General features: G+C 38.4%; 1 long non-coding RNA gene across 1 annotated transcript; it reads right to left on the bottom strand.

The window, feature by feature from the left end:
- Positions 1-34,437: 34,437 nt before the first annotated feature.
- LOC110478606 (uncharacterized) lies at positions 34,438-55,173 on the bottom strand. Its single transcript, XR_002466793.3, has 3 exons — positions 54,982-55,173; positions 43,906-44,278; positions 34,438-34,534 (listed from the first exon to the last, which is right to left on the bottom strand). It is a non-coding gene; the product is annotated as an uncharacterized LOC110478606 (long non-coding RNA).
- Positions 55,174-72,089: the final 16,916 nt, after the last annotated feature.

The raw sequence follows: 72,089 nt of genomic DNA on the forward strand, positions 1-72,089 counted from the left end.
TAGACGGTTCTTTCCCATTGTGGGGGATGAAAATATTTCTGTTATTTGTCAGGTTGTAGCTTCTAGAGTTGCATATATTGACTTGAAAAAATAGTAAATGTTTAATAATTATAATAAGGTATCTGTGCTCATCAAGGTCTAGAGGCACTTTTAAAATGAGGAGCTGTAAAGAGTACTCTGTTTAGCATTGTATGCAATAGGAATTGAAGAGAGAACAGATTTTTACTGTTAAAAGAACATAAGCAGATGATGAATGATGCTGAAATAATATTAGCAGAATCTTAGCATGCTGTTTAGTTGACTAAGGGTTATTCAATAAGTGGAAGTGTGAACCTGGAAGTCATTGTCAAAACAATCTCTTATTCAATCCACTGCACCACTCAATCACTGTTCTGTCTTAGACAGAAAATATACAAAAACAGGGAACCCAATTCCATGTTGGCCTACCCTCCCTACTGTACCTTGAGCTCTCTTACCACACTGTCTTGGTTTGACAAGACAGGAGTCTGTGAAGGAGGGCAAAAGCCTCCTGTGCAATGGAGAAGGTAAACCTCCTCTCTCCGAATTACCAGGATTTTTAAATTAAAAGGCTCTCAGGCAAAGATATGGGAATGGGAGTAACAATTCTTTACTAGGAGAAACTAAATAACAATTTAAAAAGGCAAATGCAATTGGTACAAACAGAACTAGTGATAAAGTCCACAACCTGACACCCTGAGGAGTCAGGGTGTTGGTAGCAGTCCGGTTGAAATGATAGCTGCTCCTCTTGCAGTGGCTGATGAATTGCAGCTGAAGTGGTGATCTTTAGAAGGGTATAGTTTTCTCTGAAGATCTGGTGGCAGTTGGGCCGGTCTTCCTCTGGGAATCCAGTGAAGGGGCCGTTTCTCTGGGAATCCCGCCAAAGAGAGCTGCTTCTCTGGGAATCCCGCAAAGAGAGAGAGCTGCTCTGTCCCCCCAAAAGGTACCACTTTATACAATAAAAGAGTGCTTGGCTTCCCCCTCTGGGTGGAGCACCTCACAATGGGATGGTGTTACGTTACCAGGCCTGCAGTGAGTCAGTCAATGGCCCATTAACAAACCATTACCTCTTCGGAGCAAACCATTGTTCTTGAGAGATAACAAACCTGCCCAACCTCCAACAGATGGCAAATAGAATACAAGCTTATCTTACAAACCAGGACACACACCTAAAGGAGTGGATCTTGAAACATGGTAATGCTTATTTCTTTGCAAGTCAGTGCCTTGTAGGTAGGTGGTAAGAACTATTTTAGATGAGTTTCTGGTGCCTACCAAACAAGTATAAAAACCATTATGTAAAAAACTTCGGAGAACATCTGATATGGTGGCTCACATGAGTACTTCCCATACTCCTTTCATGTCCTAGTCACAACAGGTTATTGCTAAGTTAATAGATCCAGAACTACTTAAAAGAAGTTACATTAGTTTACCAGAAAAAGTTTATGGAAAAGTCAGTCTGTTTCCAAGTTTTCACACAATTTCTCCAAGCACACAGCAAATAGTATATTTTCCACTCGAATTCTTTGTGTGAAAAGAAAAAGATCGTTTTCCGTATCCTTGCTTCTCATACTTTGCCTTCTCTTGCAGCAGCACACCCAGGCTGTCTCCTGGACACCAGCAAATGCATAGCTGAAAGGTGTCTGGCAGATAGTTTGGCTATGCCCAGGATTAAACAAAACATAGACTTTTGAAGAAAGAAGATTTCTAAACTAGGACCTAGATAGAATGTAGAAGCCTGAAGCAAACCTGAATAAAGCTTCCATATGAGCTTGGTTCTGGACATATATAACCCCCCTAGCAATGAACCTGGGAATAGTAACCAGATAATCCCAAACTTTCTGCTTTCAACCAAGTGCCCTAGTTTCCAGGCTACAACAGCCATACCCTTCAGGCAGCCTCTCCTTGCATATCACCATCAGGTCAATATTGCTTTCACACTGGCATATATTCAATAGGAGAAAAGAGGAATTCACTAATGACTTAGCCATGGTGATGAGTGTGTATTTCTGGGGAGATATATTTGAGCTTCGGCAGGTGGAGAGAAACTACAGACTGTAAATACCTGAGCTTTCACTACAAATGTACAATATTAAAGGTAACTACTGCTGTTTTAGAGAAAGAAAGCACAGTTTTCAGTCATCTGAAAATTAATGCTAAGTATTCTTCAGTCCTGGGTGAAAAATTCATGTTGTCTGCACTCTTTCCTTCCCCATAGGAAAGGGACAGTCCATGCTTAACAGCTATAACAGATCCCTTCATACCTTGTTGGTGTCTTGAAATGACTGAGAGCCCTCCCTAGACCCCACAAGGTGCCTGTGAGGTTGTTGTTCCATTGTGTCTTCATGCTTCACCTCTCAAAGCAGTCCTACTTTGAACAGGGGGTCTGTAGTGAAGAAATGAGATTTAGTTGTAGGACCAGTGTAGCTGTAACACCTTACTTCCAGCTCAGTTCAGCTTGTAGCCACTTTTGGGCACAAAATCATTGCAACCTTCAGGATCACAGAGACAATTTCCACCTGTCCTCACTCCTCTTGAGGATCACAGTATCTCACCACAAGAAGAGAGGAGGGAACACCTGCAGTTTAGGACTTGGAACAAAGGCAGACAGAAAAGGGCTGTCCCCAAAGATGTTAAATTGTAGAGAACAGCAGTGCAGACTGCCAGTTTTGGACCCTATTTGGAAGAGGAAGGGAAACCAGCCAGGCTGACATGTCTAATTTGCAGACCTAATCTGGCTCCATCACTTTCTGAGACTTCTCTGCATGTAACTCATGACTCTTGGAGATACTCCAGGAATATTGTTGATAGTTACTGTGCTGAATGAACTGCAATTTATTGACTTTATTTATTCCTTGTTGATGTTTTTTTCAGCTAGAAACATTGAGAGACTGCATGAGGCTTGGTCCACTTCCTCAGAGAAGGAAGGTAGAGGTGGTTGAATTGCTGGAGGCAGAAAATTGACTGTGTTGGAAGTGTAACTGGATTAGTTTTTGAAAAAGTTAGGTCATGTGTGTCAGTGCTTGTGAAACTTCCTATTCACACTACAGAAGTCTCTGAGAAGTATGGAAATGCCATTAACAAGCTGTCAGCCCTTTGAACATTTTAAGGAAGGGATAACAAGATTTTAGTGCTTCTATTTCTTTGGCAAAGTATAGGCAAGATGCAAACTATTATAAATATCTCTGGTATGAAAGAACCCAACATACCTTATAGGTTTCTAGGTCAGTGGTGATATTTAACTCCTTAAGAGTTAAACACATATTTAGCACATATTTAACTTCTAAAGATCAAAATAAACATCCTTAAATTAAGGATAAACTAAATTGCTAACAGTGACAAAATGAGCATATGATTTAGCTAGTTTTTGAATTCCTAAATAATACCCAATAACTGTGCTTCAAGGTACATGCTCCTCACCAATAACATTATCTATAAAAAGTGACATGGTGTAAATTGTATCCCTCTCACAATGTTGGCTGCTTAATTGCCAGTATCCATTGTGACAAGTGCTGCCCTGTCAGCATGCTAAGTAGTTGAAAATTGCCGTGTGGTGGAAGATCAATAAAACTTTAACAAGAAACAAATATGATAGAGCACTAAAACCAAGAAAATAACTAAATTAAGCAATCGTGATTATCTCCTGAAGATGCACAGGCATTGATTGGTGTTTCATGGTTTACACCAATTGGTTTTCAAATGTTCATATTTTGAAAATATTAATTCTTCTGGCAGGACCAGATTGGAGAGGTAGGTGAAGCTGTTGAATTTTTACTTGAAAGCCATCTATTGTCTATTTTTAATTAAAATAGCTAATGGTCTGTATTGATTCCTTAAATGTGCTATCCTAGAGAAATAATTAGTATTTATCTTTAGTTATTTATGTTTAAGTATTTTAGGGCTTCACTAAATGCTTTCACAGAGAATATTTGGTAAGTCAAGACCAGCAGAAGTATAATAAATTACTTAGCTTCTCTGAATAGTTTAAATGTACACTCAAATGCACAGTATTTTTCTGAGCCTATCAGTATTTTTACTTGCAAAACAGTGAAGGCAATGCCATTGAGCCAACACATTTCTTCTCAAAAGTCAGACTTGCATGAGAAAATGTAAACTCAAAATTAGCTCTTAAGGTAAATTTATGCCACTATGTCTCTTAGGTTTTGAACTTTATTACAGATTCATCATATTATGAATTTAAATGAACATTAAACATCAATTATATATATACATACACACAGACACACACACACATATATATATATAATAGTTGTTTTTTTTTATTAATTTGCCAAAGATTTACACTATCTTATAACTTAGAAATATCATAACTTTGTGTGATGCATGCAGATAGAAGCCAGAGAATACATTTCTTGATGAGTTAAGGCTGAGGATTTAAAAGGCATTCTGCCCCTCTGGAATTAAAAAGAGGTACTGAAACAATATGGGTATGGATTGCATGAAGGTATGATTGCAAACCAGAGCTCATTTCTGTCACTTTTATGTTACATACAAATTTCTTGTCTTATTTAATTCCATTATACTTAAAAGTCATGTAAATTGCATATAGCAAATATATTTAGGGAAAATGTAAAAGCAAGCCCTTCAAAAAATTGCTATAAATATTGCTTTCAAAAAGCTTTATTATTTATTGGTTTAACCACCCTGTGGAGGTCTTTCTGTTTAGTTTTGTTTTGCTTTAAGAACACTCAAACCAGTTAACATATTATATGATCATTTTCACAGAGATAAAATTTGGTTTGCCAAAGACAACACAAGATATCAGACCAAATTCAATATATCATTATTAAAAACAGTCCATTGAAAAAGGTCAGATATATAGCTCATATTTTTTCTCCATAGCAGTCATTAAATGGTATCTATTTCTTCCTAATCCAATAGGAAAGACCAGCTTCTGCATTTAAATTCCAGTTCTTACAGTTATTAGTATGTACAAAATCCATGTTTCTCTTATGTCAAAACAAGGCATTCATCTTTCCAACAGCAAAAACAAATGAAAGACAACATATTTACAAAAACTACTGAAAGGATTTATTCTGGATGACTTTTTAAATTGTCTTCCCAAATACACACTGGAAAACAAAATTAGGAAACTTAGCATAAATAGACTTGATAAACAATTGGTCTATGACTACTCCTATCTACCTCAGATTAAACCAATTAAATCAGAGCAGAGATAAATTTTCCACATCTACCTCTGTCCAGGGCAGATATCACAGATCCTAATCCTGCATTTATCTGGGTCTAAAACATCTCTAAGACTGTCTATTATTTTCCAGTCCAAAAAAGAACTTCAGAGACCCAAGTGACTGTAAATAACTGATTCTTAAGGGCAAAAAATGAAGTATTATGGTGATCATTTAGAGCAGTTGTAGAAGTGTGGCAGTTCCTCTTCATCAGTCAGGGAACTGATGGTATTACACAGATATTCATATTAAGTTGTTGATGGTATTCATCAGTCAGGGAACTTCCATATTACACAGAGAGTAACAGGGCAGAATTATGTAGTACAAAGAAAGAAAAAGTCTGCTTTAATATGTCTTCAGTGCAGTCTAGCACATAACTTTGTGAACTTCAAGACCTTTACTTGAGCGCTATAGCTATAGTGAAGAAACAAGGAGGAAATACAGCGTAGAGGGAGGGAAAAAGAAAGAATAGGGGCCTGGAGATATGCCTCCATCCTTGAGGGTGTAGTTGTAAAATCAACATAAAGCAGCAGCAGTTGGCTTGACAGACTGTTAGGTTGTACTCCTCATTTGTACTCAGATTTTTGTAATATGTTGTAGTGGTTTGACCTTGGCTGGGTGCCAGATGCCCACTAAGCCCCTCTTTCCCCTTCCTGTTGGTACAGGCAAGAGAATAAAATGGAAAACCTGTTCAACCAGTAGGTTGAAATAAGCCAGTTTACCAAGGCAAAAGGAAAAAACAAGTGAAAGTTTGCACACATATAAACAAAGGGATAAAAAAATTAACTCTACTTCCCAAGATCTCTATTCAAAAGGAAGTTAGAAACTGCAAGGTTGTAGGACATTTTTCACTACTTTAAGCATTATAATACTCATTGTGGCTCTCTCTACTGCAAATCTATACCCTGAACATCTATGTGTACTCAATATTACACCAAGGCTTAGGAAAAGGTTTCTGTTTCAAATCTGTATCGTGTGGCTAATTTTTAAGCAAGTGGGAAAGACAGAATACAAATAATGATCTACAAAATCAGATGAAGTGAGCTGCATCTCATTTCACACCTAGTTTTGTTGGAAGAAATATTTAATTACTACTTCAAGGACCTCCAAGGAACTGATAGAATTGAAATGTGTTTTGCTTAATGTTCATTAAATCTAATCAACATGAGCTCATGATTTTCTAACTGCAAGAGGTTAAAATTAAAAATTAAAATTCCAATTAAAATTAAAAATTAAAAATCTCATTAAAATAGAAACCTTGTAATTAATTTAGTTTTTTAAAAAGTGAAGTATCATAATTTTGATTAGGCTAATGACCCGTTGTCATATTTTGAACTAAAACATTGACCAAAAGTTAATTTCATGACCTCTGTAACTTAGCATGCATTTACTGATTTTTTTTCATCCCACTATTTCTAAACCATTATGAGAATACAATATTTTGGCATTAGTCTTACTTTGTCACTTTGAAATTTTTAGTCAAGCAGTTTGATATAGCATTTTAGAAAAAGAATAGAAGTATATATTTCTCATATTTAACTGATCAGAACTGATAAACATGACTATTTCTTATCCAATAAAAATCATTTAATGTCATTGACATTACACTTTTCTGAGTACAAATTTTCTGGATAAACATCAGGCGGTCTTCTTGATGCTTTCTTTCTATTCTACCAGGTTTTATCTGGCCATTTTTTTGTCTTAGTTGCAGCTGTCTGAAAAGGGGTTCTTCTTCAGTGTGGAATACTGATACACACTGTATGGAGAGTTCTTAAAAAGTTAGATGGTAGCAGCAGTTTTCAGTAAAGGTTTAAAAGGATTTGAATGGTGGCTCAATAAGAAAGAATGCCTTGAGCCTTCTCCTGCAGAGTAATTAATTATTTGGTAAGTATTTAATGAAACATCTTTTACTCAGTTTCACTGTAGGTTGAACTAGAAAGGTTTGAAACATGAATTCAATTTTCTGGACTGTATCTACATGAAAGAATTATCACATTAAAATACATTCTTTTCCTGCAGATTTGAAGAAGCTTTCCTAGGTGAAAAAATGTGATAATTTATTCTTACATCTCAACTGTTGTATTTCTTATCCTTAACCAAAACTTTTCTCTGTGTTATCTCCCTTCCAAAAACATTAGTTTCTCTAAGGATTGCACTTTTCCCTGGTTGCTTATCTGGCATTAAGTAATATCCAGTAAGCCACACCAATCAGGTTAAAATGTGAGCAAGCATCCTATGACTGGATTTAAAAGCTACAGCTCTTATGGAACAAACCTGGGGCTCACAAGAAAGGAAGAAATTTGGGAAAAGCTCTAGGCTTTTCTTCCAGCACACTGTTCAGCAGAGACCAGACACAGTTTGAGAAAGTTGGAAAGAAGCATTGCAAGAGGTGCTCCTGTCCTTCCAGGATCTTTCTTTCACTGCTTTTGTCTGAAAAGTACCATAAAGTTCATTATGGTTGTCTGAGAAGTTTTCTCTTCTATACAGGCCTTCAGCCAAAAAGCCTCTGTAAAGTACTCCACTAATTAGGGATTCAGGAACTGGATCAAGATCTATTGAACTTTCCCAAGCAAAGCATCCTGTATGTACACTAAATCCATAAACCTCACTGAGATATTGTTTGGCAACACTTCAAAAGTTAATTTGAGATTTTCAAATATGTACAACATATTTTTCATGGTGATTGTCATCTTTATACCTACCTAGAGTTTTAACAGCTTGTATGAAAAACTAGTTTCAAAATATGTACCATTGATAACAATATACTGCTACACAAATAGGTAGAAAAAGGAGCTATGTGAACTTGTCTAGGTAGCAAATGAAAACAAAAGATCGTAATAATTCATATTTATTAATGCATTTAAAAATCAGAGGTCTACACCTGATGAAATCTCATTCTACTCTGGTCCACGAGATTTTTATTTGCACTTGAAAATTGTTTTCCCATCAGCTTTCAATGGTTACCATGGTTATTAAGATGATATTCAGTGAAGGTCTTACAAACCCGAGAAACACATATAAACACTTGTTCCCCACAAGCTCATAGATATCAAACACATAGATATCTAAGTCACTGTGATAGTAAGACAACAGGCAAAGGTGCAGCTGTCACAAATGACTTCCACATTAATTCCAAGCCTTTTTCAGTGGCGATAGGAAAGGCAATGAAATCTATAACTAAAATTGTTCCTCTAAACAAGTCTAAGATTTTTGCAGCTTTTCACAACTTCATGATAGATGTTATTGCTGACTTAGATGTTGTTACTTCATTTCAGAGTATGACATTTTAACGTAATGTGGTTTCCAGCATTACCCCTCACAAGTCTTTTGCAAGTATTTATTTTTAGACACAAGGTAAAGGCTGTTCCTTCTGAAGAAAAAAAGCCATGGAAGCCAGTGGGCAAATGGACAAGACACATCAGCAGTACAAAAGAGGTGCAATAAAAGTAAATGAATTACAATAAATTAAATAATAATATTACTTGAAAGGGACATTTGAGCAGAGAGACCTTTTGCCAAATATGAGTTCATATTTGTGGCAAATTTATTTTGAGAAACCATCTAAAAGCAATAGATTTTTACTTACAGTCTGATCCAGCTCCCACAACAGGTCAGTTACATTCAGGAGATAAACTGATCCCCTAGACACTACTGGGACACAACATAATCCTAAAGTTGGTGATGTTTTAAGAAAACTGTAGCATGCCTCAGAGTAAGGCAGTGCAGTGTCATTTAACAGCTATTCAAAACCACTTGCACTCTTAGCTCTATGATTTACATCTTTGTAGCTCAGTCAAACAAAAGTAAGCTTTTTAATCAGAACAGAAAAGTACAATCAAACATCTTTACAAATTTCAGAAAGATAACCTAAACTAATTGTAGTGAGTTGATGCTAGATGAATGTCAGGCACTCGTCAAAGCTGCTCTGTCACTCTCCTCTGCAGCTGGACAGGGGAGAGAAAATATAACAAAGGGCTCATGGATTGAGATAAGGACCTGGAGAGATCACTCATCAAGTACTGTCACAGGTGTAAGTATAGAACTAAAAAAACCAGAGCAGGATAACAAATAAAATATAACCTTCAATAGACCTTCACCTCACCCCTCCCTCCTTCCCAGCTCTACCTCATCCCCCAGCAGCACAGGGAGACAAGGAACAGGAGCTATGGTCAATTCATTACAGGTTGCTGCTCAGGGAGAAAAGTCCCTCTCATGCTCCACTGTAGGGCCCCTCCCATGGGAGACAGCTCTCCATGAACCTCTCCTGTGTGAGTCCATCTCGTGAGCAACAGCCTTCCCCACACTGCTGCAATGTGGGTTGCTCTTCCACAGGCTGCAGTCCTTCAAGGACAGGCTGCTTCCATGGCGGCTTCTCTCTCCATGTGTATCCCATGGGGTCACAGCCTCCTCTTACACATCCACCTGATGTGGTGTGGCACCCCACGGGCTCCATGGGGTGGATCTCTGCATCCCCATGACCCTCCATGGGCTGCAGGGGCACAGCTGCCTCTGCCTCAGCATGGTCTGCACCACGGGAAGCAGGGGAATCTCAGCTCCTGCCCCTCCTTCTTCACTTGGTACCTTCAGGGCTATTCCTCTCACATCTTCTCACTTTGTTCTTTGGCCGCAATTACAACTGCACAATAACAACAATTTCTTCTTCTTCAACATGAGGTATTACCACCATTTCTAAATTGCCTAGCCTTGACTGGTGGCATGTCCATTATTGGAGCCACCAGCAATTGGCTCTACCAGACACACAGGAATCTTCTGGCAAGCTTCTCACAGAAGCTACTCCTGTACTCCCCCCCTATCAAAGCTTGGCCATGTAAACCAAATATATTAATGCAGAGAAGAAAGTACATTTTTCAGTCCCTCTCTTAAAAACCAATCACCTACTTTTAATTTCATTTTTCTTAAATTCACCAGTCTGTCCGTGAATGTCAAAGGCAGTGAAAAATTTTCTACTCCTGACATAAGAGGGGTCTCTGAAGGAAAGATTTAAAGGTGTGCTAGATTTTGAGTGAAGGGAACCAAGAAGCTGATATGAAGATATAAAACAGAATTCCCCTCCAAAAGACCAAGCACATATCATTTGGCTTGATGTGAGAAACACTCTGTGAAGTTCTATAGCTTGTGCTCTGCCATAACTCACACTACAGGATCATGAGAGTCCCTTTTATTCTCAAACAAGTATGGATTTATTGTCACTATTATAAGTCGTCTTCATACTACTTAGGCAGTATAAAGTGCCTTTTAATTGTGCATAAATTACATTTACTCTCACTTAAAGAACACTTTATTCTGCCACAACTGTGTTAAAGACCTGTGATTTATGTTAAAATCAGCCCTTAAGTATTTTGGTTCTAGGTTCATAGATTTAAGATCCAGGAGGTACAGATAATGTTCCCAGTCTCATGTCACACACAGTGCAGATCACAGAATTTAATTAAAATAATTTCTCATTCCAGTTTGATTAGGTGAATAATTTATACTTCCAAGACACATCTCACGCTGAGACTTATTGAGACCAAGTGAGTTCATCATAGTTCCCCTGGAGTTGTTGCAGCAACAGCCTGCCTAGAAACCTGAACCTTAATTCCAGCTGAATTTATCCAGTGTCCACTCACAACCAGAGAATTGCATTATACATTGTCTGCTAAATGAAAGAACTCCTTACCACCAAAAACCTCTTGTTGATTTCTCTCTCGGGGTTCCTGAAGGTCAGGGTGACCCCAAGAGAGAGATCCTAAAAGAGTCTTTGTGCTTCCCTAGCCTGACCATGGTTAAATGAGGAGTCTTGGAATGCTTTCAGTTGCTTTTTCAAGGTTGTTTATTTCTTCTTATCTCTATATTCTTTCTCTGAACTGCCATGGCCCACCTAGTACAGAAGTCATAGCAGTCTGGCCTCGAGTCCTGGGCAGCTCCCACATTATATACTCAAAACTATGTGTGTATGCTTACAATTTCTTCAATTTCCATCACCTATGTTAGACAGTGAATCTCTATCTTAAACCAATAGAAAAGAGTCACTATCACAGCAAGACATCGAGGACAAGAAGGAGAAAATGGCTAGGACATGCCCAGATTCCTCCATCCTCCATCACCCCCTTGAACCTCATTCTAAAGATCCCAAAATTTCACCTTTCCACCCTGTGTCAGCCCAAACATCACACTGCTAAAACCCTTGAGACTTCATCCAGAGTTGGCAGCATTCCACAGGCTAAAATTGAAGCCACAGATGTTTTTTGACTTATTGACAGGGTCTCTGAGACACCTACCAGGGTCTTGAGACAGCCAGGCCATCCAGAGGGATGTCCTGGACTCCGACAGCCTCTCTGCAACCTCTCTGCACAGATAACTGTCAAACCTCTTCTTAACTGTTTCTTTGGTAAATTAAATGGATTGTGCAGATTTTAAGTCTAACGTAGTTCAAGGATTTCAAGGCCTTGACCAATTTCTTTCAATACTTCTTGATTTTCAACATCTGTTAATAAGGCAATCACAACAGATATATCTGCCCACAATAATATTAATATCTCCTAGATAATGTTGCCTTTAACTTCCTGAAACTAATCCACCCAACTTTTTTATTCTAGCACTGTTGTAACCAACATCTAACAAAATTCAAACCTTAGTAGACACGAATATGAAAAAAAACCCCAATATTCACTTCAATGGGTTCAAAGCACCCTGTTCTTTATTGTAATACCCATACCAAGAACTGAAAAAGCATGCTGCACAACATATTCCAAGTGCTTAATTTCACTCTCAGTGTTCTTCCAAGAGAAGATTAAGTAGGCACTCTTTATTTTTCTTTAATCTTTAATTTATATTTTGGGTGATACAATTATTACCCCATTTATAGAATTTCTGTCATAGAAACATCAAAAGGTAATCTATATTTAACATATTGAGCACAGACAAAATGCTTAGTAAGGCTGTGTGGTTCTATGTTCTGGGAAGTGATTGGTTTTGACACCTCAGATCACATTTCAGAAATGTTGGAAAAATTATTCTGTTCTGTACCACTGGGAGTGTTAGAAAAGTCCTTGAAGGATTCATTTTTACTTAGTCTAAGTGAAAAAGACAAGGTGGTACCAGGTAGGACAAATGAAACAGCCAAGGTGAAAGAAACAATTAAGCAAGTGAAATTTCTTAAATCCCTCAGCAAGGCAGCAAAATTCTGCTGGCACAGCTGTTTTTTAAAATAAGTTTGTTCTTTGTTTCCATGTCCTGCACATATCTGCAAGAACAATACCAGCTTCACTTATTTGCAGTCTGTGCTGGAGACGTCAGCCACTCCAACACATCAATGAATGAAATTCTAAGAAGTACATCTCACAAAGACCAACTGCAGTATTACAGCATAAATCTACATGTTTTCACTGGAGTGCTGGTGGAAAATCAGGCAGTAACGATCCTCAATTTTAAAATGTTTTTGGGAAACACTGATTTCACATTGTTCATCGCCATCTGTCAGAGTTGCAGTGGATATCATCAAAAGCAGCTGCTGTCTTTTCCATTTCAGGCTCAAAGTATATTAAGAAGTCTAAAGATGTGCACTGTCTTGGCGCTGAAAATTAAGAATTTAACTTGGTGTTTGATACCTAAGTTTTCCAACCATTCCATACACAGTGTTAAAGCAGAAGTGCTGTTTTCTCCAAGTTACAGCACCAATGAAAATTTATGAATACATACAGAGAGGAGAAAAAAGAGAACATTTTCAAATGAAAACACATGCTTTTATTTGCTGACATACTGTGATGATTTGAAATATTCTGAGTGTTGGTAATAACTTGCTGTATATTTCCTTAGTGTCATTTAAAGTTATAAAGCACCATCTAAATAAGGTTATATTCCTTCTGCCTCTTGGTCTTCATTTTCATTACACCATCAATGTTTGAAGGAATGGTTTATATTCCTTCAGGAATGTCTTTGCAGCCAGGGGTAATTGTATTTTATTGTTCTGATAGGAGAATTACAGTGTGAGTTTCCTCTTTTGCTAGAGGAAAACAAGATGGAAAGAAGAGGGTTAGTATTCATTAAGAATTGCAAAGGGATGTTGCAGTTGCAATTTTCCATCTAAGATTAACTCCATCTCCACAGTGTTTCTGAACCACATAACTTGGGACATTGCTCCAAACTGATCCAATGCAAATTTTGAAGCAACTTTGCACAAAAAAATTAATAAATATTCTTCACTTCTTTCAGGCAGACTTAAGTTAGTGTCCAGGTTTTCCCATGACTTCTTCAAGCACCTGCATGTGAGAAAATCTTCCTTAGATACCACTGTGATGCTATCTAAGGCTTAGATTTTTCTAGATTCTGAGAAGAATTGCCAAAATAAAGGACAAATCCCAAGAACAATGTCCATATTTAGGCCAAAATAAAACTACAAAGAAAAAATTGGAAAGATAAAGCTACTGAGGCAAATTAAAAACTTTATGTAGATTGCTATGAAGCTGGAATTGCCCAAGCTTTCTCTGCTATTTACTCCTCATTATTTATTTTTTATATCAGAAATATTTTAGCTAAACTATTTTTAGCAGTATGCTAGACCTCTCTAGAGCACTAACTGTGCTGAGACATATTGCTCACTGGCTACAGATGTTCTGCTGCACACCAGGCACAGTAATATCCTGCATGTTTTCATTGCAGGAAGATTGTGCTTTGACCAAGAAATCTTAATTAAAGGATGCTCTTTGAACACCATAAGGATATTGGAAAGTCATAGACAAAGTAAGGAACATAAAAAAAAAAAAAATTTCATTTCTTTCTCTGGGAAAATTGAATTTGTAGGAGAAAATCCATGGGGGAATACTGTTACAAGCCATTATTTTTAAATATTGCAGTTTCTCTAGCTTGTACAACCCAGTGACTATACAGAGTACAGTCTAATTGAAATTTATTCTTAAGGAACAGGATAATTTTCTTCTTTTAGATTGTTTGTGCTAGTCACAGAGAACTCTACAATAACCCAGGTAAGAATGGTGTAGGCATTTGGAAGCTAAAAAAGCAACGTGATCCACAGCTACAGGTGGCTGCTTATTTTTTAGTCCAAGTTCACTGAAGAAAAAAAGCATTGCTGTGCACAGAAAAGGCAAATAATTCTCCCTGACTTTGGTGCAACTCGACATTCATATTTTTGGATACACTAAAGTGACCACTGACCTGGGGACCAAGGAAGAACAAAGATGAAAAAAAAGTGATTCAAACAAATCTGCAGTTATTACTTTTTACTTTGTAGGGCTATTTTCTCACAGCCTTTCACAGCTGCCAGGCTAATGATTTGCAAACCTGATTAGATGTGGAAGATAACTTATCTATCTTTAATTCACTGTACAGAAAAATTAGTTTAATGTTATTTGGATCTTCTAAGCAAATCAATAATCCTAATACAGCAATAGATTCTTACAGGCAGGCTCTGATTTTGCAATGCTTGCAATGACCATTTTTTCTGTGGGCCAGAATGCATCTAGCTTTCACTCACTTCTCACACTACACTAGAGAAGCACTGACAGCAGTCCTGCTGCCATGTATGAGATGCTTTCAATGTTACAAGAACACAAGAAATAACCAGGGAGAAACATTCAAGGAATGTTTGCCCAAATATTAACTATTAAAAAAAATCATAGAAATTTATACCATCATACATTTGGAATACTCTATTAAACTATTTTCTTTTTTATTCATGTTGTTAGTCGATTTTTTCAGAGTTCCTGTGATAGAAATAGCTTCAAAAAGACTTTACATTCCAGAACCAGATAAATGGAGAAAAAATGTGTAGGCAGAATGTAGAGTAAATGGTGATGGACATTATAATTGAATAGAGGGAAGCCCCTTTGCTTTCTGCAGTATGTCCTTTTTTCCAGCTTCATGATGGTATCAACAATACACATTAAAAAAGATTCAAATTGTGCAGAGAAGAGAGGGAAGTCAATTGCAGATTAACTGCAAAGGCAGCAGGAGACAGAAAATAAGTTATTTTATCCTTTCACTCCAAAATCACTGAGCAGGTGTGCTATCAAATCTCTTTTTCACTAGTTTCAACTTCTACAGTGAGAGGATTATTATGGATGAGGATGGTCATGATGATGGTAATGGTAATAAAAACAACAATAATAATGATAGTAATGATAATAGTGATATAAAAGTAGAAGAAAAAGCAAATTAAAAAAGTACAAGTTAGAATATTTGCTCATTGCTTGCCTGAAGGCCCTCATCTACCCACTGCAACTGTAAACCCCCATAATTGATAGTGCTATATTTATAGCACAGCAAGGGCATAAACATGTAAATACCCTTTCAAATTTTTAAGTGTTTTGATAAAAAGTCTAAAGTGAAATGACAATGAGATGTTGCCCTGATTTTTAACAGTGTTAAGTTTTCTTTTATAGCTGTTTTGAAAGTTTTAAAGTTCTCATGAAACTTCTTCAGCCTTCTGATATGTTTACATATTTCTACTGGAGTTCCATGCACTGTTCATGTAAATAATTATTGTTTTGCATTGTTTGTGGGAGGAGAGATGGACTGTTGGTTTGATCAGTGTGGTTGGAGAGGTGGTAATTCCATCCTCCAATCCACAGTCAGCTCTGGAATTCTATAAATACCAGATGTGCGAATAAAATGTTCTCTTTTTTGGCCTTTGAACTTACCAAGAGTTTGTATACTCAGTTCGTGTCCAATAGCGACAATGACAGTTCTGTTAGCATCCAAATGTCTTTTTTTTTGTGAGTGTAAACACATGTTAAACACAGAGAAGAGCACAGTATTTTTCATTAACACCTCCAAAGCATAAGGACTGATTTCTCTTTAGCCAGTTTTCCCCAAACGTTTTCAGTTATTCAAAGACCTCAAGAGTTATGTTGTTTTTCTTTCAAAACCTGCCTTGTACATACCTATCCCTATCGACACATGTTCAGTTAAATCTCTAAACTGGTTTATTGCAGTGGAAATACTGTGTATGTTGCATAAAACTAATGAGGCTAAACCAGAAATCAAATTACGCCAACACTTTTAATAAAGCTGAACATGAAGTTGAAAATGTTCATGCCCTAGCAGGATGTGCTGAGGGCTGAGCATGTATTCCAACGTTTCTAGGAACATTCATTATCAGGGAGTGCCACTCAGCTCTCTGTCCATTTGTTGATATATTGATGTTGTTGTACATATCTTGATATTTCACTTCCCAAAAAAAAAAAAGCAAAAGCTTTTGGAGGATGGCTTCTAAACCTTCCCTCATCACTTTCCTCTCTGTGTGCTTGCTGTCCTCAAAAACAGTTATCCACCAAGCAGCAGGTGCTGAGGTCAATTAATGGTGGCCATTAATTTAAACAGAGGGATGTCCCTCAAGGCTGTATTCACTGAGAGTGGAATAACAGCACAAGCTCTTCATTGGCCTCCTGTGTTCACAAGTATTGTGCCAGTTACTGTCCATCCCACAGACAATGCAATTTCCACCTTCTACCACTACTGAGCTCATCTGCTGCATCCAGAACTCCATATGAACCAGGATAAAAGCAGTTGTAGCAGGGAAGACTATCAGAATCTCATGGCCCTTGTCTTCTTCCCTGAGGAAAGGACAGTCTGGAGGAGCAGCATCTGCTCCTCCAGAGTACCTACGGTGCAGAAGTGAGGCTGCAATTCCCTCCAGCTCTGTGTAGCATGACCATGCTTGGGACAGCAGGCTTGGCTAACTTTAGTGTAGATTAAAGCATTACAGAGGACATTGAGTAGATGAAGGATCCTCCACACAAAATGCCTTGTATTCTGATTAACTCCTATTACGCTGTACTACTTGCTAAGCTAAACATAGATTAACTTAAGGAACTAGTTATTTCCCCTCAGAGGGGAGAGACAAGGCACTGGAAAATTATGCCTGTCTAAGCACCAGACTCTGTGGAAGCCCTGGCATCAACTGAGCTCCTAAAACAGGTATTACAGTCTGGTCTATATTAGGTGCTACAAAACTAGGGTTTTCCGAGAAAATTCACAAAGTGGACTGAGAATGAATTGAAAAAATATTAAGGTGTTAATCTTGGAGAGTGATGAGGTACTCCAAGACATTTTTAATTATTTTTTTAAAAATCAGAGTCTGTCCTTCTTGAGTTGCAATGAAGATGTGTTTGCCAGATCAGCAGACAAAAGGTAGTAGTAGAACAAGATTAATTATCCTTACAACAGTAATGGACATTTTAAGAGATCTCCTGCAGTCTGTTTTCTGATTAACATCATAGCCAACACAAGAGATAGAGATCATACCTAATATGGCTTTGAAGTCACAAGTGGCTGCAGCTGAGTCTTTGCTATAAGCACTGAAAATGGAAAATATGACTTTATAAAAAAGATAAAATTTTCATTAAGTATCTAAGATAGGAATGAAAATTTTCATCCTATGTGGCTGAATCCCTAGTGAGAGTTTTGCAACTCACCACTCTTATCCAGAATCTGTGTAACCCCTGCCAAGGAGTCCACATTTCTTTCACAGTTCCTGCTCCTTTGCTCTGCCCCCAAATCTGGCAGTATGTTCCCCAAATAAGCAATATAGGACAATAAATCTCTTTCCTTTTTTTGTTGCAAGAGAAGTTTCCTGTGTATTTATTTTATTACCTGATCTTTCTTCTACTGGAGTTGGGATACTGCTAATAGTGAGGAAGTTTTATTTACCTCAGATCACAAATCTTAGCAACAACCAATCTCAGCAACAACCCATTTATTCCTGCATGTGTTTGGAGACTACTGGATCTCTAAACCACAAGGCAGTACAGAATTGAGTGCAGCTGTCAAGAAACTCTTGGGGGTTTCCAAATTATTGCATGGAGGATTAGGTGGTTTCAATTCTGCACTCACTGCAGCTGAGTTGGCAAAATCCTCTCTAAACCCCAAACTTTGAAGCAAGACTGTAAGCAGTGGTTTTGTGCCACATAACACAAGCTTAGCTTGTAAGTAAAAGTCTGGCAAATGGAGGCATTGAACTCCATAGTCTAGGAATTAGGAAGGCACAAAGATTAATAAATTACAATATTATGCAATATATAGAGCAGAGTGCACAGATAAGGACATCTCATAGCATTAGAGAGGCTAACAAATTCATCTCTTCCATCCTAAACCAGAACTTAACTACACCTTAGTTAATACTGGTGGAAGATATTTACTCAACTTACTCATTAAGGACTTGATTGGTGGATTCAAATAACTGTCAACAAATTCAGTTATGGAGAAAAGTATGCATTTGCACTGATACCCATTTCTCATCTAGGCAAAAAGTAATCCATAGACATCCTTTCTCTGAAAAGTGGAAATTAGTTACTGAATTAATTAAGGTATCAGCAAGGAAGCTAAAATATTTAAAAAATTAGATTTTGGAGGAGACAATCCAGCACAAATTGCTGCTTACCCAGCAGACTGTCTTTCAGTGGAGGGAGAAGCAACTGAGAAATTTCTCCCCCTTTGTCAAATGTGACTGTTGAACATTCCTACCTTACAACTTATAACTGAGGAAACATTTTGAAAATATAAAAGCTGTTTTTATATTTCTAAGTAGCCTATATTGCCATGCATTGGCATTGAAGTTTTGAGAACTGGAGTTTTGAGAATTTTTCTAATCCTCTAGAGAGGCTTTTTAGCTGCTTTTATCTTTTATGGATATTGTTACTGTTCTAATCATTTCCTCATAAAGTTTAGAAGAGGACAGAATCTTCTTTTGAGAACACTCTGACTAATAGCTTGAGATTCAATATATTTTTTAATTAGGACTGTGGGCACTAGGGCAGCTTAAACAAACTTGAGAGTCAGAATAAAGTCCAGAGGGCTTTGCTAAAATATCCTGGAAAATCCTAAATATTAGAAATCATTACCAGTGTTTAAAAGTTGTTCCAAATGAAAATATATTTGACAATAAATTATAAAAAGACTGAATTTCTGGTATAACTCAAAAGTTCTGCAATTAGAAAGTAACATATGCTGTTACTGGAAGAGCAATGAATTAATTTATGCAGTATTTATGCTAATTAGACAATTTCTCACTTTGTTTACTGGGTGTTATAGAAACACTTACCTGATCAAGTACAAATTACTATCAGTGATTCCTAAAGACATAGAAATTATCATATAAAATAAAATATGATGTCTTCTGAAACCGGTACTTTGGAACACCTGGGATAATTACCAGAGGCATATCATTGGTAGATGTAGATCTAACTAGGACATTTATGATTCAAAAAATGCATAAAGGTGTTTTATTTCTTCAGATTGAATTTAGTTATCAAAATGCCACCATCAGTTCCACCTATTTTTATATAGGTTAACTATTGGCATAACGGATTTTTACAGGTGGAATTGAATTTTATTATTGATATAACTGAGAGCAGAATATGACCTATCAATATTCATAAATCAAAACCCCTTTAATATTAAAGCTGCTCAGCACAATTGAGAAAAATCTATGTGGAAACCAATCTATTACCTTAGATATCGCTTACTGACCTCAATGAGTAACAATAAAAGCAATGTGATTTACTGTATCAGGCTTATTCCACATTGTCAGCACCCTGCTATCTAAATGCTGCCAGACTCAGATTTTCTGATCCTCTCCCCCAGATCTGAATTTGTAACCACTCTTTCCTTAAGTGCTGTCTCAAAAATTCACAAGAGACTTCTGTGTTGGCAGTGCTGAAGGTGAAAAGGGACAAGGTTTCACCTGCACACCAAGAATCACAGATATGTTTTTAGCTTTTCAAAAGTAGCTTACTAGAGTATGATCCTTCCTGTGGCATTCCGAGGAAATTTCAAGCTGAAGAAATATGCTGACAGATATTGTTTCTCACTGCTTATTTAAATCCTGGATTTTGTTAGACTACCATTTTTTAAAAATACATAGAGTGAATGCTTAGGGTAACACAATACATCCACCTTTTGATTTACCTGAATCTTTACCTTCAGTTGAAAAATATTCAAAACAGCAGAGATAAAAAAATGTTGCTCATCACAGAAACTTTTCTAAGGCCTTTTGTGCAGTACAACAAAATGTTCCAGTTTTCATCAGCATTATCTTGCAGCCAATTAATGAAAAAAATCCATGAGTTTTCTTGGTCAATTCAAGCATTTAAATCAATTACAATGACTATTAACACATTGCATCAAATGTGCCTTTGTGAAATGTGGTTTCCAGTATCTGTAATGAACAAGCAGGATGATGACACTCCCTTTTACTGCCCAAAGGAGAGAAAAAAGCCCAAGCAAGACTCTCATGTGTGGCAATTGATTAGTTCTATTGCATTTCTCTTATTATGAAGTGTTTTGACCAACATATAATTTAACTGGATTGTTTGTACTGAGGTTTACTGCCTGAGAGTAACAAGAATATGTAAATGCTTTTGAACTTTAATTAAAATGGGATTTAATATAGCATTTTCACAGTTTCCCCTTAAGAACTGTGGGAAACCACACAAACAGATGAACTTGAAAAAAAAAATTATGGTCAATTATTATGGTAGTCATACTAAAATAACTAGCATTCAAGATCTACCTAGAAATAAATTGTGCCTTTATTGCTTTTCAAATGGTACCATCAAATTTGCATATAGATTAAAATATATATGCTATGAAAGTATTGATGTAAGGGAGAAATCAATCTATTTCAAATTAATATTCTGTGACGGAAACATACAACCATATTACTCCTTCTGACTGCTATGAATATAGATAGCTGTTGAACTATAACCTTATGTTATCTTTATAAACCTCCATTTGCCACAGGAAATATTTTAGGCCAGAAGTAGATCTAAAGTTGTTTTGGAAGAGAGGAATGTATTTTATATTTTCAGTGTGTCTATAGTTAGATCATATTGGAAGAAGTTAGAAATTGTCCCAACAGTGTATTATGGATAGCAAGCACAATCACTGTAGAGGGTTTTACCAAAATAATTTAGGAGAAAGCAATGGTTTTTTAATCTGATTGTTGAAGAACACCCTCAGAAAAAAAAAAAAAAAAATCATAATTGACACAAGGAGTTGGTCTCTGTGACTTCTGTGGGTCTCTTGCAACTCAGCATTTTCTGTAATGAAATTCTATTCTGATTCTGTAATGTTCAAAAATTAAAGGAACAAACTCTTGAATGAGTTTGACAGAGCAGAGTATACTAGAAAATGTGGTGGGAATCAATCACATATATTTTAAAGACAGTGGGGATATGTTTAGAGCATTACATTTGGTCTACTAGGTAGTTTACATCTAACCCACCTCAGAAATGACATGTTGCTTCTATTTTATTTTAGTAAGTAATAAACTGGAGCTTCTTGGTATTCCTGTGATTTATGACACCCATCTTTGTTATTTACAGCATCTTTTTTATTTACAATTATTGAAGTAGGTAAGATTCAAGTCCTTTGGAACACAAACTATGTCTATGTTTGGTTCTGAAACATATTTTCCAGAATTTGATCAATTTTCTGCTGTATTTGGAATTTTAAAAAGAAACAAACTCCCCACAGGAAAGGATAGTAATTTATCTAAGATTTTCTTAGCAGTAAAAATATATGCACAAAAGGATTAGAGCAAATCTGAGTAAAAAATCATTCTCTCAAAATTGCTTGCACCTGTTTAAATTATGTTGCGCAAGCAAGCATCTTATTATTTCTAGAGTCTATTTCAATGTATTGTTCTAATGTGCCACAGCATTGAAATGAACCAGGCATATGGAGCACAATCTCCTCAGACAAGCCTTAGCCGTGTGGTGCTGGATTCAGATAGTGATGCAAGAAATATGCAACATATTCAATATATCTATCCCACTTTTTGGGCCTAAAACTGCTGATAAGCAGCCCACTGCTCTCATACTGTTATAAAAGTTATATCAACAATTAGAGTCTAGTTTAAAACAAGGAAAAATCTGAAAATTGTATACAACCCTTGATGACAGCCAGCCATGGCTATCTCCTCCTTGCCCTAGATGGAGCCCAAAGCCACAGAGGCCAACAGCAGAAGTTAGTTAGGCTAGATCTGAAATGTGAATGGAAGTCACCTACAAAGGTACCTTTTATTTCTCTCTTTGAACTTCTTAAGGCAGTCTAACACTGCTTTGTAGGGGAAGGAACTCACATTTGCAAGTGCTGGACCCAGATGTTCAGAAAAGGACTTTCAGTCGAGTGCTTTCATAGAAGTGACTTATGATGTTAAAATAGAGGATTTCTTTTGCCAGAGTTGCAGAGTTGTAATATGAACACTAAAAAACATTCCCAATGAAGACTGATGAAAGGAGTAGAAGGACAAGGAGGGAATAGCACCCTCTATGCCAGGGACCAGCATGAAGCTTCACCTGTAGTTGGACAAGGAGCTGATCAAGAGCTTATCAATCAGGATTAATGGGAGGAAGGGAAGGGACAGGTGATATTGTAGTGAGGGTATGGCATCCCTGCCATGGCAAGTTGGTTGAAAAAAGATCTTTAAGGTCCTTCCAATATTCTATGATTCTATGACCTAATTCAAAGAAGGAAACTAATATTATTCTTGAAGCCTCTCTAGGTTCATGGATCAGTTTTACTCCAGAGTCATGGCTAGACTTCTAATGCTCAGATTGCTGCACTGAAACAGACTCTGCTCATATTCTTTTTCAGTAAGAATAAAACTCAGCTGTCAGCCTGGAACAAAAAGATAAGACCTTTCCATTTTTCTCAGCATTTTGACAAAACACTGATGTAGTTTTATGCTGACCATTTGGCATTTCTGATATACAGCTTAAGGAGTCTCCTTAGACTTTTGAGCAATGCTAGCAAATATCAGTAGCTAAGGCATACTTAAAAGAGGCTTACAGACATTCAGGAACTTTAGGGGATTTACTTTTAATACCAAGAGAGGTATTAAGAAGTTTTTTCTGGCATGGAAGAACTCAAAAGCGTCCCTGCTCCATTCACGTCCTAATTGTCAAACTGTTGTGTTTGTATCACAATTGCATCCAAGGACCACAATCAGGCCTGCTCTCTTGTTGTGTCAGGAACAACATTAACAGGCAAGAATAAACAGCCTGGGAATAATTATTTTAGTCACAGTTACAACACAGCTCTGTGCTCTAGCTTACACAGTAGGTGCAGCGTAGGTAGAATTTTGCTGTCTGTCCAAACACCTCAATTGAATACTCTGGGCTGTAGCCACACAATTAAGTCCTGTACACTAAAGTGAAGCACCTAAATACAGCAGGGTCTTTCTCTGGAGAACTAGAGTCACTTCTCTACCTGAGCATTTAGGACATCTGTTTTAGAAAAGCATTATATAGGTCTTTAGAGCTAGGACAAGTGATGATCTTAAATCAGAAGTGACTCCCAGTGAGTTTCTGATGTATCTTACTTGTAAGTGATACATTCATGTGTCTTAATTAATCACAGTTTATCTCATCTTTACACTAAAATAGAATTTTCTGTCCACTTGGGGCTAATACATCACAAATGGTGCGCTGTGAATCTACTGTGCTCTGGCCAAACATTTCTTACTGTCCAATAAATGAAATCCTTATGGAAATAAAGAACAATAATGAAGGAAAGGAAAAAATAATTAGGTTAACTGTCCATGTGAGCAGGATAGCACAGCCTAGGAGAGTAAGATTCCATTCAAAATTAACACATATAATTCCACATTTTGGTGTTTGCAGACACATTAGGGAGCTGAACTCCCACTTCAGTGAATGGAGATCCGTTCAGCAGAAAAGTGCTTCTACTAGAACCAGAGCAAGGGGCTGGCCAGATTGAAAAATCCCTAAATATGCTTAGGACCCAGTGGTGATTTTCATAGAGTAAACACAGGTAAATTATAGAATCAAAGAATATCCTGAGTTGAAAGGGACCCTCAAGGATCATCGAGTCCAGTTTCTTGCTCTGCACATGACAACCCCAAAAATCACACCAGGTATCTGAAAGCATTATTCAAACACTTCAAATTCAGGCAATATGGAAATCACCTCTTTCTAATTGCCTGGCGTGGAAAAACAAACAGGAACATTTCCCAAACACTTTACCTGCCTCTGTCAGAAACTTATCCTGAAATGGAAGCAATAAAACAGCATTTATTTTATTTAGTTGACATCAGCTTACTTTTTCATTTTGTAAATAAACTCTTCAAAATCTCCTGCTCTGAGGCATCTTTTTCCATACGGAGTTTTATCATGTATTTACCGTCCATTTCTGATGGCATTTATATTCATTTCCCCCCACATCTTTTGTGCTCTTTAATCTTTTGTTTATTTGCCTTCCTGTACCATTCTTCTCCTAAAACTCCTTTTCTATTTGTTTCTATAATCACTGCCTCTCACACATACCCTCTTACATGTCCCAAAATACTTTTCAGTGCTCACGCCTTTCCCTCTTCTCCTGCACTTCCCTCATTTATGCAGGGAAACAATGCTCAGACTAACATCCAGGAGATCTCATCCTCAAGCAATTCGGTGGGTCGGCTACCCTCTTCTCTGAAGCAAGAATCAGATAAGAAGCTCTCCTCCCAAGAGACTGCTTAAGTAGTGAACAATACCAGCAGAAATGAATTTACAGTACATTTTCTACTTTGACTAACACCCACCTGTGTCAGATACTTATCTTTGGAGAGGATGAATCATCCCCAGAGAGTCTCTTTGCTCTCTGCTGTCTGTAGGTGGGAAACCAGATGATTAGCTAAGAACAGCTGTCTCACAGAAGAAAAGGGAAAAAATCAGCAGGCACAGCCCAATCAATGCCAGAGGTCAGAAGTTCCTTGGCCAAATTGAAGCTCTTCACTCCCACTTTTGCTCTTAGAGAGAATAGTAATGCCAGTGCAACAGTTTGTCTCTCCTATTTTAACCACCATCTGAGGATGAGTGCAATTGCCTTCTGAAGCAGTTTTGTCACTGGCTAGAGAGGGAGGGTAAGGTGCTAAGCTTAGGTCCCCAAGGCTGACTTTTAAACAGGATATCAATGTTAAAGCATGTGTGCTACCACATGCTACCACACAGTTTATGTGAGGGTGAAAATATAATTAAGTAGCAATTTGGCATTTATTGCACATCGGAGGCCCTAGTAAATTTGGGTACTGGAAGTTCTCTAAGGGTGACAGCAGTGACTACATTTTGGGACTAGACTGGCCAGTCCTCATCACAGACAACTCCAGAGTCAAGATGATCTCCTTTGAGATCTCAATCTGTTTGCTACTGCCTACATTACTTATGTTCAAGATTCAGGAGCTATTAAAATTCAGACAATGATGACAAACATATAATCCATTAGAGAAGTTTATTACTTTTTTCTAATACATGATATTAAGGATAAGAATTATTTATGACCAGCAGGCATGCAAATCAGTAAGGAAGCATTTGATTCCCTCATGAGTGACTGAAGTGACAAAGATGCACTTTGAAATATGTTTGAAACATTATATGCTGTTACTGCATGTTTTCACCACACTCAAAATAAGAGGTTAATTGCAGGCAGGCTGGAAAATAATGAGATAGCATCACCATTTACAAACAGTGACAACTGTAATATGGTAAATAAGTATGACAACTGAATGAGTAATATACTATTTCACTCTGAACCCCGTACAAGGTCTTTTTCTTGTAGCCTAAGATAATTTTTCACTCCCTATAAGAGAATATGGTATCTTTATCCAAAGGAAGCATTGTAATATGTAAGAAAAGCAGAAATCAGAAATAGAACATCAAAAAGAAGACTTCTGTTGTATTTGAACAAGAAGATATGTTTGGGACTCAGGGGAAAAAACTGCACATGTAAATGCCATCACTATCTCTAAAGCAATCGCTGACTCTGCTACACAGGATACAGAGGAGGTTGTAGATCCAGCTTGAAGCACCCAAACCTCCTGATACTAGTGTTTGAATTTTGCATCTTTTTACCCTTATTTCTGAATGATGCGTAACTTTTTATATTGCCAATTCACAGACAGAGTTCTTCCATCATTTTAATCAGAGACAGTCTCCTCAAATATGCAAGTCTAGGCTTTTAATTCACTGTGACAGACAGCTAAACCCCAAGAATTTTCTAATTTCACTGAGGATTGATTACACTTAACTTACCATGTGTGTAATGTGAATGCTTACATCATCTAGCAATAGCATGCAATAGCATGAACAACCAAAGCATGTCTGATTTAAAACTCAGTTCCAGATGGCTTTCAAATTGAACATATTATGAAGAAAATTAGAAGTGAAAAAAGAGAATTGTTATGTCTATCATGCATTTGAATAAGGAAAATCCCTCAAAAAGAGAATCTGTTACCAGTGACAGCTTTTACTATCTGCATAAGCATGACCTTGATTAATGAGCATAGAATGATATGCATCATGTGAGCTGTCAAAACAGGAGGCGAGTATCTAGTAAGTGTTCAATGTCACTAAAATTTTGGCAAAGACTACCACTTTGGAACTGTTCAGAGGATGAGACAGTGAGAGGATCCCTAACATTAAAAAAAAAGGCAAAATATTTCTCCTTTATTCAAGCATGTAAAGAGCTTGGCTTGCACATGACCCACAATAAACACAACACAACTCTTTGATGAATATCTATTGGTACTGAAATAGCACTGAACTTTCTTAATGACCATTGTGCTTTCAAAAAAATGCTTCTTAGCAATATAGACATTGTCATATAAAGGGGTAAAAGCACCCAGAAAGGACTGAAGGCATATTTTCGCTTATTCTTATAGGTGAGGCAAAGAGGAACTAAATTACTCAAGCAAGGCAGTAGGTGTTGTAAATAAAACCCATGAATGGAGCTTCATCTTTTCACAACTCTGACCAGATCCAGCAGAACAAATATCCTCCTGGAGGACTTCAAAACAGTTAGGCACATTTCACTGACAGATAGGGAAGCAGCATTCAGCTGAAGGAAGAGTGTTTCAGCAGAAAACCAAAGCTACAGCTCTGAGATAGGTATCTCAGCAGACTAAATCTAACCCATAGTATCCTAAGGAAAAGACTGATTAAATCCCCTGTTGCTATATGTGGTCAGGAGGGCTGTGATTGTCTTGATTGATAGGAAGAGGATCTAAGGCATCCTGTCAGGTTATCTTTTCTTGTGGCAGGACATGCTGTAGTACACAAATCCTCTCTTGACCTGCTGCAGAGAAGTGTGCCTGTGTCCCGAGCCACTATATATTCTTCAGTATGACTTAAAATATTTCATTAAATATGGATATGTTACAACTTTCACACCTGTTGTAACATATACAAAAATATTAAAGCAAATTTCTGAAGTTTGGGCTTCCAGTAACAGATCTATGCTGATTAGCTTTTATTAAATTATACATTTTGAGCTCTTCTGTCTCAAAGAAGACTGCAATCAGAGTTTTAGTATTATATTTAGTGACAAATTTGGGGTTTTGTTCTTTTCTTCTTGTCTTACACTTGGGAAACTTCATTTGCAGTCTTCCCTGTTGTATTGTCCTTCATGCTTAATGAATTATCAAAATCTTCCTCAATGATACTTAAATTCACTCAGTGCTTCCTTCTATGTAGCCATTGATAAACCCAGACTTGCAAATATGTATTATTCTCCGATTGTGATGTCTTTGAACTTAAACATTTATTCAATGTTAAATTACAGCACTGTGTTCTGCTTCAAATTAGAGAATCCAAATTTATGTTGCAATAGAGTAGCTCATTTATGTTTTGTTATTCTCACTTATTAAGTAAAGGAACAGAACAGTACTCCCAACTTAGGAAACTGAGTCATGAAATTATAAGATTATATGTATTATAAAACAAACTGCATGAAAACCCATTTCATTGTATGAACAGGCTGAGCTTAACGGGATTTGTTTTCCTTTGACAACTTTGTGTCTGCCCTATTTCTGGTTGCTAGAAATGCCATGTCATGTCATGGTACCCCGTGCTCCTTCCTCTCTTCCAACTGTCAAAAAATAATCATAACAAGATTACTTTGAAAAATTATTATGGAGGATGCATTTTAATCTGAAATATGACCTCTACGTACCACCACCTTGACCAGACTGGAAGGAGTGGAAAATCAAGAGCACCAGAAATGAAGCAGATAACTGAGCTCCAGACATAGGGGCTGAGGCACTGTATGTGGAGAGTCACTGAGCCCCACTTTGATTTCCATGCTCGTGGATATTTTACCCCAATACTCACTCCCCCAGAGTTTATTGGCAGGGCTGTGCTAACCCTCCTTTGGGACAAAGCTCATCCCGTGGCCTTGGAAGAGTTCAAGCCATGATGGCTCAAACCAGGGAAGTCTCAGCAGGATGTAAAAAAGGTGTTTACTTCTAATTTGTAAGAATGTGGTACTAATTCTAAGATCAATTTCTCTTCAGAGTAGCTAAGCAGACTAGTACCTCTTATCTCAAGGACTCCGTAGAGGTAAAAATGATTTATAAGTTTTACATAGCAATTTTTTTTTCTTCTCTTTACTATAGTTTCCTCCTATTTTCTGTCATCTATCTTTTTATTCAACTAAATGACATGTAATTATTTGCACTTACTACCTGGACAAAGAATGAGTTCTCTGTACAAAAGAAAAGCTTATAATGTTTTCCTTGAACAGCACTAGCTTTCTATCATGCCAAAGTGGATAGAAAAAGTTTCTCTGTCAATTACTCACTCACCATCAGCAACCACCACAATTGTGCTCTTTCAGAAACACATGAAGCTAACATCTTCTGGGTAATAGAAAATGGATTTCCTTGTTCTGAAAAATGACTGTAATGAATTTGAAATCTTAGTAGAATGGATAGCCTATGGACAGCACTTTCAACTAACCACTGGAAGAGGTGTTATAAAAACAATAATAATCAGAATCATTTCTACAGGAACTAACCAAACCTGTCACTTAAGGGCATATGTGCCAGGCTACCAAATGCACAGGATAATAAATTGCTTTTCCAGACTGTGCCTTTATACACCACTGAAAGTCTATTAACAATCTCTCTCGTGAACCACCTTTTCTCAGTATTTATTTCCAGTAGATTTTTCTGATATTGCATTTGCTAAGGTACCTTGGAGGACACAGTGTATCAGGGTGATTCTAGGGGTTCACCATCTCACAATAATAGGCTGCTCAGAGTTCTCAGAGTATATATGCTGCTCACAATTATCAGTGACTGCCAAAGACAGTGCTTTCATTAGGACACATCAATGGTATCCTTTGCCTCTGCTCCCTATTTCTTGAATTTCCCCTAAAGAATGCCAAAGGAAAAACATTTTTTTTGCATATGTATGAGTAGCAAGACATTGAGCTTTATGTGAAACCACAATCAGCAAAGGGGGTGCAAGAACATCTGCTTTTGTGCCCTGGCAATGACCTATTTTAACACTTTGATTGCTCATGCCTATGTGAAATTAGCACCTGTATGTTAATGTATGCCACTACCTCAAAACAGAGATAGAAATATTTTTTTTCTGGAAATTTGTTACTATGCATTTCATGAAAGGAGTAAAAGGCAGTTTGAAAAATTATAACTGGGAATAAGTTAGAAATATATGTGTAATCTTAGAAATACCTACAAGGTTAATTTGAAAAGAATATGATAATGATTCAGAAAGCCTAACAATTTAAGAAAAAAGAAGTTAGACATTTGAACAGATGTGAATCACCCGAGTGAACTGCTGATAAGACATTAGACAAGCTAGCTGTTTACAAGGATTTACAAGCTAATATGCTTCACAGCAGGTACAATATACACAATCATAAACCATGTTTGTATCAAAACTTGAACTACCACATTCTAGAGAAGCAAGAGAAAAGTGATGTAAATCAGAAAGTTAAGTCCTTTCATGTTAATGTATAATGTTAGTCAAAATCTCAGATATGTAAACACTCTGAATTTATTAACAAAATAAAAATAAATCTTAAGACTCAATGGAGAAAAAGTGGTGTCAACACTCTACCCAAAAATAGTACACTCTAACTTCCCATTTTGCTAGAGGTGCAGCTAGGAAAAAATAGCTTGTTTGTGGCAAATAAAAAAAGATGTTAAAGGAGAAAATATAAAGGGAGAATGAAAATAGATGGACTTATGACAAGCTCAAAAAGAGATTTAGAAAGGCATCTCTACTTGGTGGATGATGACAAACAAAGGGATTTTGCAGGCTGGTCAGTTTTCTGGGCTGGTCAGCCTGCCAAAAGCTGGCAGTCATTGCTGTTCTCTCATTCAGCAGAAATTACTTTCTAGAATAAATAATCAGATACATTATTTTGTGGCTTCCTCTGTGTGCTCAGTATTGTAAAGGGCACATGCAATACCCGGAGGGCTGTGACAAATGGTTTATAAAGCAATGATCATGCTGGCCAGGCTGGTTATATTTACAGTGAGGCACACAGCATCTCTCACAGAAGGAAGAGCTATCTGGCAGGCAGAGCAGCTGCAGGCTTTGTGCACAGAAAGGTAAGGGTACAGGTGGAGAGATGAACAAAGGCATGTGTTCCTTCCTAGGAACTGACTGCAGCAAAAAATGGACTTCCAGTCCAAAGAAATGGAGTGGCAGAAAATACTGTAATCCCAGTTCAACTTTAAGACTCTTAAATAGGTGTGAAACTCAGCAGGTCACAGGTCCTCTTTGTGCCATGACTAAGTACACTAAAGAAGGAGAAAGTAACAACTTGGTTTTACTTAGAGTGTAAGTGATGGATCTCTTCATGGCACAGCATGGGCTGACCTCCCAGTACATCTCCCTAGGGGAGATGTGCTTTGAGATAAATGACCTTATACAGATGAAGGAGAGTTCTTTGGCTTATCTGTTTAATCAACTGATGCTAATTATTGTTTGCCTAGGCCTGTGATAAAGCACACAAAGGCTTTAAACACACACACAGAAAACCCTTTTCCTTGCCATACATGATAGCATAGTACTGGAAAATAATTAGATGAAATATGAGATGGATATGAAAAACAATAAAAGCAAATTCTAAGAGAAAGCCTTAGAAACATGAGACACCATCTTATAACCACAGTGATACAATTTAAAAATATTTGTCACTAATGTCACCTACATATTTTATTCCCAGAAGAGTTGGGAACCCAGCTGATGAACAATAACAAATGGCACAGAGGGACTGGGTACTGGTGCTGTCATTGAGTATAAAGGACGGTGGCAGAAAATGATGATAGCTCATCAACAAGCTCAGTTGTTACTAAACCATTATTTTGTTATGATTACATCTGGCTTGATCACGTCCACTGATCAGAGACAAAAATCAGTCTAACTTTGAACTTCAGAGGAAAAAAGAAGAGTGATAAAATCAATACAGAGTATTAGAATAATGTACACTGCAGAGCCTTCTGTGGTGATCTAGTCCCTACCCCTTTCAAAACAGGGCCAGCTTCAACATTTCCCCATGTTACCCAGATAGAAATTCCACAACCTCACTGAGAAACCTGTTCAAGTACTTATGGGAACTCTTGCTGTGATTTTTTTCCCCCTAAGTGCAACCTGTACCTGTTGTCCCTTGTCTTTTTCTTGCACATCTCTGATTCTACCTAAGGTGTGGACTTCAAAATTGGCTGAGCCTCATAAGCCTCATGGCAAAGCATTTAGACAACTGACTGAAACAATCTCAAACAAAACCCACCAACAATTTTCAGAGTTCACAGAGAACAGATGTGGTCCAAAAGACTGCAAATGAGCAAATATATTGCAAGTTTTAAAGAAATAATAAAGGAAGTGCTGGGAGTTAGATGCTAGCAAGAATGGGGTTCAGGAAAAAATATAGCAATAAATGATCAAACTGTAATTTACAGACACCTGGATGATGACAAGTAGACCAGCCAATTTAGAGTTTGTAAATTTGATTTAAGTGTTCCATAAGAGAAAAAAAGCAGGAGCAGTATATGTCATATCCTCACTTTAGAAAGGTTTGACAGTTTTATATAATCTTTCTGAAAACAAGTTAGGAAAAAAACCTGTCATACAGAGATTTTTATTAAAGAGTATAAATCTTGAGCATTTGGTAACCACTAAAAGTGTTTATTAATGGTTGGTGTCAAAATGGAAGACATCATGCCGATTGACTTTTGAAGATGTCTCTCTTGAGATGGCTACTACTCAATTTTTTTAAGAACTTTCACAGCAGAATATGAAGTTTGCAGATAGCACTGATCTGGAGGGAGAGTGAAAGAACAGGAAAAAACAGGGTTAGAACTTAGCACGATTGTGTCTTATGAAATAATGCACAGTCAATAAAGACATGAAAGACGTTATACTGTAGGTAGATAGGCTGCATGTACAGAAGGCTGGGTAGTAATTCTGAAGGAAAGGATTTGAGTTTGAGAGGAAGGTTTGGTTCTAAGCTGAATATTAATTAATCTAGTCATGCTGTTAGGAAAAAAAGACAAGCACTCCACCAGGACAAACACACACACACACACACACACATACTGATGTGTATGTGTACACACAAGAATATAATCTACCAAATACAGCAGGCTGTTCTCTGGGGATTTTTTTTTTTTTGCCTCAGCCATTAATGAGTAGTGTCTCCAGCAGTAATAAATATGAAAAAAAAAAAAAAAAAAGGGAACAAGAGTAGAGAGTTCAAAGTAATAAAATAGATCTCATAAAGACTGGGTAATTTCAAATGGCTTAGTCTAGAGTGAAAGAATTTTGAGACCATATATCAAAACATAACCAAAATAGTGATCAGTTCCCCATGCCTTTGAGTGGATATGATATGAAGTAGCTTAAACTGAAGTATTAGGAGGAAAATCTCATAGGATGGATAATGAAGCAATGAAGCATAGGACTAGGCTTGGAGGGGTTGTGAGATAGACAATTCTGAAGGTTTTTGAGAATAAGTTAGAAAAACACCAATCAAGAATAAGAAAGGCATGAGAAAATCTGGGAAAGGAGAAGGACAAGGTAACATCCAAAGGTATCATGTCACCTAGTTTTACCTTAATGATTGAGGAAACCAAAAATTAATGAGACATCTCTCACATTCAAATTGTTTCAGACTATTAAATTTTAAAATTCTGAAGTTGACTATGGTTTTACTCCTCAGTGGTTACTACACCGAACTAGCAGAATAAGGTATTAGCAAATAGGAACCCAAGTCTGATTCCACCTGTTCAGACAGAGAGTACAGACAAACAGGAATCTGGTATCCAAGACTGAGTATTTTACTTTAAACCATCTATGCATTTCATGAGTACAGGAACTAGTCCATAGTATTTGGGCTCATTTTCTCCTGTCTGACCTGTGCTTTATTCTTTCATGAATAAAGCACAGCTGTGGGTCTGAGATTGGCTCCACACCCCAGGATATGCTGTCAGCTGGTAGCATCAATCCAATCTGAGAACATACAGCTGTAGCTCCAGCTTCAATTAGAAATCCTTTAGGCATAGAAGGAGTTGAATGTCCAATCCACAGAGGAGCTGGATAAGGAGGGAAGAGTCTAGAACTTCTTGCTCTGTCACTAGTGACAGTTCTTGGTAAAACAGACTCCTGGGCAAAGGGGACCGTAAGGCATCTCCTGTTTGCCCGTGTGTCTCCCTTTGTGGTATCTTAGGGTAGATAGGAAACACCAGCCAGAGCAAAACACGTGGCTTGGAGAACTCCCTGGTTTCCATAGCCCTTTAAGGGTGTGCATAAGCTGGATGTCAAGCCACAGTCAACACCAGCTGAGCAGCGGTGCTTGGGAGTGTGTTGAGATAGACCTGGGGCAACTATGTTCTCATCTGAGATTTCAATTATGTTTCTCACCTGAGAGCCCAAAAAAACGGTTCAGTAGCAGTACTGACAACTCAGATTTTACTTAGAATTATATTTTATTAAAACTTTGGCTCCTCTAATCTTTGGTGGGTTTTTTCCAACTCCAGTTGTATCACAATATGTTTTATTCTCCTTTGAGTAGCTATCCTGCAAGGATATTTCAATATCACTAATTCAGTGCAGGTTATGAGAAATACCATAAATAACAGATGATACATAAAAAGGAATTTTTCATATTCTGCACAGTTGTATTAGTGTATATTAGTTGACCTTTAGATACAACCTAATTCTTTAGCTCAACAAGCTTCTTTTATTATTAAATTAGAAGAAAAAAATACTCCTAAAAGAATGTTATAAAGGCTCAGAAGTGTTCAATGAATAGAAAATGCTAAGACAGTTATATATTATGATATAGACAAAAAATTCAAGGTTATATTTTTTTCACAGGTGGCCTCTTTTCACTTCAACACAAGACATGATTTGCTTTTGCTTCATATACAGAATTTCCATATTTTGCAGTGTCCTCTTACTATTCTGTGGTGCTTGTTTCAGTGTCTGGGGGTTTTGCAAACTGTAGTCAGGCTTCTTAGCAATCTCTGGCATGAGCACAACCTAGCAGAAAGACCAGAAACAAGGCACAAATAACAATATATCCTCTGGCTGTGGATATTATTGCAATAATCTGGCCTCATTTTAAAATAATTTTTCAGAAACTTCAATAAATAAAATCTCCTTTATTCAAAATAAGACACCTGATTTCAGCTGTTGCAAGGAGTTACCAAGACTTCTGCAAATGAGACCACAACGACTTGAGAACACGACTTAAGACCATAACATTGTTAAAAGGGTGATGTTATTTACTCCTGGTACTCTTGGGAACTGTGTTTACAGGCACAGACATAAATACTCTGGAACCATGATTTAACCATGATACTATGGGGAAATATTAGTTCCCTCTATTCAGCCTTTGTGCAGACACACCTGGAGTATTGTAACCAGGTTCTCCAGAGCAAGAGGGAGACTGGCAAACAGGGTGAGGCCAATGAAAGGCTGCCACATTATCAGGGACTGGGGAGCATGATATGTTAAGAGAGGCTGAGGTAACTGTGTTTGATAAGTCTGGAGAAGAGAAGGCTAAAGGGAAGGTATATCCAATCACTCTCTTCATTCAGGAAGAGTGTGGAGTGTCCCCAGCAGGTCACAGGTCTTCCTTCCCCCTGTGCTATGCAGGAACCCCAAAGAGAAAATTTCAATCCAATTATTTGTCACTAGTAAGAAGTAGCTGCAATCTGATGATTTTAATCAGAATGTTAGGTTAAGAGGAAATTTGTTCCAAATTATGCAAAGAAACCAAATGTAGAGCCTTTTTGCAAGTGTTTTGTTCTCCATTTGCATTTTCTGTGGCCTTTGAATGCTTTTGCATGCAAGGATGAAGTCACTATTCACAGATTACTACAAGGGAGACTGAGACAACCTCTGGTGTTTACATTTGTTCCCCAGGCAAATTCCAGAAGGTAGAGTAGTGAATGGGGTGGATCTTTGTCCTGACACAATCTACACCTATTAGAGGTATACAATTGTGATCACACTTTGTGTCAGCTTCCTGTCATGCCTAAAGCAATAAAAGAGAAAAGATAAAGAAAAAGCCCTTAATCTCCTGCAGAAAAGGAAATGGCATGTGCTGTCACATTTCTGAAGATATCAATTCCTTAGTCCAAGTCACAATCATTGACAGTGAAAAGCTTCAGAATTAATAAAGCCCATCTGAATTTCAAACTTGCAGTCTCACTGAGCACTCAGGCATTCTTTTATTTTTAGTGAGGGTTTAAAAAAAAACCAAACAAATAATTTCCCCATAATTATGGAAAAACTATTGTTCAGTCCTTGGAAAAATGGAAAACCCTTAGTGTCCTACATGCACTGGTATAGAAACCTCTAAATTGCATGTGCAAAAAGTTTTGATACTAACTGTGTTTTCCACATATGAAAAATCCAAACATTGTAGCCTATTTTTTCTGTTCAAAATTTTATTTTGTTGATGCACAAGGGAACTTAAGCCAGTACTGTCATTGAGAGAACATGGATTTTGTGCCATCTCTTCCAAAATTCCTTCTCCATCCACCATCCTAAATGGTCCTATTATATTCAGAGGTACTTTTCCTCTTAGAGCTTTGTTCTGTGTAATTGTGTAGTAAATCTTGTGCAGCATATTTGCAGCTGTGCCTCAGGCAAAATTCCTGGAGTACTGAGATGACTTCACCTGGATTGCTAAATAGAGCAGTCTCTCAATGACAATAGTGCAGCAGATTAATGAGCTCCAGGTTTATTTACACTCCCCTGAGTGTTGTTTTGGGTTGTTTATAGACAGAATTAGCAATGTTCAATCCAATTCTGAAAGGCAGTTCTCACAATCCATGGACTAGAAAGCAGTGGAGGTTTTGCAAACCTCATTGTCACATAAATCAAATAAATGCTGCAGTGAGCAGGGTATAGGGCTGTATACACAATTTCTTCATAGGACCTAAAAACTGATGCTTCAGCACTCTGAAATTTCTATCCAAGCAAGAGTATTTATGATGAAGAAAGGGTAAAGCATTTGCAAAATTGATACCTCCTAAAAGTACAAGGTACAATCCCATCAGGGACTGAAAAATGAAACCTACAATGCAGACTTTGAGCCACTAGTGAGTATAATGTTATATATTCTCTGTCAACTGCAGAGAGCTAGGATCCTACATTCAGCATAGCCTAGGGTTTCCAAGGACTATTATACTCAAGCCACAGGGAGGTGATCAAAAATATAGTTACAACACTTCATGGAAACAGTCTTTGCTTGACTCTTGTCAGATGGAAGTCAATATTCCTTGTCTTATTTCTCCCCTTGTGCATTGCTCCTCTCAGGATGGCTCATAGTGCAATGACAATGTACAGCTGTTGCTATTTTGGTTCTTAGGAATTTGCAAGGCAGGTGATAAGTCTCCTGGTAAAACTTACATGGAGAGTTAGAATCAATAGAAAACCCAGAAATATCTAGAGATAGCCTGTGAAAGTGGATATGTACATTATTTTGTCTCTAATTTGCTATCCTAAATTGAAAATATTGTGAAAATAAACTAAAGCACAGCTTGAAAATCAATAAATAAATCAGAAATTGGTGCTTAGTAATGTGTCTCAAATAAAGGCTGACAAAACATTTTCCATAGAAAAATAGTGTCAGCAGAAATAAGCCCTTTCATATTTAACCAGGTTGTGCAGTGTTTGAACAACACAGTTAACAATGTGGTTATCAAACTTATATTCAGGAGAATGAAAAATTCACTGTGCATTGTTTCAGCCATCCAATTTATTTTTGAAAATATGGAATTCAGTTCATGAAATAAACACTCAAATTAAGTAAATTTTGTAAATGGCAGGTGTAAATGTCGGGTGCAAAAATATCAATGCAAAGTAAATTCATGGAAAAAAGCTATATTAGAAGATTATAAAATAAAACTTATATTTGAAAGATATGTCTTAATTATCCACAGATACAGAGATGGAACAATATTATAATACTAATTCTGATCATTTTGATCTGTCAGATTAAAATGATCAGAATAATAACCATGGGATTTTTCTTATTCTTTGAAGAAGTGAAGTCTCAGACTTTATTCTGGTAGTGATTTTTTTTTTCCCTGGCTCCTTCTTACTTTTTCTTTTTGACAACTTTGTGGAGACAACTTCTGACTTGTTCCTGAAACAATGACCAGCATAGGACAGAAGGGTTATATTGCTCAGGAAAACAGAGGATTTTAGAAAACCATGTTAATATACACCAGATCTTCTTGCCACCTGCACTTCCCAGCATTTCTGGATATATACACCTTAAGCCCTCTTCTTCTACACATTTAATTTCTCTCTTCTTATAAACACAGGTACAGGCAACTCACATGTCCCAGCCTCAGACTGTCTCCTAATTCCTGTGAATAGGCCTTATAGAATAAATTGTTTCATTTTTTTAAAATAGGTTTTTCCTTAAGCTTGTGACATGTGTCATACTAAAGAAAGCCAGAGTGAAGGGCTTACAGTTTGTCCTCTTCACAGCTTTAACTGAGATCAAACATGTGGCTCTAGAGAAAGGGAACTGGGGCCTGAGTGAGAAGTTACTTAAGGAAACAAAAGAGATGGATTGAGATCCATGTAGGTCTATCCGAACATCTCTATAGCTCTGTCTCTACAACTACCATCAGGGACAAGATAGAATTATACATTTGTAGTAAAACCAGAAAAGTAGGTACAAGTAGATACAGATAACTAGTTTGGTTTTGTTGGTTTATTTGTTGTTGTTTTTGTAAGGACAGGGGAGTGTAAATGGCAGCTAAACCACAAAAATGACAAAAGGAGGGGGGGAAAGGAAAAATAGGAGGTGGATTTTAATCTGAACAAGACTTTTCTTTCATAATAAATTCTTTCTTTGCAAAAAACAGCAAGCAACTGGAGACACAGAAAACGATCTGTAGTGCCCTTTTCTTCCCCAGCACACAGGCATGTTCCCAGGACTAAGGTCCATACACCATTCATGAGGCAGAGACTGCACCTCTGCTGCTTCAGACAGACTGCACTGAAACCTATGGGCAGCTCCCAGCTCTGTCTTCAAGGACATGGAATCTGTCTCTCTCCTTTTTTTTTTTTTTTTTTTTTTTATTCAGTCACAGTTTCATTTAGTGAAACTACAGGTGTTGACATCTCCTCCCAGTCCTTAACACTCTGCAGGTAGCACTGTTCTCTCTGTACCAAGCCACATGCATTTCCAAGCCTGAAAAGGATCTGAAAAGGATCACATAACAGGAAAGGAGTGGTGATTTATGACTCTTGAGACCCTGTTTTGGTGTGGGGATTGATATTTACAGGCTAGGATGACCTGGACCTCCATATCCTTGATCTTTTTTATAAGTGAGAATATTTTGACTTTTCATAAATGGAAAAGCTTTAAAAAGAAAATCAGAAGGCTAAACCAATTTTCATCTGTGATTTCAGCTTAAAGTGTTTGCTAAATTCAGGATACATTTGAAAATTATTTTACTGGTTGCAAAATTATAGAATGGGAACAAAATACCTCCCAAAACATTATGTCACAAGGCTCAACCTTCTCTTCAGCATTGTGAAGTTCACAGGCTGTCAAAGCTGTTGGGGAGCACAAATGGGCTAAAATATGAAAAAAAAACTGTTCTAGAAGTGTGATAAATTCCCACAGAGGACTTAACAATGGCTCTGGCTTCTGAAAAAAAAGGCCCTGAGAAAAATAAATATGCCAGAGACACATATTTTTCTGGGAGTAAAGAGTCTGGGGCAAGGTCTTCAGGAGCAGAAAGAGCAAACCCACTCATCCAAAGAAGGGTTTTCATATTCAACATCTGAGGGGCCTATATACCTAAACAAGTACTACTATGCATTTAATTTAATCTATAAAACAGACATCTGTTAATTCCTACTCCTTGTTCACAAGGAAAATATTTATTTACTCTCATTATAAAATAAGAATATGTGTTAAACTCCAACAGTTTTCTAAGGTGGTCTAGACATTTTAAGGAACTTGAAGGCAGTTTTCTTTTGTCCAGGAGTACCTGTAAGTGCATTAAAACATTGTAAAAATGATTTTTTAACAAAAAAAAAAAAAGTATTTTTTAATCACATGAAATGGAATACATTATTCCTTACAAGTTCATAGAAAACAATAATCTGAGACTGTTGTGAAATAAAAAGGTTTTTCACTACACCTTCACTCATATTAGCGCCACTGAAATGTTTACATACACAATGGTTTGTCTTTATAGGAGGTCTCAATTATGCACTACTTATGGTTCATATATATTATATTTCTTCCTGAAACTCTGCCAAAGATAACCACCTGGAAAGCTGAAAATAAATTTCAAATACAAGATGATTTGTTGAAAGTGTAGGCATTTTATAACTTTTTTGCCTCTAGTCAAGTAAGTACAATTTTGAATGCAATTATTTTTCCCTGAGATCATACTTGCAGATATGAACTACATGCAGACTCTTTTAAAAGTCTTGCTTTGAATATGGATGAGTGAGAACAATTTATGCAACATGTATCTGAAGGTCATTTAATTTTTTCAGAATTAACCCATAACTCCTGGAAAATGACACTACATTCTAAATTAATGTCAAACATCCTGGAGTGCTATTGAGAGAAGATTCAGCTCTGTATAGTATCCCAGACTGTATAGTATTACATTTCAGAAGCCATTTTCTGTTATAGCACAGGAGCATGGCAGGAAAAAATATTATCAGAGTAGCTATAAGTATGTAAAAATGTGTATGGGAATGGCACCAGTTAAAATGAAGACACTCCATCTACATATTTTTTTTTTACTAACAATATTTTGCTATTGCTAAGCTAGTGAGTGTACTTGATTTGTTTAATTCATGCACACTTGAAAGTTTGGTCTGATTTTCCTTTTTGTATTAACATTATATTTACAAAAAATTCCTAATGAGCCATGCTGCAGCTTCTGGTCTTTGAGTTCTGTTTGGATAGCTAGACACACATTGCAGTTATGCACTACAGAACATATTTTCTGGCTGAAAACAAAAAAAACTTAGTGAAAACTACATTATTCTCTGTTTCAAAATTAACAATGGCAAAAGGAAATAGCTCTAAAAACCACATTCATCTGCATGGGCCAAAAAAAATAATGAAAAATACCAAACCAAAGGTGTTTTGCAGAACCACTGTAAGATGTAACAGAAGGAAGGTGTGAATTAACTAGTTAATTGAATCCAGATATTTTCTGCTTCCTCTTACATATGTGTTGAAGCTTAATGTTTTTTTCCTGAGATATCCTTAATTTCAAATTGTTAACATCTTGAATTGTCTTGCAAAGGCAGATACTGGATGATGTACTCTGAATTATCAGGAATTGCAAGGACAGGTAAGATTAGATCTGTGCCTTCATTTCACTTCATAAAAATTCACTTCACAGTGCTAAGAGCAAGGGTCATTGAAGAGCTTTGTTGAGTATTTGAGAGAACTGTAACAGAAGTATTAAGATTGGCATAAACAGAGACTGTGTGGGTAGGTCTGGCTGCAGGAGCACCCAAGGGAACAGAAGGGCCACAAGGCTGATGCTCAGATGAACCCATGTCTTAGGTTGGCAGATGGAGCTGGGGGTGTGTATTCTCTCCCCCTCTGTTAGAGGTGTGGCAGTTCTCTCCTGTTAAGTGGGCAGTTTTCTTCATCTCTTCCACAACCAATCCTCCCTCCAGGAAGACATCTGCTGATAATGGGCTATTGAATATCTCTGCATGACTGATAAAAGTTACAGAATCCCATTGTGAAATGCTCCACCCAGAGAGAGGAGCAAGCATTCCTAACTGGATATAATCTGAGTTTTTAGGACACCAGATGCAGCCTTTCCACTGGATTCCCAGAGGAACAGCTGGGTCTTTTTCACTGGATCTTCAGAGGAAGACTACACCCTTCCACAGGATCACTGCTTAAACCGAACCACACCTGTCACTCCAGGAGGACTGCAGCCAGTGTTTAATCAGGACTGGCACCACCACCCTGGCTAACAGGGTGTCAGATTGTATTCCGACTCTGTCAGTGTTCTGTATGACTGCATTTTTTATTTTACTTTTATTTTCTTCCCTAATAAATAACTGCTATTCCTACTCCCATATCTTTGCCTGAGAGCCCCTTAATTTCAGAATTACAATAATTTGGAGGGAGGGGGTTTACATTTTCCATTTCAGGTGAGGCTCCTGCCTTCCTTAGCAAACACCTGTCTTTTCAAACCAAGTCAACAAGTCACAGACATCCCAGTGCAGCACAGCTACTTGCAATTTCTCAGGACAACTAGAGAGCCAGGAAAAGCCTATACCCAAACTAAAATACACAAACAGTAACAGCTCCCGTCAAAGGGGGAAGAAAAATAACAGACTAGAGTCCTAGGCTGCCCAAAGGATGGTGAGGAAAACCCATGGGCTCACAAAGGTGGGATGGGATGGGATGGGATGGGATGGGATGGGATGGGATGGGATGGGATGGGATGGGATGGGATGGGATGGGACAGAGAAGCAAAATGCATCATTAGCTCCTAAAGGGGACTAAGAAAGTCAAAGGTCAGTCACCCCTCTAACTGAGGCAGCATGGCAAGGTCTCAGATTTGGCATCCACCTAGAGGCACCTGTCCTGGTGCTTATGAGAAACACAGCAGGAAAAAGTGAGAGAAGTAAGATTTCTTCTAAAATAAAATGAGGTTTTCCTTCCATAGCAGTGTTATTTTCTATAGCATAGACAAAGTGATCCTCCAGGTCCCTAGAGCAGTAAGATGAACTCCCTCATGGAAGCAACAGCAATGAACATTGAAACTGCTCAAGTTTACAGGGGGAAAAGACAGGTAAAGATATCAAGTGGTTTCCTGAGAATTATCTCCCTAAGAACAATACACCTTTTAAAATGCTGTGCTCTCCTAGGAAAATAAGTGCATAATCAGTGTCCAGCTATGCGTAGTCCAGCTAATGTCATGGACTTGGCTGGGAGAACAGCTGATGAAGAGTGCTCATCTCCATCAACTGCAGGACTTAAGGTCCCTGGACCACCCTTTCATTGCAAATGAGCAGAACAACTGCCCGCAGCCTTGTTACATTTTGCCTTGCTCTTGCTTCACACGTAACAACTTTGTGTACACTAATTAACTTAGTTTTGGGTGCTAAAAAAATAACTGCTTCTGTTTAGAGCATTTATTTGACAGATATCATTATAGCATTCAGGCTGATGCATCAGAAAGGATCTTGTGCTATTTGTCTATGGAGTGCTTCACAAAACTTTATATCAGTAAGTAGAAATAGCCTTTAATTTGGTGCTGGTTTGAGACTTAATCCAAGCAGGGAGGTACCTAGTGCAATAACAACAAAAGAAAGAAGATTTTTTTTTTTTTTTTTTTTTTTTTTGCCAGGAAGCACTGGATCTGCCACAGTTCCAAGACTGCTGTGCTTGAGAATGGTTTCTCCTCCCTGCTGCTGCTGGGGTGCCTGTCATGGGAGCAACAAGCAGTGATTCTGTCAGTAACTTTGGAACATGAGGTGGTGAAACGTCTTCCTTGCAGCCTTTCCCCTGCCATCCCCATGGCCCCTTCTCTCCAGTCCATCACTCCATCCACCTCCTTCTTCCACCTGAGTGGCCACTGCCTGCTGCAGAGTTGTGCTGGTACACACCATGCTCTGAGGCAATTTATGGGCAAACTGGTTGTTAATGGGCTTAGTGTGATGGCCCCATTCCTTTTCAATCAAAACATTTGATTCCTGCAGGGGGTTTGCACTAGGGATAGGGAGTTCAGTTGCTCTGCAGTTTATAAATATATTCTACCAGTCACTGTTGTACTGAAGAAATATACTTTGGTTGTTTTACATTTCAAGGCACACAGTTTGCTTAAATTCACCAGCACTTATTTCCTCAAGCCTGTTCTATATTCATTACGTGCTTATGTTTTCCCCACTTCTATGCATTATAGGGATGCTTGCCATGAGATTGCCATATATTTCTTTGGATTCTGGTATCTTCAAAACACCTCAGGTATTTTCACAAAAATAATTTTATTTTCTTCCAAGTGAAGTTTATTAAAATATCCATTGCTGCAGGCTATAGTACGTGGAATGGAGCCATAACTCATACTTAACAACCTTTTACCAGTCTTGCTACTGATAGCTGAATAAATTTAAACTCTCCTTTTGACTGTGCTGATTTTTGGATGTGGCATTTCTCTTACTAACTGGGGTAATTTTTTTCAATGGCCATCAGTGTTCTTACAGGACAGGTGATTAAGGATCATTTCTGGCCTCTCACAAGCATAGAATTCTCAGTGCCTGTTAGGTAGCAGCAATTGTGCTTCTGAAATACACACTATTTTTCTATTAAATTCCCCAGCACTTTATCTTAATTACTTCCATTTTGTCTATTCTATTTTCCCATTACTTACCAACACAGAGATGATGACCTGAGGTGCTCAGAGACTGCCATAAGTGCTGCCATATGTGCTGCCATCCAAGGTTAATTGATCCGTAACTCTGGACATCACCTCCAAGGCACACTTCTTGACTCTTCTGTAGTAAAAGAGCTGTGAATCAAGCACTGCACGTGTGTCTCATAGGGATAATACTCAGCTGATTTCCTGTTTTTCAAAGTGATTGACCAGTCTGGGTTGTGTGATCTCTTCCCTCCATGCCCTGCATGGCACCAAAGCACCACGTGGCTGTCACTCTATGTCCACTTGACTTCTTGGGGAAGAATGCCTCTGTGTCAGCTTCATGCTCTGCATTTTACCCCTTTGACTGTGCTTCAGTCTCTGCAGTCTGTAACAGAGAAGGACGAGATTACCATTACAGATATAAAGTAGTATTATATTAAAGATTCTAATCTCTTAGGGGAAGAGCACACAAAACAGTACCCCAACCAGATAAATTACAACTGAATTTCTCTGTGCATTCGGGAACTGAAAAGGTAGTTCGCTGAGTAAGTGGGTTTTTCATCTCTAGATGCTTCCACATCAGGATGGGATGCCTCCTGAAACACTGTTTTAAATGGGGCTAAAACTGTGTGGATCAGCATGAGGCAAAAAGCATGGATTGCTCTGACTTCCGCAGTGAGGAAGCTAAGCCAGACTAACAGTTGTTCTTTCTTTAAAATCTTGAACCTATATTCATTTTCTACACTTGTAGCCTTTTTCAAGTTTCTGGTTATTATGAGCCCTCAAACCTGCAGATCTCTTGGCCAAAAAAAATTGTTTTGGTTAAAAGAAATAGGTAAGGACAACAGCTAAGAAACTAAATTGCCAGTTTCTTATATGATTGCTGGTTGTGAGACCCTGGCAAGAGGACACTGAACCTCCATAACTGGAAAGGCTGAAAAATGCTTGTCCCTTGCTGTATTTGAAAATATTTCTCAGTATGATTTTGAAGACAGCATTAAAATCTGTAAGAAATAGAAGGGAAATGAAGGACAGAGTTTAAGCACTGAAAATTGTGCTTTTGCTTTGTTTCCCTTTTCCATTATTTGTATTAACTACAATATTAATGTGACACAGCAGTGGCTAGGACACTTCTTGAAGACTGTTCAGAAGAACTTTTCATTTTTGCTTCCAAGGACAGAAAATTGAAGCAAATGAAATATGACTTGTATGAGAGTCTGGATGGAAATAAACATATCTTGTATTTCCAGTACCTAGTGACTAGGTAATATTGTAAGACACAGAGAAAGAAAATCCATAATGCAAGAAAATAAGCAACAGAAGCCAAAGGAATAAAAGCCTCAAAATCTGATATTATTTCATGACTACATCAGTCTATTTAATTTTGCAAATTACAATTTTGATCTGATTGTTAATTTTGCTGAACAATTTGCAATGCATGCCATCTTTTTTCTGTGCTTGTAGAAACTGCCAATGAATCAAGACACCGTGTCAAGGCAAATCACTGCATTTGTATTAGGTATTTCACTTGCTTTAGACCAAATAACTTTAGCATATACTGACATCCAATATTCAAATATGCAATATAAATTTAATTTGCAGTGTCTTGCATTTCTAATGCATGGGGAATTTTTTACAGAGTGCAACTATTTTAAATATTTATAAAAACTCACAGGACTGCAAATTTATTGGATATTATAATTTGCTTCATACATAAACATGACAGTAAAAAGATAGGAAAAAAAGAGTTCTACCTCATGGCTTTATTATTAAAGGTTGTTTGAAAGAAGTTTCAATATTAAACAAAAAAGAATTTATCAGAAAGGCACCTGGAAGTTCACAGAAGACAGGATGCACAAACAGTAAAGTAGAAGTGAACTCTGGGAATTCTCTTCAGAGAACAGTGATTTGGGACATGAAGTTGCACCTCAAGGGCTGCTCATTTCCTAAAGCATGGCAACTAAAGTGAATGTGGCTTTTTTCAGGCCCTTGTTGTGGTTCACCCCAGCCAACAGCCATGCCCCACATAACCACTGACTCACTCACTCCCCTACCAAAAAGATTGGGAAGAAAATGGAAAAGGCAAAAGTAAAAAAACCTCATGAGTTGAGGTAGGGACAGTTTAATAGCCTAAAGCCATGCAGACAAGCAAAGCAATGCAAGGAATTAATTCCCTGCTTTCTATGGTTGGGCAGGGGTTCAGCCATCCCCAGGAGAGCAGGGCTCTATCACCTGTGACAGTGACTTGGGAAGACAAACACTATCGCTCCAAATGTCCTCTCCTTCCTCCTTTTGCCCTCCACTTTCTATATGAAGCATGATGTCTCATGATCTGGAAAATCCCTTTGGTCAGTTTGGGTCACCTGTCCTGGCTATGTCCCCTCCCAGCCTCATAAGCCCTCCTAGCCCTCTACCACTGTGTGGCAGTACAAAAAGCACAGGAGGCCTTGGCTCTGCTCAGCAATAACAAAAACATCTCTCTATTATCAATTCTGTGTTCAGCACAAATTCAGCCACTGTGAAGGGAAAAAACCCTCTACCCCAGCCAAAGCCAGCCCAGCCCAACAAACCAAAGCACTCCTGGCTGTCCAGCCGGCACTGCGTGCCCGTCTTGGCAGGGAGTCAGGATGGGGTATGAATGACCATGGCTACCCTCCTTGGCTCCAACTAACTTCTCTTTGAGGTTTGCCAACTATCATTAAAGAATTGATCTAATATTTGGATAATTTTAAATCAGCTGAGCTATATGCAGTTTCTAGCTGTAATCACAGCCCAGCAATGGGTATAATGCCATTGAGTTTTTCCTGACTTGAGTTATTTATATACAGAGAGCAGTTCTCACTTCCTTTAAATTTTTTGGAAGAACTAAATGCAATTCCCCTGGCTCCCTTCTTTAAGACAATAGAGGTGCATTGGGGCACCAGGTGGTGGTCATGCAACCTAACAGAAATGGAAGAGGAACAGGGTATCTTTGGTTTCTTTTTCAGCATCTAAAGCACAGGATAACGAGTAAGAGACTCATGGAACCCAGCCAAGTTCTGATAAGTTGCCTGGTTCTTATGCTCAGCCTAATACTTTGAGATTTCAGGAGATAGTGAAAAACAACAACAACAAAAATTTTTAAAAATATTAAGAGTTTATTTTTTTTTACCCTAAGAGTTAGTCTTTTACCCTAAGAAATAGTAACACAAAAATGACTGCACTGAGTCAGAGCAATAGTGCATGTATCCAGCAGTAAACCCCATTTTAACTAAATAAGACTAGAGCAGGAATACAATTGTTTACATACCAGATCTTTACATACCAGGGTACTACAATGTAATTTAGCAAAATGAGTGTCTAATGATCCAATATTCAGTTCTGCATATCACCTCAGAGTACAATGTTGGCAATGTGCAAGTGCACTGAGGCCAGTCAAAAAAACCTCAATTCACAGAGATGGATTGAAACAAGCATAAGAAATAGGCTGTTAAGCAGGGGTAAAATGCAAAGCAGTGCTCCCCCTAAAAAACCCAAGAACTTAACAAACAGAAAAGGTCATAATAAATCCAGAGGATAACTGAAATTTCTTAAGAGCAGAATTCCCATCATTATCATAATGCTAGAACATGAGTTCCCTAATATTCTTACTAAAATGAACAACAAGAAGAGTGTTAAGAACTTGTTTCCCCCCCATTAGACATTTACCAATGGTTTTATTCAGCAGTTAAATTACCTGATACATTGAAACATAATATAAGAATACACAGGATATGTTGCATTACCCAGGAATGAGTCTCTGAAGGACAAGGAAAAGGGGAGGCACCTGAAACTATTTGGTTTTTTTTTTTTTTAGTTTTTTTTCTAGCAGATATTGCTATAGTTAAATTACAATTAGGAATACTCTTTTATGTTTCTTGTGGGCTAAGAAGTAAAACAGTAGAAGGTAAGGTTGTGTTTACTACTACTCTGTTAGTGAGCTGCAGCATCAGCTACACACTGCCTGACTGGGCCCAGGGCAACAGAAAAACATTGAACCATTTTGTTCAGACCAGGAGATGAATGATGCAGGATGAGGCCAGGTGTCTGCACAGGGTATGGATGAAACACTCAAAATCATTCCAGGGAAGCCCTAGATCCAGAGTTTCCATCTCAGCCAAGAAAGCCTTGGGGAATTGGTTAAGCCTTTGATAACCTTAAATACAATGCCTAGGAAAATAAATGCAAACCTATATTTCATTTTGGCCTGGCAGTTGGCAATTGACCCAGCAATTCATAAGAAGTCAGTTAAATAGACCGGAATGCTGCTAAACACTCCAGTCTAACATGTTTAGAGATTTTAATTACAAGTTGTGAGAACCCCAGCCTTGTTTTGGGGCCACATGTGGTGGTGAAATTCCTCCTCCAACCTGTGCTTCCAAAGAAAAACTCCGCAGGCTTAGCTGTTCGGTCTCAAGGCAGTTTATTGCTAGTTATCTAACAGATTATGTTCTTGGACTGTGGCTATTTGATCAGCGGCCTGGGTAGAGGCACACACACACCCTGACATCCTCTGTGTCTGCTGTCTTCTTCGTCTCTCTCTCCGCCCAGGGCTGCTGCTATCTTTTATAAGATATATTACGTATAACATGTTTACAATTATTCCCCAATACCTACTACCTACGTTGCCAAGTGTTTTTCTACTCTAAACCAATCTGTGAATGCCAACATCACCAAGAACATGGAGGTAAGGAAGAAGAAGGAGGAAGAACAGGATCAGCCCACTTTCCTCCATCTTAGAACTTCTGACCCTCATGTACAAAGTGAAAACCCCCCTGTACATGTGCTAAAACCCCCCTGTACAATACAAAAAAAATTTCCCCTCTACTTTGTAACTACTTTTACTATACTATCTAACCTTTTGTGACTGCTTGCTCCACCTCCAAAGTTGGTAATTCATTCCATGGCTCAAACTCAAAATCACAGCTGTTTTTCAGCTGTCTGCCAGGGTCTAGAATGCTTCTGACCAAGGCCTGGAACCTCTAAAAATGTCTGAGAGACATTTTGAGTTCCCACAACAAGTGAAAAAACACAGTACAGTAACACCTGAGCAGTGGAGTTTGGCTGACAGAAATAAAAGGAAAACTTAACACCTGGCATCACATTCAAAGAAGGACAGAGATAACAAGTGTCTTACTTCATGTCCTTTACCACAATAACATTGATCTCTTCAAAAAATACAGAACAATATGAATCCTTCACAATATCATCACTGTGGCTTCTTGCTCAGTGGTAATTCAACTTGAAGTTTGTGAAGAAGAGCCAACATTTGAACTGAAGCAGTCCTGTATTTCGCCATTTTTATCAGTCTCCAGAAACAGACCTTTTCAGCTTCAGCGACGGGAAGTATCACTTAAGATACCAAATTTATCCCACAACAAATATAAATGATACAGAAGAACACAATGCACTGCTCTAAAAATGGAAGCAATATAGTCCTCGGCAATAGGAAATTCTTCTGTAATGAACAAAATAAAGAGCAAAATTCTGGAAAATATCTGGAAAGCAGGGGGCAGAGGCTGTGCCAACCCACATTCCAGCTCAGCTGGAAAATTATAGATTATAGTTCTCATTATATGATTTAAGGTTTATGGAAGAAATTCAGAAATACTTCCACAGACTTATACAAGAGTTTCAGAAATACTTCTCAGACTAATCTCTTTTTTGTCACAGTCTTCCCACAAACATATAAACAAACATATAAAGTTAAGTGCAAAACACAAACATATAAAGTTAAGTGAAAAAATGCATTATAAGGAAGTAAGAAATGTAAGTATACATTGCACTATATATTACTAATTTTACAGACCACAGCCTTATAGGAGTTATCACATGTAAGAGAAAGACACTCCACTGAGTACAAAATCAAGAACCTAAAACCATAAAGCCTTCAGTTAAAGAATTTTGTTTGCATTTATAATAGTTTCTCCTTCATTTGCTCCATCTGTCTGTGCGACAGGATTTTTGGCTTGCCCATACTGAGTATAACAATATTGAGATACTTGTGAAAAAATAATTGTGAGAAATCGTTCGGGATAATGAATAAACACCTTGAATTTACAAAGTTCACTTCTAGTTAAATGAAAGCTGCCTACCACATTGTGTCAGCAGGTGCTGCCAGACCTTTTTCTGGCAGCATTACAGCAGCTCAGCCCAATTGAAACAAATACAGGGAGGACAGCAGCCCTCGGGTGACCTCGCTGAGCACCCCAGGGTTTTCCTGCCAAGAAAAGCCTCATGGCCAGGGCCATGTGGCTTGGCAGCACACACTGAGCTGCTGATGGGAGCAGGAGGAAGCAAGCAGCACCTTTGTCTCAGGAAAGCAAGGTCTTTGCTGGGACACGAGAACTCGGAGAACACAAGAGTGAGGAGCCCCAGCTTTTGTCACTAGCAGATCATTACTGCAGGTCCACCAAGCCAAGGGGAGCATGACTTTTAAACAACTTGGTGCCTTTACAGTGTTTGGGTACCTTTAATGCTGCAAGACATGGTCAGAGATTTCTTGGAAACTGAGCAGATCCATTTGGCTCCAAAGTGACTAAGGCTGCTTCCTCTTCACATCGATCCATTCCCTTTTTAAAACATGATGACTTGGGAGATGTGCAAGCTCCTATTTGCAGTCTTTTCCATACTTCCTACAGCAAAATGGATTATTTTCAGTTCCTTTTTGCATTTTTAATTCTCGCCTGTCTCCGTTTTTTCCCTCTGAAGGTTTGTAGGCATATGTTTCTACAGAAGGGGAAGTTAGTTGCTGACTTTTTAGGAAGAGTGAAGTCATCCACAAGGCAGTACTGATGAAGTTTATGATTTTTCATTTATTTCCCTTACTGGACATTCAAAGATGCCTTTGGTAACAGGTGTTTGGCTGAGGCCTGATAAAGTCTCCTGGGCTTCTGGGGTACTGTGAGACTCAGAGGTGCTCTTCAGTGCTTCCTTGAGGAGTTTCTTTCCCATCCTTTGATGTGAATCAGCACATTCCAATTTTAAGCAGATCAGGTGATTAACATCAGATGAGAATCTGCTATCCTCCATTTTAACTTCCTGGAAAACAGCTAGTAATTCAAGGCTTTCCTGCCTAGCAATCAGCAGTCAGTCATAGAAACACTTCTTCAATTAGATGCAAGCTCACGATCAAAAGTTAAAAGTCCACCAAAAAAAACTAACTGTGAGAAGAGATTTCAGAATAATAATCCTTATGTTGAAGTGCATAATGCTACTGAAATATGTATTCAAAGACCATTCCTGCATAAATACGATAGCTGCTCAAATTTCCAGGGAAGAAAATTATTTGTATAAGATTTTGTTATCCAATGGCAGCAACATTTTTTTTTGCATTTTTCTCTTAAATAGCATATACTGGCTATCACTGTAATTACAAACATATATTTTTAAAATCCTTTAAGCCACTGTTTGTACTTACTCTCTTTGATGATGTACTAGCTGGTAGCAAGGGAACTTTCATCATATATCAATTAGTAAGTGAAAGATAACTACTGCACATGTTAATTTACTGTTTTCATTAGATGGAGCTGAACAGTATTAACACCGATGAGCCTAATGAAATGAATATTATATCTCAGTGGATACTGTGACTCAAAGACAGAAAACTACCTACAGGAATTTTCCACACTGAATTCTGAGTGGAAAACCAGCTCATACAGCTCACACACTCACACATAAATCCACAAAAATTGAATAAAAATAAAATTTAATTTCTTAAAATAATGTGTTTGGAAGAGATAAAAATTATTTTCTGAGCAGAATGAAAGTGCTATTTTTCTGGTAAATTTTTCATTACCTGCTTTGTATCATTTGTCCCAGAGCCTTGCTGTCACAGGACTTGTGTCTGTTCCCAGTGCCCCCAGCTGTCAGGCTGTGATTATGCAGCCATTCGTGGGAACACTAAATAATGTCACAAGACATGAAAACTGTATTAACTTCCTGGTGAGGCAAAACAGGAGGGACACTTCTCTTAGCTTATCATCACTTTTTCCTCCAGTTTGCATGAATTAAACAGTGATGTCCGCAAAAGGACTTGGGAGCTTCAGCTGGTATTTAAGTGGGACAGTTCTGATTCAGCTTGTGGGCTCATGAAAGCCAAAGGTTGTCTGTGTTTTCAGAATAATACAACAGAATGGAATCCCTTAAACATATATTACTTACTCAAAATCCAAATTATTTAAATTTATTTTCTTTTGCTACTGTAGAAGGCAGAGCAGTATCAGCCAGAAATATACGTATATAAGGTAAACGATATTTGATTCTTTCTGAGCAGGTGGTATCATAAGAATATTTAATTGAGTGAAATAGAGGGAAAGATTGCTAAAAGGGGTAGAAAAGGTAAGAAAAAACCTCCTCATTGCCTAAGAATTGAGAAGCAAGAGGAAGCAGAAAAGAGGTGAAAACCAGAGAGGTTGGAGTGCGTCTCCAGCCAGATTTGGAGAATCATTCTTAAGTATACATGATGAATTCCAAGCCATCATGAAAAAATGCAAATTCCTTGCCCTAAAGGCAAAGGTAAAGGAGAGCAGTTCTGCCTAGTAATATCAAAAGACAGTTCAGGAAAAAGAGTAAGAATTCCACCATTTACTTGCAAATTAATCTTGCCTATCAGCCACCTTCAGCAGATGCATGACTCAGAGTATTTCTTACCTATCTGAGGCATGGGCTAGAAGCTGTCCAGGGTTGCCTTTGGCAGGATGCCACGTGTCCACCAAGTTGCTATATTACTCCCCTTCTCATCAGGACAGGGCAGGGAGAAAATAAGATAAAAAAAACCCTCATGTGTCAAGATAAAGGCAGTTGATTAAAGCAAAAGCAAAGGCCGTGTACAGAAGCAAAGGAAAATTATTTTTTCTCTACTTCCCATCAGCAGATGATGTCCAACCACCTTGCAGAAGGTAGGCTTTCAGCAAGTGCTCTGAAAGACAAATGTCATAATAACAAATGTTGCCCTCCTCCTCCTTTCCCCTAGCTTCTATTGTTGAACATATTTCATACGGCACAGAACGACCCTTTGGTTAGTTTGGGTCAGCTATCCTGGCTAGGTTCTCTTTCTAGTTCTTCCCCCCTGTCCAGGCCTACTGTTGAGGGGAGAAATTTGGGAAGACAGTCTTGGTGCAGCAGTAGCCAAACCACTGGTGTTTTATCAGCACCTTTCTAGACACCCATACAACCCACAGCACTGTGAGGGCTGCAATGGGGAAAATTAACTCCATCTGAGCCAGAATTCCATCCAGCTACAATGTCATCACCAGGAGAACTGCAGAGGAGTTGCTGTGAGAGAAGCTCAGCTGATTAACTAGTGCAAATTAGTATTGCTTCATTACCTTTTACAGAGCCCTGACAAATGTATATCAGCTGAAGATCTGGCTTATTCTGTCTTGTTCTGCTTCAAGCAAACATACTCCTTTTATCTCTATTTTAATGCAAAGCACCTAATAAAACCTTCATTTTGATGCAAGTGGGATGTATGAGTGAAAAAGAAAGCTGATAAGTTTCTCAACAGTTGGCAAGAAGATCCTCAACTAATGAGTAAAAAATCTGAATCATGGTCTTACTCTTCTGATAATGAATATTTCTAGTAATTGATGTCAGTAACACAGGCCCTGGAGAGGGACTGGTTTGGTTGGGAGATCTAATTCCGTGGAAGGAATTACAGACTCTAAGTCCATCTTCAAAGAGCCTTACAGAGAGACGCAGGCATTTTAATCAAAGCTTTCACCTGGACTGATATAAGCTGCACAGCTACAACTGTTTAATACTGTGCAATTCATTGCTGCCTTCCCACAGTACCAGCCTACCCTATTCTTGATCCACATGCCTCTTCCTGAGAAGCAGAATGCCTTGCCAAGAACTAAAATAAGGAGGGTTGGGCAATTGTGGTAGTCTGTTATTTTACAGTTGGTTCTTCTGTAGTATGATTTTATATTCCTTGTTATACGTTTGTAATGGCTCAGTCTCTGTACCGCATTTGGCTTCCCTAATGGTTCAGTCCTGAATTGTTTACCACAGTTTTCCCCACCAAAATGTATGTCAATCTACATATCAATCCACCTGTATATCTCCCTTGTTCCTTGTCTTACCCCTGTCTGTCAAAGATAGCATGCTTCTTTGGTTCTAGAGTGTTCCCTGTCTTTCATCCCTTCCTCAAAGCAGAATTGGGTAAGGTTTTCTCCCTCCCCATGTTGGCTGCTATTGGGGAGCCCTCACCCTGCACCCCTCCCCCAATTCCCTCCTATTGGTCACAGGTTGTGTCCTCCCCGTGTTCCCCCTACCCTATAAAAGTAGTCTGTTCAGATTTGGTTCACTTGTTCTACCCCAACTTCGTCATTAAAGATTTGGCAACTCAGCCAAGTGCCCTTCCCTCATTCCCGTGCCTCGGTTTCCCCGTGCTCTGTCCCTGCTGCGCTCCCCACCGCAGCGATCCCCGCGCCCGCACCGGGCTGGGCACAGCCAGGGAACCTCCGGCCGGGGCCAGACAGAGCCAGGCACAGGCAATGGGGTCCCAAGGGGGTCTATGTGACTCCTGGAAACCACCAGGAAGCTTCATACTGACAGTGCAGCACATCAAGATGAGTTCCCTGGATATCCAGTAAGAATAACTATGCAGTAAGACGTGTTCCCAAACCAGTTCATTTCCCTGTGAACCACATATGACATGCCAACATCCCATTCACATTCAGTATTTAATTCTAGGGCTCGGGCCAGGCTATCAGGCAATGAGATAACGAACCAGATACCATGGATAAACCACCAAGTGTTTCTTTACATCCTCAGGTTCCTAAATACCTTCAAAACCTGGGCTCCAAATCCTCCTTTCTGCTCTTGGGAGAGATCTCATCCTTTTATCCTTGTCAGAGACAATCTGCCACACTGACAGTTCATTTTGTAGTCCATTCTGGGCACAAGTAATGGCCTGCTGAACCTAGAGAGCCACGTTGCTAATTGCCACCATGGATATGGGGAAAGAAGACAAGATTTAAGAGGCTGGCTTCACCCTTCTCCATTTCAAGAAACATTTGCTGTTCAGTGTGTTGGTCAATGTAAAAAAAAATATGAAATACTTACTATTAAGAGCCACTTCAGCTTCACATTTTCTTCTGTATTCCCAAAGTGGAACAAGCAAATGCTCAGCTGGTTCTGAACACCTGCTGCAACCCCTCTGGTGCCCTAATTCTTAGCACGAGATTTGGCAAAACACGGGAGGCAACCAGTTCTTTCCCCATTGCAGAGAGCCAGGTGGTGATTGCTGAGGCAGCATCGATGCTGACGGAAGAGTGAGTAAGGCTTCAGATAAATAAAATCTATGTTAGGATTTCAAGCATCCCACACCATAGAAGGATCCAGGAATCCTGCTAAAATGACACCATCCAGTTGATATTTTGCAGATATTTTTGAACTCCATTTCCTTATCACTTTTTTAAAGGCCAATTTCTTTGTTAACATGTAAAAGAGGATTTGAAAAGGTCTCACATCTATGTCCTATATGATAAAACAGCTAGTAGTTTGCATGACTGATTTAGAGATTGCTTCCATCTGCAGTATTCTAAATACCATGTCTCATTTCAGAAGAGAAGTGGCATAAATATGTGACTAAGTGACATAAAAAATTTGACACCTAAGGAATAGCATTTTCTGCATGATCTCAAACTCGATAGAAATGAAGCATATATTTTTCATGCTAAAAGATACTAATCTGAACATTCTGCACAAATGAGGCCCATTGACATTTACCTGAGAAAAAATGATACACAAATTCTATGTGAGGATAAAATAATTGCATATTCCCTTCAAACATTGCCAGTGATCTAAAATTAGTCTCAAATTTATTTTAATTGGATTTGGAAACAGAAATTTGTTCCAGTTAAACCAAAATATTTTTGATTAACCCAGTGTATGCAATAGGAGTTTTCTTTCCAAGAAAGTAGATTAATAGAAAAGATTCAGGAGAAATTTTCACAGCAAAACTTTGTAAACAGAAGAAAACACTACTCTTCTGTCTCACAGCCAAAGGGAGTCCTATGAGAAAGGGGATTATCTTCAAATTTCTTAGAATCCAGAATTCTCAGTTTTGACCCCTCAAGTTGATGGCAGTATGTTATTAAGAATAAACCTGTATTTGTTGAAGAAACTACCACAAAAACAAAAGCTAAGCAGAAGTAACTGTGAGTGTATCCAATGAGCATATATATTTGATTTTGTTGTTCAAAAGCACCATATGGAAAACCTCATCCACAAAAATGAAAGAACAAGGGAAAAAAAGTGTTTTCTTTCCTATATTTCATTAACATCTAAACTTCATGAGGAGATGGATCAAACTAAATTTTGACTAAGCTAAATTTTGAAGCAGAAACACAAAATAAATACACACAAAGCTAAAATTGTGAATGTACTGTATAATCTCCTGTGCTTTGGTTTTGTTCAGAAAAGCCTGGAGAAGTATTTCTGGATAGATTCTCAAACGTGCATCTGCATGCCTTACAGTTGCTCTGGAGGTGCTTTTCCAGCCTGTTCAGAAACATTTCCTCTCTTTCCTGGAAATGCTGCTGAAAACCTGACTGAAGATTACAACAGGGGTCTTAGCATTACTAAGCAGAATTAAAGGATTGCTCTATGTGTTGGTTGTACTTGTAGTTTATACATCCCAGAATAGTACTTCCATTTCTTTCAGACCCACATGCAGCTCAAAATACATGATATTGTCAGGGTATTCCCTGGAGAATGGCTCTGTAGAACAGAATAGTCCAGTTGGTGATGCTGAGCTTGATGCGCCCCTGGACGTTGGTGGCCTTCTGGGTTGCCAATATTTGGACTTGTTAACTATCACACCATCAATGATTGCTCAAGGCTCCAGTCTCTCTATATTGGAGACTGGAGTCCTGTGCTCCCCATTCCCTTTTAGTTCAGTAGAATATATCTGGTTGTGTGTAGCACTTTCCAGATGTTCTATTGAATGTGTAGATTTTTTCAGATTATTTCTCCATTTCCTTTTTCTGCCTTGCAGCATAGCTATAGTCCTACTGTTTTTTATTTTGTGTGGTTTTTTGTTTTTTTGGTGGTTTTTTTTTGTTTTTTTTTTTTAATATATGCACCCTATCTGTTAATTTACCAAGACCACCAATGAAAGCAAACTAGAAGGCAAAATCCTGCAGAGTTGCATAAATATATCTTCCCCTTTTGTAAAGAAAGTGCTGAAAAGTATTTCTCGAGCTTAGTTTTGCTTGCAGGTTAGGGTTCTTTCATCTAAACGATGATCCTGTAGCTGACTTGTGAATATAATGTTAAACATTATGAAAAGCCTTGCTAAGAACCAGGTGTAAAATATTCACACTCCTATTCTACCCACAAATGCCATTATTCCACTGTAAAAAGAGTTACTTGGATCTGCAAAAAACAAGTTACATGTTACAAGTCAGTCAAGAAGAGAGTTTATGCAACTATTCTCATAATTTTCTAGTTACTTATGAATGTGTTGCTGAATTATCTTTTCCAGAGTTTTTCTGGGTGTTTAAGTTATGCTGAGTGCTATGTAGCTCCCTTGCTCCTCCTCACCTTTTCTCCTTCTAAAGAAAGGGGGGAAAGCAAAAATTATGAGATCAATTTATGATGCTTCATCTATTTCCTCTTTGAATCCCCAGAGCAATCCCTGGTTGCTGCTGGCTCCCACATCTTTTTAGCAAGTGCTTTTTCTGTCAAAGAATGGAGATCATCAGGTCTAGAAGAGCTACAAACATCTTATCTACCTAAGTATCTTATTTACCTCTGAGATGGAGGGTTTATTGCTGGTATTAACTTTGCTAATCTCTCTTTCTTGCTGCCTCTTCTATCAATGATTGAAAGGTAACACTGCCTACCTTGCTTAATAGTTAATTTAAAAAATTTGAACCTTCTGCAACACTTCTTATCCTTTATAAAATGTAATGAACGCAAATGTTTCCTGAAATTCAATTAGAAATTCAGTTTACAAAAATTCAATACTATTCATAATTGCAAATGGTTCAGGCATGCAATAGAATGAATTATTGTCTATTGTATTTCATTTAAATCCTGGTTAACCTCTTGCTGCTTCTAAATTGGAATAAAAGCAGAGAGATGTAGAATGAGAGTACCCTCAGAATACCAATACTAATTGACTGAAATACGTTTCTTAGGATGCAACTTGCATGTTAAAAAAATCAGTTCAGTTGTGATGCAGAACTTGAAAGTGGGGAAATAATTCAATAACTGTAATGAAATTTCATCTTCTTAAAATGTTATTAAATGTTATGTAAATCATTGTTAATTATATTCAGTGCTGAAAATACTGCTGTGTAGATACTGCTTCAATGGCAATGAGCACAAGAAAGACAAAATGATGGTTTTTCTTGCTATACTTGTACTGGAAAAGGGGAACTTTGACACCTTTTGATGAGTAGAAAGATATTAAACCTGAAGGGAAAAGTCAGCCCTAGATAAAACAAGTTTTTGATCTGGCAACTTCTAAAAGGCAATTTGCACTTGATCTGACTCACATATTAAAAATATACAGTAGACAATTAATTCAAAGAGTAGTGGCTTTTCAAAGTCATATTTTTGAAAGAACTAACATCCCTGGAATTAAATTAAAATGCACTTTTAGATATATGCAAGTTGAAAGTGCTTTTATCTTTAATATTGGAGGCCATGCTACTCTCCTTCCTTAATTTTTTGCAAAAATCATTGTTCAAAGGTCTGGAGGAAAAGTTCAACTCAATTGATGGGGCATTATTTTAGCTTTTAATCATAAAGGCATTTATTTGAGCACGTGCTCAATTCCCATTTATAAGTGTTTTGGTCCAGGTCTGTGTTTACTTCCTTTCATGAGTCACCCTCAGTCTTCAATAATAAAAGAACTCTAGAAGTAACTATTTCATATTTTTAAAAAATAGAGAAAACAATCTGTAGCTGTATAAACACTTAATTTTTTTTCCTGAAGATTTTGTGTAATTAAGAGTTTGCAGTGCTTGGTGAAAATGATGTAAAATAGGGGAGTAGGAGAAAGAAAGGGTGTTTCCTTATTATTGGAAGTGTGATAGAACAATTGCTGCAAATACTGGGTGTGAGGACTGCAGGGCTGTGCAGTGCTCTGCTGAGGCACCTGTAGGGCCTCTGCTTCCATCTGGAGGAGAATCAACTACCCAACAAATACTCTCCCCAGAAAGGAATCAGAATGCTCTCCCACAACACTACATTAGTCCTCCACTTAATACACCAAAACAAATAAGGCATGAAAAATTCCATATTTTAAGGAGAGTTGCAGTAGGAAGAGATATTAACAGTAAAGGTTAGGAAAGTAGAATAAAAACTTTTAAGGGCACTTCAAATATTCACTGAAGCTGGAAGGTTGAGGCTGCTCAAGTTGCAGCTCTCATTAAAGCTTCCACCAAATGCAATGAGCTCAGAATTGGAGCTGAGGGCCCCAGTTGAGGAGAGCACTCAGTCAAATCCTTAAGTGTTTTGTTGACGAGGGCTAGGTTGAAGGATGTGCTTAATGTGCAGGTGCCAGTGCTCACAGGAGCAGAATTGAAAATGCATGTCTCATAAGGACTGCAGTGAGAAGTTTCACATTTGCAGAGGTTCTGCTGGCATGACAATGACAGGAAAAATGATGTATCATTTAAATAAATACATAAAGCCACTTATCATCTGCTCTACCTGCAATCCCAATTGAGAGAAATTCAATGGAATACTGGCATCATGTGGCAAGTTGTAAGTTGACTATCCTTTTTTTGTCCTTGGACTAATACGGAACATGCTGTGCTGTAGGACAGGAAAACAACCCTTGCCGTGAGCTTATAAGCAAATACTGAGGAACAGATAGTTTAAAAAGTATCTGTTGGACAGAAAAGATGGTGAAGGAAAATTGATGTAAACTATGTTTTGGCACAAAAGTACATGGGCCGCTTTAGCATGTGTGAGGCTATTTCACCTTCTCTGCCTTCTCTATGACAATAACTGGTCCAATGGCACAAACAAAATGTGTCCTTAAAATGCTGAACATGCATAGAAAAGAGTAAGCAGAGCCTGCATCTTTAAAAGCATTTAAACTAAGGCTTCTAAACAATCATTTTTCAGGAGCTATTGGCTAAAAGCCACAAAGGGTCCAGGGAGCTGCAGCCATGGGAATGTCCCCACTGTTCTTTGAATACCTACAGCACTTCTCCTCTCCTCTCCTCTCCTCTCCTCTCCTCTCCTCTCCTCTCCTCTCCTCTCCTCTCCTCTCCTCTCCTCTCCTCTCCTCTCCTCTCCTCTCCTCTCCTCTCCTCTCCTCTCCTCTCCTCTCCTCTCCTCTCCTCTCCTCTCCTCTCCTCTCCTCTCCTCTCCTCTCCTCTCCTCTCCTCTCCTCTCCTCTCCTCTCCTCTCCTCTCCTCTCCTCTCCTCTCCTCTCCTCTCCTCTCCTCTCCTCTCCTCTCCTCTCCTCTCCTCTCCTCTCCTCTCCTCTCCTCTCCTCTCCTCTCCTCTCCTCTCCTCTCCTCTCCTCTCCTCTCCTCTCCTCTCCTCTCCTCTCCTCTCCTCTCCTCTCCTCTCCCCCAGCCATTAGTTTGTTATATAAAATATTGGCATTACATTACATTTGTTCCAGCACCATGTATAGGAAGAGTGAAAAGGACTTTTGTAATGGAAATGCAAGACTAAGAGGCAATTTTTAGCCTCTGCATTTGCAGTATTAAGCTTTTCCAACTAAGTACCAGGATTATCAAGTTCCTTGAAGGAATTTCTTTCAAGAAAGCAGCTGCCAGTAGTTGAAATCTAATAGCAGAATGCTTTAACTTGGGAGATACGTGATGCCTTTCTACAGCTTAAGGGAAGTACAAGTGTTTCAAATTCATATTTTTGTATCCATTAATTTATCTTAGATCAAAGAAGTCAGCTAACAATATGCCCTTTGATACTAAGTAATCACTTCTTTATCTTTGTAATATTAGATAGGATGCTGTACTTGGAAAAAACACATTGCATACACTACTGATGCTATAAAGCTGGCGAGTCCTGATAAGAAGTATTATTGTTTCCTTTTTTTTTTTTTGTCTTAGTATGAATGAAAAGCCATTTTACATTCACTTAAAAATACCTACCAGTTCAGAAAGAAATGCATTCACTCTTGTCTACCTTCTTTAGATCTGCGATTAGGTGACAAGGTAAAGACATACAAGCTAATATATAATTTGTTTGCAATTAGGAAAACATTAATTTTTCAGCACTCTTTTTTAGTGAGAGTACAGCTTGAAACTTCTCAGCTTGATGACAGTAAAGCAGTGATACAGACTCCCAGCTATTAATCTTTCAAGGATTACCTATGAGAAACTGTGCTGAGGCAAAATATCAGTATCTAGTTTCAAATTTCATTCTCAGCTTTCATATTTTGGTTAGGCATGGTTCTATCATTTCTACAACTCAGTAGATCTTCACAGTAGTCTCCAAAGAGTAAGCGTGTCAAATTACAGAGCAGTTAGAGTTTAAGCAGACATTGTTCTTTTAGGGACCAACAGCTTCTTCTTTAAATTCCTGGGAAATGTACCATCACAGTGTTCCATCTTACCTTTTCCAGACAAAAGCCTTTTGGAAATTTGCTTTTTAATGTAGAGACAATTCCAGTTTCATGAAATGGTTTTAAAAGCCCTAAATGAAACAAAACCCATGTGTGAAATTTCATTACTGGTACAAAACTGAGCTGTGCTGAGATGGACTGTTGGCTGCAGTTACTATATTGAATCTAGCTAGTCTCCTGTGAGAAAATGAGGATAGATACTGCCAATAAAAAGAAAATGTGAAATGTGCTTTAGTTGTTTGGGTTGTGTTTAAAAGCAATCAACACACTTGGGGGGTTTGGTACAATAGAAATGGTAATGGTGGCTATAAAACACAGTTCAAAAAGATACATCTTCAGCAAAATCAAGCACCTGCAAAAGGATATGAAAATCTAATTAGGCGCTTATATTTTTTTCTTTATTTAGTTGTTCACTAGCCTGCTTGGGGTACTTCTGCAGTCAGTTCAGGTTTGCCTTAGCTGCTGCTGTCATCAGCATTAATTACAGAGATGTTCATTTTGCTCCTACTCAGCAAAAGCACATTAAAGTGTAGTCTAAGATATGTCTCCACAACTACAATTGTTCATATTTTGTGAACACATTAACAGTGTGCAGCTGCTGTAGGCTGTAAGATGCCTTTGTCCCAATAAGTTTCTGATTAGATGGCCATGCAAGATTAGCTGAAGTCTGAACTGTCCAACAGGAAAGGCAGAGCAGACACTTCCTTGAGATGCATTTGTGTCACTTACACGTGCAGTTTGTCTTTACAGCTTTTATCAAACCTTTCATCTCATTTCCAGCCTAACCCGTATTTCTTCCCCTCTGGAAGATTGAATGAGGACAGGGACATTGCAGAACAGCTACTTGATTTGCTTACAGCAGTGTCCTTAAAGCCATCATTTGACAAATAGTCTGGTCCTTTATGTGATGAAACTAGGAGGTTTGCCCCCCTTTTTTGGAGGATTTGGAGAAGGGCCAAAGATTAGTAGAGATTCTGCTATAAGGTGACAGAATTCTGTGGGTGGTATCAGAAAAGCAGCTTCCTGCTGCTGCTAACACACATTTATAACAGAAAAATGTCCTTGCCTTCAGCTAAACCATAGAGCATTGCACACTGGGAGTAAAGAGAAGTATGCTCTAGAGGAAAAAATATAAGAGTTAATTATCCAAACACAAAAGAATACTACAAACTTATTTTTTATTAGACTCACCAGCAAGCTGAGCTCAGAACTGAGTAAACCAGGGCTTCAGCCAGGGGCTGCAGAAGGCAGAAATTAAGCTTGACTGCTGCTCATGCCATGGGATGCAGCTGCAGGAAAATTGACTGAGCACTGTGATGCTCTGGTGTGGGTGAAGATGGACTTGTTTATGCCCAAATTAACTGGATAGTTGGAGCTAGAGACACAGGGTGGGACTTCTACAGCAGAACCTCCACAGAGAGGTACCACGTGGTAATGGGATGAAGCTTTGCTGCAGACACGAAATGATGGGAACCAGGAAACACAGCAGGAAACGTGGACAGCATTCAGCATGACAGTGATTGCGAGTGAGCTGGAGATATGTACTGATGTGAACAGGCACATTCCCCATAGCCACCAAATTAACAGGATACACAAAACTTGAGGAATTTCAAAGGAGTGGAAAATGTGGCATGCCCTTGCTAGAAAGCCAATGAAGACCAAAAGCAGACATGATGTGCAGACATTAAAACATCTAGAAAACTGTAGCTGTAAGTTTTCCTTTTTTCCACAAGGCTGAAATTTTTTATATGAGAATGCAAGAAGAATGCAAGCTTACACACAATTCAGCTACAGAGAATTTTTTATCAGTTCCAGGTCCAGCAGAAATGTTTCAATACGCACCCACAAGGAAATGCTTGGAGCAGTAAGAATTCAGGCTGTCATTCAAAAAATCTCTCACTGCCAATTCTGCTGAGTACCTTCACGTGACAGGGAAAAACCACCACAGGAACTGCTAAAGATAGAGTGTTGGGAAAGAAAAAGACCTTCACAAGAAGGCAGAGCAGATGGATGGACTTCAAAACAGTCTTCATTTCCCACTACTGAGAAATGTTAAAACTTAAAAATCACTTCTCCACCTCTGCTCAAGGCTTTATTTATTTTTTTTTTCTACAGAAGAAATGAATCTTACTGACTTACGCAGTTACTTGTTTTCTGAAGAAGGTTAATGGGACCTCTCAGCTTTTGTTCTCCCTGTCACATCTGCTGACATTATTGAGAAAATGAGCCTGCAAGATTTAACACTTCTGTTTTGAACCACAGTGACACACAGAGACATCCCTGTTCCCACATCACTTTTTTTATGCTAAGCAACAGGTCTCCAGGGGTGGTTTGCACATTTGCCTTGCTGTCCAGAAAGAGAAATAATGGTCCCAAACAGGTCCATTGAAAAAAAAAGGTGTGGCAGAGGTGCATTGCTGAAAAATGGACAGAAGGAATATTTTGAATCCTGACAGTTCTCAGTTAAATAGAAACATGACAGCTCCTTTTGGGAAAATTATAAAAATCATCATAAAATACTTCAGGTTGGGAAGGATCCTCAGAGGCATCTAGTGTTACCCACCGCTGGAAGCAAGGCAAACTTCAGTGTCACATCAGCTTCTTCAAGGCCTTTTTGAGTTTGGAAAATTTCTGGGAGTGGAGGCACTACAGTGTCCCTAAGGAATGTGTTCCTGTGTTTAGATAACTTCACTGTGAAATTTTTTTTGTGGTGGTGGTGGGGATTTTTGTTTCTGGGTTTTGGGGTTTTTTTTGCAAATGTGTGGGCTTTTTCCTCTTTTAAATATGAGGGAGTAACCTGGAAGATCAATTTAACACTGACATAGGCCATAACAAAAGAACTAATAAGTTAACCATCTGTGTTCCTCACTGCATACAGAAAGAATTCAGTTTCTCAAGAGGACTGTGGAAAGGTTATGGAGGACCTCTTGTAAGCTAAGGAGAAATTCTTCCTCTTTGTGATGGGATTTTCAAAATACAGTGTTACATGTCAACATGTCAAAAGGCCTCTGCATTCTTGTGCACAAGCCAGTAAGGCTGCTGTCAAATCATACAAGCTTTCTTAGAAAAGCTTGGGAAAAGCCTGTCTTAGCAAACCAGCTTAACACACAAAGAGACACAAACTCTGCTCAGGCATCAGGTCTGGAGGGGCAATAATCAGGTGCTGAAGAACAACCTCAGACTTTCTGTTCTCTGTAAGCCAAGGATCCTCACCCAGCAGCACAAGCTGACCCTTACAGTCAGCCCTATTCCCTTTTCTTTTGCAGTAGGATGATGCCAGCACAGTCTAAATAAGTCAGTTCTTAAACTTTTTGTAAGTCGCAAGAGGAATTCAGCTATTGTGGAAACAATAACTTAACAGTTAGAGAACACAATGAGATTGATGGCAGGGAAGCCCAAATGGTCTTGATTAGAGGGAAACCCATAAAACCCCCACCCAATTAATCACAGAGAAAAGACAAATATATCATTGGGCTAAGCAGACCTAGGGTTAACAGATGCCAAAATGTCCTGCCTCTGATAGGACTTTCATACTTACAGCTCTGGCTTGGGTCTGGCAAACACAGGTAAAACAAACAGAGCAGGTACTGAACAACTGAGTCACAACAGTTGTGACAACAGAGCAGAGAGTTCAAAACACTGTGGTCACCTCAGCATACTGATGCTACCACACAAAAGGACATTCAGTACTTTTTCTTCTCTTTTTATGACTTGCTACAGGATAACAAAATTTGTTTTATAATGCAGCACCCTAATAGCTTTGGAGGCTGATTAAATGCTTTATTTCTGTGTCAGCTATTAATTTATCCCAGGGCTACCCATGGCTTTATGTTTCAAATCAATAGAGATTATCTGTTAAATAACCTTTAAGGAGATGAGTGAGCAATGCAGCACTACAGCTCCCAGAAAATTGTTTTATCTCTTATTTACTCAGCAAAATCAGGCTTTCAAGGTATGCAAGGGTGAAATTTTTAAACCAAAGGGGAGCCTTGATTATCTGAGGGCATTTTATTATGAACACAATGGTAACTAACATCATATCAGTGACCTCTGGAAAGAACACAGAAGCTGAATGTCACAAAAGCAAAGACATCCAGAAGGGTACTCTTCTTCTTCCACACCCATCACCCAACATTTGGGATTTGTACAGAGCCTTTTATGCAATAGCAGATATGGAGGCCAGTCATAGGGGTCTCAGAAGAGAAAAGACATAGATAACAAAGCCCCTCCAGGACTACGTCTACTCAGAATAAAGAAAATTTTACAAGGAAATGGAATGAAAGGAGGGGTTGCAAAGGTCTGACCCATCTTTATAGTCTTTGTGGGCCTACACAGAATATCTGAAACTTTAGATCAGGGAATGAAAAAGTCTTGCAAGATCAACTAACACACAACTATCACACTTCCTTTCCCCCTAAATAGTTCAGCTGTGGCTATTTAAAAAAATAAAATGTGAAAGATAAAATAAGTCAGATATTATTATACTTTTATGATAGTATATAATATGTACTGTTCAAAAGTTTTCTGGACTTCTGTTGTGCTCCCGTGATGTCAGTGCTGCATAGTTCTACAAGAAAGTTGCAGACAAACAGCTATTTTGGTACAATAATGTGTAAAAGAACCTGTCTTTTCATTCTCTTCATCCTTTTCCTCTTAGCATTCCTGGCTTCTCATTCCCTAACCTAAATTCCCATGCAGTCTATATAAAACCACAGAATAATATCACAAGTTCTGATAAATACCAGATTTGAAGGGGGTACTGCTTCACCCTCAGTATTTCCAATAGTGGTGAAGAAACACATTTGTTACAACTGTGATGTCATCCACTGCTTCTGTAGGCAGTAGCAAAAGCCTTAATGAAGAATCCAAAATATTTTTTTTATTGTTAACGGTGCCTTAGACATGTTCATCTTTAAAACTTTCAAAATGCATTTATACTCAGTTTGCAAACAAAGCCACACTGTTAGAAAGATCAGGAGAGTAGGAATGGACTGAATAAATGAGAATGGGCAAAAGTCACAGGAATGGCAATTTAAGGACATTCAGTGAGAATTATGTCAGACTGCAGGACTTTATGCATTGTGTGTACATGAACCCAAGACCTGGGGCATGTAGAGAAATCCTTCCTCTGAATTTTTTTTTTTAATTGTGTATTAATATAATGGCTAAGACACTTAGATAGCAGCTTGTGAATGATTTATCTTGTTTCTAATTATTGATAACTTCAATCAGACATTTTGCTATTATTTAACATGGTATTTGCTAATAATTAATGCCCAATTCTTTTTTTCTTTCCTGAGCACAAGCAACATCAGCTCCTCAGTAACCAGAGCAGTCAGACCAATATTTCCTCCCCTTCCCACCCCCTTTAGGAGTAACCTGTCACACAAACAACAATTATGCCAGAGGACTGATGATACAACCTCACAGCAGTGTAAAGGTCTCTGCAGGGGAGCCAAGGCACCACAGACTCTGGAGACTGACTTTCAGCTCTGATGAGACAACAGAGGCTGTAACAAAGAACGAGAAGGAGATGGATCGAGGCAGACTGCTGGGAAGGTGACAGAGTGGTGTCTGTACCTGCTGCACTAACAAGATAGTGCCTGACTAGGATATCAATGAGTGTGTAGATAAAGGTGATCCAGCAGGTGTGATTTATTTGGATTCTGTACAACTGACAAGGTTCTTCCAGAGAATTTATTATAGGAACTAAGAAGACCTAAGGAAAGGTCCTCTGACAAATTTTTATGTTCCTATTGTTTTAAAAACCAAGCTTACTGGAAATCCCTGAAGATCCTTCCCATCAAATATGCTTCTCTTTACAACATGCTGAAGACAGAAGTACCACTATTTACCTTTAGACCATATGGAAAACCATAAAAAACCCTACATCTTCTGTGAGGAAAACCAAGGCCCTGAAAAGTAAAGAAACATCAGCTACAATCTCAAATCTAAATTTTTGGAAAATCTAAATGCCTTCCCTAGGTGCCTCTAATAGGCCATGTTTTCAGATTTACATTTCTGTAAACTGTGAGTCTACATGAAAACTCAGCATCAGCTTAGGGAAAATAAGGTGTAACTCTACATGGCAAAATCCAGCTTTCTTCTTGTAAATGCCAACAGTAAGCAGTCCAATTCTCCAGCTCCTCACCCAGCTGCTTATGTACTTGATAAGTAAATACTCTTTTACTGCTCAGTTTCCTTCCTTCTTTCCAACCACATCCCATTCACTCACATCTTTAGTGTTGGTGGGTATTGCCCTATCTATCTTTTGCATTTTTTCTGAGAAACTACCCAATCTTATGACTTCATTATTTCAGCTGTAGGAACCTCATTCATAAAGCTGCTTAGTAGATGGATGCTCAGTAGGACTTGGTCCTGCTGCTGTCACCCGTAGCTTTTGTGAGTATTTAGCTGTAGACATAGCATTTTAACTGCTACTTTTCCAAACACCTTGTAGAAGCACTGTTGGGAGAGGAGAACAGGAACACTAAAGAGACTTGAGCTACCTTCTTAACTCATTAACCTATTAAGTTACAGCAGCTTCAAATGATTGGTAGGAAAAAAATTTTAAAATCCTCATATTCTTCAACAATGAATCTTTCAACAATAGATAGGACCACAGAACTCCTTCTATGCCCAGCTTGGTTGAATCCAGTCCTAAAATGGTTTCCCTATGCCAAAAACCCACAGAGGACCTTACAGCATGGAGGATGTGTAATTCCCTATTCCCTCTCAGAAACCCAACTCACATAAAGAATTCACGGAAGAGGAGGTGAGGAGGTGCAGTCTCAGCCTCAGGTCTTGGGCTTAGATTCCTCCATTTTCAGCCTGCCCTTTGACAAGAGCACCAATCCTGTGCTCTCAATCACTCTTTCTTCAGCTCTTCTCAGCCCTAATATTGCTGATGGAGCAGGCAGGGCAGGGACTGGAGCTCAGGAAGCCACGTGAGAGCACATGGAGAGCAGGGAAAGAACTGATTTGGGAAGTAGGAAGACCCAGAAACACACAAGTGTCTGTCAACACCGACACAGCAGTTGCAGAGATTGATTCACTACAGAGCAAGGGGATTGATTTCCTATGGCAGGGGATGGTTAAGGAACATGCACAAATTTTGGGTGGGGAAAGAGCCTGAACACTAAACAATGTGAAGTATTGGAATGAAAATTTGCAGTGGCATAAAACCAAAATGCTATTTGCCAAAGATGTTCTGATTTTGTCTACTAATCTCAGGAAAAAACTTAAGGAGTCCACTATTGCTCCAGCATGAGAACTCTGGCAGCCTTCAATAGTTTCATGTGATTGTTTGGCAGCTCGACTAATATTGACTTTCTTCTGCCTTCCACAAGCAAATAGATGTTATTTTCCACTTATCTCTCTTCATTGCTCTTTTAGAATCTCTTTTCAAATAGAAATCTGTCATTTTTTCCTAGCAAATTAAGAACTCATACATGCAAGTTATTTTGACAAGAACAAACCTACCACAAAAATCTTATTTGCAAGAATTACTGTTCTGAGATGAAGTGCCTCAAATTTTTATGAGAAGTGAGTGTTCAGCTATCACAAGGCCATTGCAATGTGCCAGAAACCTACTGACAAATAAACCTGATGTAGGTTCCCATCCACACAGGGATAAATCCTTTGCAAAGGACAGAAAATAGACAAGCATCTCAGGTGGAGCCTATTTTACCTATCTTAGACATTCAAATTAGTCGTTACACAAGAGCGCTAGCAGTTACATCCTTTGCAGTCAGTAAAAAGAAATAACAAGTGAAAACCCATGTAAAAAACACCAGACCAACTTCTCTGTAGATTTGCTTGTTACCTAGTCATCTAGAAAACTCAGGCTGACCAGAAAACTAAATGTTGTGGAGTAAACTAAACCTATGAATCCCAGCAGGAAAGGGGAAGGCAACCACCAAGCAGTATACTCTAATTATAGAGATCTTCTGTCTATTTGTTGCATATTTTTGTGAGAACTGAGCTGCAAAGGGAAGGAAGTTTCAACATCCTCCATGTTTAGGATCCTGGAGGACGTGTAGGACTGCAATGAAATTTATTATCTTAGACAATCAGAGATCAGTTCTGGAGCCAGCAGCACTCATTCATAAATTATTTTTTTGGAGCTGAATGCCAAAATTGGGTCTTCAGTCTTGCACATAGGCAGGTACATTCCCTTGCCTACAGTATGCTTCTTGTATGTGATTGTCAATAAACACATTAGAAAAGGTGTCCCCTGAAAAACAATTAATTTCTGCCAAAAGGCAAAGGATGTCCCTTATAGAGCTGCCTTTATGACACAGAGCAGGGGCAGAGTAGCTGAAAGCACTACTCACACTGAGAGATGTCAGTCACCCTTCCTGGAATGCACCATCAGAAACACGGAGGAGACACTGCACACTTCTGACACCTGAGAGAAGGCATTTTATAAACTATCTGATTTCTCCTTGTCTTCCAAAGGAGCAAGAGAATTAGCAAGATCATCCTCTGACATAAGCCAGACTCTGAAATATGTGGTCTTTCAGAGTCCTCCAAGTTGGTGAGGGCTGGCATTTAGGAGCAAGGCTGAGCTTTGAATGAGAGCTATTTACTATCCCATGAGGAGACACAGACTGGTCTTCTCTGCTATAACTTAAACACTTTGAAGCACGAAAATTTTTTTACATTTGACTTCGTGTTCATAACACATCAACAGCTGCATCTCATCCCCGGGACTAACACACAAAAGTCTCGATTCCAAGGATACTTCTACAATTACTACCCAGGAAATCCTCTGGTTGTAGAGCAGTACCAGCAGCTGCTATTGAGGTACTCACTTCCTATGCTCTGCAGTCTCCTCCTGCCTCTCCTCTTTCCCAGCTTGCCCCAGCCATTATTTCCCTCTGCAGACTGGTGAGAAGCAGTAACAAGATTAGTGCTGCTTGAAAAGACTGTAACTACAGAGACGAAGGATTGTTTCACTGATCAGTGAGCTCTAATTTAGAAACAAAGCTGGTAATATCATACCAAAAAACCCCAAACAATCCAAACCAAAACTCTTTTGCTATGAGGCATATTAATTTATTATAAGATTACCACTTAAAAGCTGGGATTTCACACTAACCAAATTACATTAAAATTAAATAAATTACCCTGGGAAAAAGATAGTAAACACATTTATATTCAAGTTATTTGTATGTTTTTTTATGGCAACTAAGATAAAAAATTTGTAGAGAAACAGTAATAAAATATTTTTTCAAATCCTCAAAATAGATCCTTAAGCTTTATGCACACATAATTTTACAAGAACAGATGTTGCTATTAAATTTTGAATTTGAAAAAGTGCCACTTCTGTGTCTAGATGGCACAGAATCACAGAATAAGCTGAGTTGGAAGGAATCCATAAGGATCACTGAATCCATCAATGTTCTGCATAGCACCATCACCAAGAGTCACACACTGTCCAAATGCACCTCAAACTCTCAGGCTTGGTGCTGTGACGCCTTCCCTGGGGAGCCTGTTCCAGTGCCTAAACACCCTCTGGGGGAAGAAACTTTTCCTGATATCCAACCTAAACCTTCCCTTACACAATTTCAGGGAAGTTGAGTCTCGTCACTGGTCACCAGAGAGAAGAGATCAGTGCCTGCCCCTCCTCTTCCCCTCAGGAAGAAGTTGTAACTACAGTGAGGTCTCCCCTCAGTCTCCTCCAAGCTGAAAAGACCAAGTGCCCTCAGCCACTCCTCACACAGCTTCCTTTCAAGGCCTTTCACAATATTTGTTGCCCTCCTTTGGACACCTTCTAATAGTTTTGTCTTCTTAGATTGTGGTGTCCAAACTGCTCCCATCACTCGAGGTGAGGCCACCCCAGTGCAGAGCAGAGCAGGACAATGCCCTCCCTCGCCCAGCTGGTGATGCTGAGCCTGATGTCCCCCAGGACAGGGTTGGGTCCAGGGCACTGCTGACTCGTGTTCAACTTGCCACTGACCAGGACTCCCAGGTGCTGCTTTCCAGCATCCCATTCCGCAGTCTGTCCATACATCCAGGGTTGCCCTTCTCCAGGGGCGGAATCTGGCACTTTCCCTTGTTGAACTTGGTGGTTGGTGGTTGCCCAGCCTTTCAGTTGTCAAGGTCTCTGCAGTGCCTCCCTGCCCTGGAGGGAGTCAGCAGCTCCTCCCAGTTTTGTATCATCTGTGAACTTGCTCAGTATCTCTTCCAGTCCTGCCTCCAAGTCACTTATGAAGATGTTGAAGAGCGCAGGGCTGAGGAGCCCTGTGGAACACCCCCAGTAAGTGACAGGTCACCAGTCTGATGTCACCCCATTCACTGTAACCCTTTGTGCCCAGTTCGTGGGCCAGTTGCTCACCCATGATGCGTTTATCGTGGGCTGGACATTTTGTCCAGAACAATCCTGTTAGACACATCAGCAAGATATTTATGACACTTGCTTTAAAGTGAATGCTTTAAATTGTATTAAGAAGAGAAAAAAAAAATATCCAAAAGTTTAAGTATCCATCAGAAGTTATAAGGCTTGATTGTTTAACTCTATTTTGCATAAATCACATTTGCTACTAATCCTTTGCTTCCTATTAAAAATATTGAACATTTCCAGATTTTTACTTAGATATCTTAA

This window comes from Lonchura striata, chromosome 3 (genome assembly GCF_046129695.1).
Source record: "Lonchura striata isolate bLonStr1 chromosome 3, bLonStr1.mat, whole genome shotgun sequence".
Classification (NCBI taxonomy): Eukaryota; Metazoa; Chordata; class Aves; order Passeriformes; family Estrildidae; genus Lonchura; species Lonchura striata.